Source organism: Bos indicus x Bos taurus, chromosome 1 (assembly GCF_003369695.1).
Source record: "Bos indicus x Bos taurus breed Angus x Brahman F1 hybrid chromosome 1, Bos_hybrid_MaternalHap_v2.0, whole genome shotgun sequence".
Taxonomy (NCBI): Eukaryota; Metazoa; Chordata; class Mammalia; order Artiodactyla; family Bovidae; genus Bos; species Bos indicus x Bos taurus.
The window spans coordinates 95025047-95097135 of NC_040076.1; the positions used below are offsets into that span (position 1 = coordinate 95025047).

At 40.1% G+C, this 72089-nt stretch overlaps 1 protein-coding gene and 2 long non-coding RNA genes across 5 annotated transcripts in view; 1 reads left to right on the plus strand and 2 right to left on the minus strand.

Moving 5' to 3' along the window:
• Positions 1–5267: 5267 nt before the first annotated feature.
• On the minus strand, positions 5268–37410 carry LOC113892313. 2 transcript variants are annotated; one of them, XR_003511023.1, is made up of 4 exons: positions 37354–37410; positions 16459–16550; positions 15899–15996; positions 5268–5302 (listed from the first exon to the last, which is right to left on the minus strand). It is a non-coding gene; the product is annotated as an uncharacterized LOC113892313 (long non-coding RNA). The 2 variants fall into 2 exon arrangements; XR_003511022.1 differs by lacking the exon at positions 37354–37410 and adding an exon at positions 24887–24992.
• LOC113892320 lies at positions 25011–38273 on the plus strand. The gene is made up of 2 exons (XR_003511025.1): positions 25011–25195; positions 37396–38273. It is a non-coding gene; the product is annotated as an uncharacterized LOC113892320 (long non-coding RNA).
• A 31662-nt stretch (positions 38274–69935) lies between these two features.
• The window catches only part of TMEM212 (transmembrane protein 212), a 19464-nt gene continuing 17310 nt past the window's right edge, over positions 69936–72089 (minus strand). The window contains exon 4 of one of the 2 annotated variants that reach the window (XM_027541074.1): positions 69936–70210. In XM_027541074.1, the coding sequence (XP_027396875.1) occupies positions 70190–70210 (21 nt within the window). In that variant the 3' untranslated portion in view covers positions 69936–70189. Of the gene's footprint in view, positions 70211–72065 lie in introns of those variants that run through there. The other variant, XM_027541065.1, reaches the window with a different exon arrangement.

Below are 72089 nucleotides of genomic sequence, written 5' to 3' on the forward strand. Positions count from 1 at the left end.
ACTTGTTCCCTGACAATAATGAATAGTACTCATTTTACTTCTTAAGATTTCTAGTGAAGGGTCATTCATCAAAATCATATAACATTAGATGATAACATCTTGAGAAAGAAAAATAATAGCATTTATCTCTGCTATCAAGCTGATGTCTTGAAATTCTTATTTTCCAAAAGCTCGTGAAATGTCACCTCTATTATTCTAAAAGGGCTTTATATATTTAGACATGTCTTGGAATTTCTTTCTTCTGAATGTCAATTGTCCTACTAGATCAGACCTGAAGCAATTTTCAAGCAGTTTTGTGAACAGGTGATCATTTTGTGCATTTTATACCAAGTAGTGTGAGGGCTGGAGCCAGATCCTTCAGAGTTTCGAAAGACAATTATGGTATCTTTTTCCCAACTCTGAGTTCAATGACTTCATGTAATTAACTTGAAAACGGCTATGGTGGGAGTTTATACCATGAAATTAGCAAATACTATAAATCAGGACTATTCTCTTTTCTTCTCAGAGAGGTGGTTGTTAAACATTTACCAGCACAACATTGGTTCAATCAGATTCTTTAAATACATTGGATGGCCTTAGATTCAATTGCCACCACCTGTGGCTCTTTCCTTACTAAGAAATGTAAATTATAACACCTGGTCCATCTAGTCAAGGCTATGGTTTTCCCAGGAGTCATGTATGGATATGAGAGTTGGACTATAAAGAAAGCGGAGCACTGAATAATTGATGCTTTTGAACTACGGTGTTGGAGAAGACTCTTGAGAGTCCCTTGGACAGCAAGGAGATCAAATTAGTCCATTCTAAAGGAAATCATCCTGAATATTCATTGGAAGGACTGGTGCTGAAGCTGAAACTCCAATACTTTGGCCACCTGATGCAAATAGCTGACTCACTTGCAAAGACCCTGATGCTGGAAAAGATTGAAGGCGGGAGGAGAAGGGGATGACAGAGGATGAGATGGTTGGATGGCATCACCAACTCAATGGACATGAATTTGAGTAAACTCCGGGAGTTGGTGATGGACAGGGAAGCCTAGTGTGCTGCAGTCCATCGGGTTGCAAAGAGTCAGACACGACCGAACTGACTGACTGAACTGAGTCTTCAACACAAACGGCAAACCAAAAGAACCTGTTTTGTTACTAACATTTTATTTGGAGCCTGATAATCCAGTTTAAATATTAAATTATTTGAGCATTGGTGACAAAATAAATGGGAAATATGCTGAGCAAAAAAAAAGGTTGATTGTACTGATATACAGTATGATCCTAATAATACTTGTTTAAGAAACGATATCCTTTCTTGGGTCCTTATAGGTCTTGGAAGAAATAGAAATATGGGGCTGCTGCCTTCATATTTAGGATAGTAGTGAATCACAAGCTTCCACAGAGACAGTTAGTTGTTTTTATAAGGGAAGTTATACCCTTTGATTTTCTACATAGTTGATGTTCTTGAGATTGGTAAGTTCATTTAAGCACTCACTCCACCAGTGAGTATTATTTGTGATTAAAGAGAATTCCTAAATATTATTGCTTATATAAACCCAACCTAATGACATATAACCTGTTTGGGATATGAGCTTTGGCATGTGCTAGTCTATAGGCACCTACATATTGTTGATCAGGTTTTATTTCTTTGTAACAGCCATGAAATATTGACTAGGGCCAGAGATGACATTATTAGGGGAAAAAAGTCCAAATTTTTTTTCTCTTTAAATCTAGGAGAGAACTAGTTATATGCTTTAAAAGAGATTGATTGGCTATTCATCCCAGGCTCATATTTAATCCTGAAAAACAGCAGAGAACTTTGGATGAAAAATATCTGTTTATCTAATAAATTCTTACTTAATGCAGTCAGTTCATCAAACTCTCTGGACAGTTCCATCCAAAAACTGGAATTCACAAATGTTTATTGAATGCCTTTTCTAAGCAAATCACTCAGCTGGTCATTAAGGAAACATAAAAGGATGGCTGAGATATGCTTCCTGCCTTCAAGGAATTTAATACATATTGAAGGATAGACACCATGGTGTAATCAATCACTAAACTTTTTTTTTTTCTTATTATACCACACTTCTGCTCATTCAAACCCTCTCATTTTGGTTTCTTCTTTATATCTTTAGTTGTGGAAAAAATTTTCTGCTAGTTTTCAGGTCATTATCATCAATAGTTTCTCTATAAATAGTAATTTTGATGTGCCCATGAAAGGAAGTGGGCTCATAGTCTTCCTACTCTGAATCTGCTAAAACAATTTTTTTAAAAATACAATAAAATATTTACCCACAAAATACTAAATAAACTATTTCATGGTCAGAAAATGTTTGAGAAAGTATAGAAATGTCAGCTTCTTGAAGGGCAAGACCTTCTGTAGCATGTTTTCAACTGTGCCCAGTGAGCGTTTATAAAGACCATTTGGTGAATGAATCTTGTTCCCTGTCATTTTAATAAACATCTATGACCACTGAGTCTAAAAGTAATGATTAAAGATCCCTGGAGAGTAAGATGTTAAATACATAGATTATCTTCTAAAAGCATACACTATTAAGTTTTCTAAAGTATTGCTTACATTTTCTTCCAATTTAGTTCAACTTTCAACAGGACATGAATACAATCTGGAGGAAAAAAAGAATCACTAAGACTTGTCATAGTGTACAAAATAGCAATTCTACTTAAAATTTAAAGTGCTAATCCCATTACTTGAATGTCCTTCATTAAAATAACTAAGCTTCCAGGTATTAATAAATATTGAAATATATACAGAAAAAAAGGAAATCTGAATTTCATATGTGTTTTAATAATTTGCCAACTCCCTTAAATTGGAATTTTTATCAGAAAAAAAAATAGAGAAAACGGGAAAGAAACGTGAAGTCAAAAAGAAAGCGCACTGAAATCAGGAAAAAACTTGGGTGAATCCCAAAGGCGCAACTTGTGAATTTGCCAAAACATTTAAAAATCTTATGTTTTTAAAATGATTTTGTTCCCTCTTCAGTGTGATTTACTTAACTCTAGCCCAACAAATATCTCTGAGAACACAGGCACTAAATCTTTGAAGCCACAGTCACCCAGAGGCAAAGAAGCACTCCACTCCCAGGACCTCTTTGCTGCCCACTGTCCACCCCCAACACAAACTGCCAGCCTCTCACTCCCACCTCCCTCCCACTCTCACCTCCCATCCTTGGAAAAACAAAACAGATTGCTTGGAGGTAAACCATCTGGGCCAGGGCTTTTTGTTATTTAACTTGCAATATGAGTGTGTCAGTCACTTCACCTCTCTGGGCCTCTATTTCCTCATTTGTGAAATAGAGGTGAAGGTATATGACCTTTCCGACTCTCACAGCTTTTCTGAGGCTTTAAAGAACTTGATAAATGAGTAAAGAAACACTAATTCCCTAAACAAGTACAGTTACTGTTTATTTCAAGATTATCTATTCCTAAGTACATTAAAGAGATTTTGGCTTATAAAATCTCATTATTACAGAGGCTTTTCCCTTAACTATACTGAGTGAGTGAGTGAGTGAAGTAGCTCAGTCTTGTCCGACTCTTTGTGAACCCATGGACTGTAGCCTACCAGGCTCCTCTGTCCATGGAATTTTCCAGGCAAGAGTACTGGAGTGGGTTGCCATTTCCTTCTCCAGGGGATCTTCCCGACCCAGGGATTGAACCCAAGTCTCCCGCATTGCAGGCAGACGCTTTACCATCTGAGCCACCGGGGAAGTACCTTTTACTATATTGGGAAGTTCCAAATTTTCCCATGTCTCACCCATAAATTATGCTACTTCATTAAGGACAAGGTTGAGTGGGTTAATGGTTAGGTTATGGGACTAGGCATAATACTTCCTGTATTCTTATCTGACTTGGTCATTGTTTTGTTATTGCTTCAGGGAAAATCTTAATGTCTTAATTTGCTGTAAAAACAAATACATATCAGGAATATGTACTTTAAAAAAGGGTCATGAGACTTTGGATGGATTCATATGTGAGGGCTTTTCTAAGTGAATTCTGTTCTTTGTAGCCAAATATTTCTAAGGCAATTGTTTATTGTGTATTCAAAATGTATATGTACAAAAAAAGAACTAATTTAAAATGAGCTTTTACTTTGTCTTGAGCAATATGCTTATATTCTCATTCAGTCTGCAAGCTCTACAGTATATAACACTATGGATGTTTTTTACAAACAAGAAAGACTAGTCTCAGTAATATACTCAAAGATAACCAGCTACAGGAGACAGTGTTGGGATGAAGACTCACTTTTCTTGGATGGAAAATACCTATTCATTTTACTAGACCTATGCTCCTCACAGTGTGGTCTGGGAAAAAACAGCATGGAATCACCTGGATCTAGTTAGAAATGGGATCTCAGGCTCCACCCATCTGCCTATTGAATCACAGTATGTATTCTAGAAGGAATCCCACATTAAAGATTGAGAATCGTTCACTAGACCACCTGGCCTCTCAAACAGACTGCTGACATCATGGGTATCTTCACAGCTGACCTGGTTCCTGGATGAGCCCCCAACACCACATACCCTTATAGCAGCACGAGCTCCAGGCAAAACTAATTACTGCTTCTTTTTACATGTGGCACTGGTTTATGCCACCATTATGACCTTTTTCTGTGCCACACTGTGAGAGAAATGGCAGAAAGCGAAGAGGAACTAAAAGCCTCTTGATGAGGGCGAAAGAGGAGAGCAAAAAAATTGACTTAAAATGCAACATTCAAAAAACTAAGTTCATGGCATCTCGTCCCATCTCACTTCATGGCAAACAGATAGGGAAAAAATGGAAACAGTGACAGATATAATTTTCTTGGCCTCCAAAATCACTGCAGACGGTGACTACATCCATGAAATTAAAAGATGCTTGCTCCTTGGAAGAAAAGCTATGATAAACCTAGACAGCCCATTAAAAAGCAGAGACATCACTTTGCCAACAAAGGTCCATATAGTCAAAGCTATGGTTTTTCCAGTATTCCTGTATGGACATGAGAATTGGATCATAAAGAAGGCTGAGTGCCAGGGACTCTTGAGAGTCCCTGGACAGCAAGGAGATCAAACCAGAAATCAACCCTGAATATTCATTGGAAGGACGAATGCTGAAGCTGAAACTCTAACACTTTGGCCACCTGATGTGAAGAGCTGATTTATTGGAATAGACCTTGATGCTGGGAAAGATTGAAGGCAAGAGGAGAAGGAGGCAACAGAGGATAAGATAGTTGGATGGCATCACTCACCCAATGGACTTGAGTTTGAGCAAATTCCAGGAGGTAGTGAAGGACAGGGAAGCCTGGCGTGCTGCAGTCCATGGGGCTGCAAAGAGATGGACATGACTCAGTGACTGAACAACACTGTGAGGGTAGGATGGATCTTGTCAATTTTTGTATCCTATGTGCCTGTGACTTAAATAATGGTTGGTTAAATGAACAGACTAAAGAGCACTTTGTTAGTATCTCAAAATTTTCCCTTTGTAATCTCTTCCCCCATAGTATTCACCAGGCCTGACATTCCTCACACTGAGAGACACAACTGCTATCATTTGGAAGAGTTGCTAGTAAGTCATATAGGCTAGAGGGTAATCCATTCCCAGAGAAATGCTACTACAGTGGGGGAAATCTCAGAGCCAGGAGGCCTCCCCTGTCTTTGTCATTAGTAAGCTGCATGACTTTTGGCAAGTCCCTTCAATTCCCTGAATTTCCATTTCCCATCAAAGACAGATGAATTTGAGTTCTAAAATACAGGAATTTTTCACCCATCATGATCTGCTATTTGCATTTCTATCACCTCTAAATGTTCAAACCCCAAATCTGTTCTTTATCCAAAGCCCTAAGCCTAAAGAGAGCAGGGAACAGGGAAGAAGATGAGTATGTTCCATAACTGATCTTAATTCAAAAAAAGAAGAGATCCTTGAGGAAAATCATTCACACTGACGATGATCTTTCAGGAACTCTTAAAACCATGAGCATTCCCTGTTCTAACAGCTCTTAGGTCTTATTTCTTGGGTACTTGGATGTCACCTGCAAAAGACACTAAATTGGCCAGTTGTGTGAACAACTGTGCAGTTCTGGAAAAGTTAAGAGAAAGAGAGAGAGATCTGAATATACTCAGCTCTCTACAGCAATGCTCTACTACACTGTTTCAATGACACGGTTTAAGGTACGCCTCAAATGGTTGTTATTAATAAGAGCTATTATATATTAAACTTTAAGGTACGCCTCAAATGGTTGTTATTAATAAGAGCTATTATATATTAAACTTTGTAAATGATTTGCTCTTTTTTCTTAGAAAGTACTAGATTTTATTCAAGTTTATCCCCAAAACCATCACTAGTTTCTATCTCCTTGTGCTTTTTTGAATGAGAGAAAGAGAGATGAAGCTATCAATAGCTCTCAAGGAATCTCCTCTAATCAAGGCCTTATCTCTGCCACAGTCCTGAAATCTAGCTATGGTCAAGGAGTTGTATGGTTCAGATACACGTGAATGTCATTTTTCTCTTGTGTCCTAGGGATAAAAGTGTTGAGATATGCTGCATTTGGGGATGTTGACATCATAGTTTTGCAAGCAGAGTTCCTTTGTGAGACATGGCCTGTTGAAGAAAGCAATGTATTGGGAAGACAATTCAAGGCTGAACAAAGGGGATGGTTATTTTATATTTAAAATGCTTTATTTCCATTAATAAGAGAAGATTTAATGGCTCTGGTTTCCCCAACTGCCATTAGAGCCGTGACTTTTAAATTATTTTGACTATAACATACAATAAGAAATACATTGTCCAAAGTAACTATGGTGTATGGGTATATACATACATGTTACTGCTGCTGCTAAGTCGCTTCAGTCATGTCTGACTCTGTGCGACCCCATAGATGGCAGCCCACCAGGCTCTCCCGTCCCTGGGATTCTCCAGGCAAGAACACTGGAGTGGGTTGCCATTTCCTTCTTCAATGCATGAAAATGAAGTCGCTCAGTTGTGTCTGACTCTTAGCAACCCCATAGACTGCAGCCCACCAGGCTCCTCTGTCCATGAGATTTTCCAGGCAAGAGTACTGGAGTGGGGTGCCATTTTGATAAATATATGGGCTTCCCAGGTGATGCTAGTGATAGAGAACCTGCCTGCCAATGCAGGAGATATGAGAGGTTGGTTTGATCCCTGAGTTGGGAAGATTCCCTGGAGGAGGACATGGCAATCCACTCTAGCATGGGGTCGCTAAGAGTCGGACACGACTGAGCGATTTCACTTTTCACTTTCATGCACTGGAGAAGGAAATGGCAACCCGCTCCAGTGTTCTTGCCTGGAGAATTTCAGGGATGGGGGAGCCTGGTGGGCTGCCGTCCATGGGGTCGCACAGAGTCGAACACAACTGAAGTGACTTCGTAGCAGCAGAAGTGACTTAGCATGCAATAGTTTATATATGATTGGGAAAATATATAAATAAAACTTTAAAATATCATAAAAACATGCTTACTTTTAGTTTTTTTAAGGTATTTTTTGGCTTCTCAGGTGGCTGAGTGGTAAAGAATTCATTTGCTAAGCAGGAGACACAGGTTCAGTCCCTGGTTCAGGAAGATCCCTTAGAGAAGGAATGGCAACCCACACCAATATTCTTCCTTGGAAAAACCCATGGACAAAAGAGTCTGGTGGGCTACAATCCATGGGTTTGCAGAGTCAGACATGACTTAGTGACTAATCAACAACGACATAGTATTTTTTATTCTAATGCACTTTTTAAAAAATGTCAGATGCAATCCACTAAATTGATTTCATGACCATTAGTGGATTGCAACTTAGAATTTAAAGATATTGCTTCATAAGTATCTACACTTTCCAGCTTTGACCAGTTGCTTACTGCCAATTAGCTGAAAATGACTGAGCTAGTGTCCTCTTTCACAGATAAAGGCTGCAGTTCTGGCCAACAGATGATAACAGCTGTCTTAGAAACACTAGATGACTGGTTTGGCCATGATAAACAAAATAAAAACACTTCTTTCCATTTAGTGGAACTCAATGAATTCTACAAAACATTCAGCCAAGCAGCTGTTGTTAAGCCATTCATAAATAAATTGTCCTACATTATCACAAATTTATAAACCACTACACCATTGTGTTGATCAAGTCAGCTGAAAAGAAAGCATCGTCAAGGTGGAATTACACCATTATCTTCACATAAATTTTTATTAATAAGGAAGTAGTTGGAATTTTAGTGTTGTTTTCTTCTAGAAACATGCAAAAATCCAATATAAAAGGATCTGATTGATCCTCTTCAAAGTTTGTCTATTTTTGCCTCAATGGGATTCCAAATTATAAGCTAAAAGTTTCAGTTTTCACATTTTAGAAGTTTCAAATTCTATATCATCAGAACAATTTTATATGTGTGAAATATTTTTAATTCTATTCTTAAAATGGTTCTGTGTTAAAGAAAACTGTCTGAGATTTTTGTCATTGCTGTTAATTAACTATTTGGCCTCTTTGTGATTTCTTTAAAAACAAACAAACAGCATTTTACCCAAAATGTGTTTGTAAATATTTTCTCCCATTCTGAGGGTTGTCTTTTTGTCTTGTTTATGGCTTTATTTGCTATGCAAAAGCTTTTAAATTTAATTAGGTCCCATTTGTTTACTTTTGTTTTTATTTTCATTACTTTAGGAGGTGGGTCAAAAAGGATCTTGCTGTGATTTATGTCAAAGAGTGTTCTGCTTATGTTTTCCTCTAAGAGTTTTAATGTGTCCAGCCTTACATTTAGGTCTTTAATCCATTTTGAGTAAAATATATGTGGAATCTAGAAAAATGGTACAGACGAACCTATTTGCAAACCAGTAGAAGGCAATGGCAACCCACTCCAGTACTCTTGCCTGGAAGATCCCATGGACAGAGGAGCCTGGTGGGCTGCAGTCCATGGGGTCTCGAAGAGTCAGACACGACTGAGCGACTTCACTTTCACTTTTCATTTTCATGGAGAAGGAAATGGCAACCCACTCCAGTGTTCTTGCCTGGAGAATCCCGGGGATGGGGGAGCCTGGTGGGCTGCCGTCTATGGGGTCACAGAGTCGGACATGACTGAAGCGACTTAGCAGCAGCAGCGGCGGCAATAGGGACACAGACATAGAGGACAAACATATGGACACCAGGGGCGGGGGTGGTGGGATGAATTGGGAGATTGGGATGGACATAAACACATACTGTGTATAAAATAACTAGTGAGAACTTCGGGGTGGGGGGCGGCAAAAAGGAAAGGTACAATCTGTTCATAGGATGTAAGTTAACCTTAAAAATGCACTCCAATATATATTGGAATACTGTTTCATTAGTTATATGAGGTACCTAGAATAGTCAAAATCATAGAGTCAGAAAGTATATTGGTAGATGCCAGGGGCAGAGAGGTGAGGGGGGTGCAGAGGGGGAATGAGGACTTAAAGTTTGATGGGGAAGAAGTTTCAATTTAGGAAGATGGAAAATTCAAGAGATGGATGATGGTAAAAATTGCACAACAGTGTGAATATACTTAGTGCTACTGAACTGTACAGTTAAATATGGTTAAATAGTATGTTTTATACTATGTGACTTTTACCACAATTTAAAAAAATTAAAATGTGTTTCTTTCCTGAAAGTACCTTTAAAATCCATTCTGAGATACAGAATCTATGGCCATATACCAGTTCTGACTAGTGAAATTTAAGAAGCAACCACTATAGAATGTTATAGAGAACTGGAGTGACTTCATGTAAGTGCAACAAGGCGCTCAGAGAGAACAGTGGACTAACTGAGCTGCTGCTTTGGAGGTGGCATGTGGTTTCTGCATTATTGGGTGGAAACTAGATATTGTGATTGTTTTTACTCAAGCAATTTCTGCTCTTGTGAAAGAACTGAATGCAGGAGATAACCCCTGTACAGTGGTTGAGCGTATATGCGTACTAAGTCGCTTCAGTAGTGTCTGACTCTTTGCAATGCTCTGGACTGTAGCATACCAGTCTCCTCTGTCCATGGGATTCTCCAGGCAAGAATACTAGAGTGGGTTGCCATTTCCTTCTCCAGGGGATCTTCCTGATCCAGGGATCTAACCTGCATCGCTGGCATCTTCTGCATTGGCAGGCAGGTTCTTTACCCTTGGGAAGCCCCAAGCACTTGAGCAGGGTTTATTAAATATTCTGCTCTGGAGTGTAAATTGGATAAAGCTCTACCCTGCATATCTGAGATTTTTTTAAAAACCAATAGCTGAACGTGGACTCTTTTATGTCTGAAAAATAAATGTTTATTCATAAATTATTATTTTCTTATCTGGCAATGACTAGAGATATGCAAGCAAGATTTGACCATGCCAGGAAGGCTAAGCAGACCTAATCTCATGCTGAAGAAAATAAAAATGCGAAAAAGATTTAATATGGACTTGGAGAAATATCCTGGTAACTCTTGTGATTGAGTTACTGGGCCAAGGAGGCAGTCCACACCCAGGAATAGGATGCTGTTATTCTGAAGAGAGTTATCCAACCCACTGCAATGCATCCTGGAGTGAGGTCAGTCCTGAGACAGGATGACAGGCAAGACTTGCAGGGAAGCACCCTCCTCTCATGGGACCGAAGGGCAACTGAGCTCCGATTTCCACTGGTGGAGGTTTAGTTGTTCCAAACCACATGAGAATCTCTGGGAGCTATGGATGCTAAAGTAGGATATGGGTCCCTGAGTTTGAACACTAGCAGAGCTAGCAGTTGTTGTCAAAAACGTACTTATTATTTGTGTTGCATTTCTATGAGCCCCAAACCTTTCCTAGCTCCTCTCTGAGAGCCACGGCTAGTCTCATTTGTGCTGTCACACACTGAAGAGCCAGGATGAGAGCACCTCAGCAATATGAGAGGTACCAGGAAACAGAGAGAGTGTGTGTTTGTGCTGTGCATGATACTGAGCAAGGGGTGGTGGTAAGAGGATCACTCTGTGTGGGGTTTCTTCCTCAGGTTGTTAGCCACAGAGGCAGCGGTGTGATGGCAAGATAGGAAGCCTAGACTGGAAGTACCAGTTAGACTTGATCAGGAAAATACATGGGGTAATTCTCTGGGAAACCCTTAGAAATAATGTAGAGACCTTCTCAGAAGGGCTAATTTATGGCTATTTTGAAATAAAAAGATGAAGGTACATAAAGATGAAACAAGCATGAATAAATTCCTTTTGTAATATTGCAAAAAATATTTTCGGAATCTATTAATCACATTGGAATAAGACTGATTCTCTGTCTTTCCTAGCAATAGATGAAAAAATTCATTAGTGAAACGTGAACTCACAAAGTGAGTTTGGTTTAGCAAAATTAGTTATTCTCTGCTTCCATGTTAGAGTGCTTATTTCTGGCGGTCTTCAGCACAATTATTCCATATCTTCTTAAAGATGGTGGAGAGTGCGATAAATGGACAGAATTTAAGAGTGACCTGCTGAAGATTTTTTAAGGTGAAACAAAGGTTTCTACTGTCTGCTTCCTCCTCTGTAAAACTGATCCTAGGAAGTTTGGGAAACTCCGCGCCATTTTTGCCTCTTGGACCCACTGAGCTCTGGTTTAACGTTATCTTGTAGCTGGGCCAGTCGTGGAGACAAACAATAGCAACATGAAAAAGAACAACTGAGAGCTGCAACTTATTGTCAAACAGTTTGACCACAAACATTAAAATAAGCTCAGTGTATATTTAATTGTATATAGATGTGTATGCACAGACAGAAAGAGAGTATAGCAGCATGTTAAAGATTGGTAAATCTAGGTTTAAATTTGTTAGTTATTTTACACTTTCAGTGTTTCTATAGATTTGAAAATTTTCAAAATAAAAAGTGCTGCAAGGGTGGGAAGGAGCAATAGAGAATTCTTTAGTCTTGAAAGAGGTGATAATCAGAGTACAGATGTCAAATTTAATAAGGTCTTTATATTTTATATTATGCAGTATTATGCAACTTTATGTTAGATAGTGACTAGCCTAGGGCTTAGAATTTAGAAGGGATTCGCTTATTTTTTGAACAGCATAGATTAAATCACTTTTCAATCCACTGTAAAAAACATACCAAGGGAACCTCTGGAGGGAGCAGTCCATTCCCCTGTATTCTTGAGGCTGTATGATACCCGTGTCCACATATGTATTTCACCCATGAGTGGCAGCTTAGGGATAGGAAGATGTACTGTACTCTACATCCTCTCAGCTCCATGGACCTGCAGTGTCTGCATCTCCTGAGAATTTGTTATTAGAGATGTGGAATATTTCTCTAGCCCCAGACCTCCTGAAGCAGAATCTGATTCCTAGGCACTTTAATTTCATTCCTGTTAGAATAAAAACTGGCTAAAGCCATTTGTTGTTGTGGTTCAGTTGCTAAATCATGTCTGACTCTTCGTGACCCCATGGACTGCAGCATGACAGGCTTCCATGTCCTTCACTATCTCCTGGAGTTTGCTCAAACTCATGTCCATTGAGTTGGTGATGCCATCCAAGCATTTCGTCCTATGTCGTCCCCTTCTCTTGCTGCCCTCAATCTTCCCCAGCATCAGGGTCTTTTCCAATGAGTCAGCTCTTCACATCAGGTGGCCAAAGTACTGGAGCTTCAGCTTCAGCATTGATCCTTCTAATGAATATTCAGGGTTGATTTCCTTTAGGATTGACTGGTTTGATCTCCTTGCTGTCCAAGGGACTCTCAAGCGTCTTCTCCAGCACCAGAGTTTGAAAGCATCAATTTTTTGGTGCTCAGCCTTCTTTAAAGCCATTTAGCTGCATTAAATGTCTCCATGATTGCTTATAAGTAAATGTTAAGACATAGAACCAAAATGATTTCTTAGGACTTAGTGCATTCTTTGCCAACGCTTAAAAGGAGAGCTGTTTTTCTAATCAAATATAAGTACCTTATTTCTTCAAAAACCTTTTAAAAAACGTGTGGGTGATAATGATTTTCCACATGTGAGTTAAGTATCTCCCACAATTATTCTGATCATGGTAAGAGAAAAATTTTAAGATTATAAACTAAAAATAGAAAATGATACCAATTAGAATGCTTTAATTAGTTTAAAAAATATAGAAATATGCTACAGATTGTAAAAGTTTGTTGAAAGGTCTTCTTGACATTTATAATTTTCTTTTCGGTAACCCTCTAAGTAGAGATAATTTAAAATTAGTTTACTGATGGTTCAAGAGTTTAGAAGTGTCCCTCCCACCTTGATTATTCTGTGTTACCAGAGCTCAGGAGACTAAGAGGAAAAAGGGGCCTTCTCCTATCTTCCTCAGTCCCTAGACAGGGTTGAAACTCAAGACATCTGTGGTGACTGCCTTAAGAAAGAGATAAATGGCCTGGAGCCCAAGCAAGGGAGAGGTGGATGTATTTGTAACTTGGAAATTTCAGTGAAGTTGGGAAAACTGTGGGCCTTCTTCTGGATAAATATGTCCAGTGCAATTATTAAGCTTAAAAAATGCCAAAGGAAAAAGTGGGGGGGGGGAACCCTCACATTTATTTGGAGTCCTGCATCTGGAAGCTTTTTTCTCCCCTTAGGAAATATTTGTGGCTCTTTGTTCCTGTCAAAGAGGAAAATGTGCTTGTAAATTTCACCCAAGAGAAAGCATATCTTTGCATCCACTGCACCAGGAAGGAATAGACCTAACCCCACAAACATAGGCCAAAATTCCAGAAATTTGACCAAAGGCAAATAGGGGGATGGGGTGAGAGTAAGGGGTGGACTTATGCAAGAAAAGCAACCCAACCTGGCAGAAAATTTCAGTGAGGAAGTTCTCTGGGCCAAACTTGGCCTCAAAGAAAAATACTCCACCCTCTTAAAGCTGCTAAGATGGCAAGGGAGGCAGTGGCTTCATTGGCCGTGCAGACCTCCCTAGACAAATGGATCCCTCTGAGACCAGCCAAAGCAAACTTCCTGTTACACACTAGACATACATCTATATGCACAGAGGTCAGTTTTGAGTGTCAGGGAGTTGCTTGTGGTGTGAGAGGAGCCAGGGAAACCATCCCTAAGTTTCTCAGACTGCCCGTCTGAGTGCCTAAGATTAAACCATTGTCGGTTCTTTCCTTTTGTCAGAATTGTAGCTCAGACTGTAAAGAATCTGCCTGCAACACAGGAGACCTGGGTTCGATCCCTGGGTCAGGGGAAGATCCTCTGGAGAAGGAAACGGCAACCCACTCCAGTATTCTTGCCTGGAGAATCCCATGGATAGAGGACTTTGGCAGGCTACAGTCTGTGGGGTCCCAAAGAATTGGACACGACTGAGTGACTCCAGTACTTTTGCCTAGAAAATCCCATGGATGGAGGAGCCTGGTAGGCTGCAGTCCATGGGGTTGCGAACAGTCGGACACGAATGAGCAACTTCACTTTCACTTTTCACTTTCATGCATTGGAGAAAGAAATGGCAACCCACTCCAGTGTTATTGCCTGGAGAATCCCAGGGACGGGGGAGCCTGGTGGGCTGCCGTCCATGGGGTCGCTCAGAGTCAGACACGACTGAAGCGACTTAGCAGCAGCAGCAGCAGAGTGAGTAACACTACTACTACTATACAAAACAGGATGTTACAAAACACCCTGACATTTCCTTAGAATGTAAACTAACCTGGGAGCAGGGGTGGGAAGTTAGGTACTGTAGGGTTTCATTCAAGACTTTTTTTTTTTGGTATTAAAACCTGAGGTTTTGCTCCACACACAGGGACCAAATGACAAAGGGTGATGTTGAAGCAGGAGCACTCTTCACTGCCGCTAACCACTCTTCCTTATTCCCACTTCTTAAGGCGGATGTGAAATGTTTTTCCACAACAGAAAGTAAATTGTCCTCCAGGTGAGGCAGGATGGAGATTATATAGTTCTTTCTCTGCCTTGCCTGTTTTCCAACTGTGAGAAGCAGCTCACCTGGAATTCCTTAGTTACACCATCCACAAAGGAATTCAAGACTGTCAAGACGGTGTCCCTCATTCTGGGGGCAAAACCAATTCTCATATGGGGGTTTCCAGATGTCAACTGCTGCCTTGCAGTCAGATGTACCTGGAGTCTGAGAGTGTGGCAATCCCTCTGCCCTCTTTGAAACCAATACAATTAACATACTTTATACTCTTAAAAGGGCTTTCCAGGTGGCGCACTCTCTTTCTAGTTGCTTTAGTCCTGTTCAACTCTTTGCAACCCCATCAACTGTAGCCCACCAGGCTCTTCTGTCCATGTAATTCTCCAGGCAAGAACACTGGAGCGGGTTGCCATTCCCTTCTCCAGAGGATATTCCTGACCCAGGGATTAAACCTGGGTTCCTGCCTTGCAGACTCTTTACCATCTGAGCCACCAAGGAATTCCAGGTGGCGCTAGTGGTGAAGAACCCGCCTGCCAATGCAGGAGACACAAGAGACATGGGTTCAATCCCTGGGTCAGGAAGATCTCCTGGAGGAGGGCACGGCAACCCACTTCAGTATTCTTCCCATGGATACAGGAGCCAGGCAGGCTTCAGTCCATGGGGTCTCAAAGAGTCAGACAGGACTGAGTGACTAACACACACACACACACATACTCTTAAATCCTTTCCTGGGTGAGGCCTGGCGCTTCAACCAGAAACCTCAGCAGAAGCGTTTATTGTTTCATCTTAAAGAAACATTCCTATAATGAATGAAACCTGCTACCTTGAATATTTAGTTTCTACCTTACATAATTTTAAAAATTTGTTTTCATTACCAGACTTCATGACCATCTCCTCAGTCATGGGTATCCTGCCAGGTTCACACTGGCCCTTGCAAAAGGAAATTTTTGGTATTTCCCTGGCAGTACAAATAAGAGCTCAGCAATGAAAGGTGACTGCAGAGCCTCGTGTTGTCAGTTTTGTGCAGCTTGGACTTGTGGTTGAAGCCTGCACCTGTGAGACAAGTACACACATACCTACACACACACCCCATGCAATCTCAGGCCCAAAGTCTGAGTGGCACTGACTTACGCTTCTGGTTCATATTTCGGCTTAAGGCTCCTGGCCTCAGCTCTGCCCGGTGTATCAACAAGAACTGCTGCTCAGATCAAGCTGGAGATGCCCATGGACTGTTAATAAGAACATTAGGACTCTTCAGAAAACGTGTCTAGACAGACAGTCTCTTTGACCCCGTTCAACTCTTTCAGACTTCTCTGCCCAGACTTTTTCCTCTTTCCTGAGGTACCTTTCTAAGGCTTGCAACCCCCATAATCTTTAGAGACAACTCTCCTCATCACGTACAAGAGACACCCTTGCCTCCATCTAAACTTTTGTTCTAGTTCTTCCTTGCAAGCAATATTGTAACAACTAATATTTTTGACACTTGCAGTTTACAAAACATAGATAACTATGTTGAACCCAAACAACCCTGTCAGGACTGTAAAATTATCCCCATTTTAGCATAAAAACAAATGTAAGGCTCAGAGGTTCAGTGACTTACTCAAGTTACAGGGTAATTGATGAACTTGTGGCCCTCCTGTTCTGCCTATTGGGGGGGGTCCCACCATCAACCCTGCAGGTTCTGTGACTACCTGGACCATGTTATCCTCTCTGCATCAGTCTACTTATGCTTCCCAAAGGCTCCAACAAGGCAAGAGAAAGCTTCTTTCTTGGAGTTCATTTCCTGAATGAGAAAGAGCAATTCTTCAGCAAGTTTGCAAGTGAGATTTTATGTATATGTATATTTATACATGCTTAGCGTAAACTGGGCTGCCCAGGTAGTGCAGAGGTAAGGAATCTGCCTGTCAATGCAGGAGATGTGGGTTCGATTCCTGGGTTGGGAAGATTCCCCTCAAGAACGGAAAGGCTACCCACTCCAGTATTCTTACCTGGAAAAGTCCATGGACAGAGGAGCAGAGCAGGTTACAGGGTTGAATATGACTGAGAGACTGAGCATGCATATTTATACACACACACTGCTACTGCTGCTAAGTCACTTCAGTCGTGTCTAACTCTGTGTGACCCCATAGACAGCAGCCCACCAGGCTCCCCTGTCCCTGGGATTCTCCAGGCAAGAACACTGGAGTGGGTTGCCATTTCCTTCTCTAATGCATGAAAGTGAAAAGTGAAAGTGAAGTCGCTCAGTAATGTCCGGCTCTTAGCGACCCCATGGACTGCAGCCCACCAGGCTCCTCCATCCATGGGATTTTCCAGGCAAGAGCACCGGAGTGGGGTGCCATTGCCTTCTCCGTACACACTACATACATGTATTTTATTTTCTCATCTCACGATGGCCTTACTCCTACTAGAGATAATTCAGTATCTTCTCAACAATTTCTATATGACCATGTTCATTACAGAAGGTAGCATTTAGCTTGAATAGTGTGAACCAGCCCAAGTGGGAACTTGGGCTAGGTTCCCAATTTGAGTAATGCCCCACTTTGGACTAGTCGGTGAGCATGAGAGCAAAAGTCTCCTCAGTGCAGGTTCCTTGGAGGGAGAGGGGGACAGGGAGAATAGGGGAGGAATCCTAGGATCTCTTTGCAGTCTAAGGTTCATGGAGAAAAGTATTGGGGACAGACGCTGAAAGCATTCTTTTCACAAATGACTTCCTGAAACTCATGACGCAGCAATGCTCCTTCAGGGCCCAGCTGGAAAGGTGTAAGGGAGAGGTGTGGGAAATATCACTCCTAATTTTGATGGAAAAGAACAGACTTTTTGCAGAAGGAGGCTTAGAGGAAGTCCAGCTCACTTGTGCCTTGGAGGGAAACAGCAATAAGGGGCACGAAAGCAGCTTTCACCCAGGAGAGCAGAAGTAACGGCTCTGAATTCTAGAGGTCTGAGTGGGAAAGGACTTCAGCAAACTATGCAAGACACCCCATATAACTTGGGGCCCACCAGAATAACTTGGGGCCCCCTTTAGGTGAGGAAGAGACCAGATCTCACAGTTATACAGGAGGGAACTGGAGATGTGACTATCAATGGTAATAGGACCTCTATCACCACGATTAACCAGCCTTTGGGATGCTGGGGTACAAATACTGAAGAATCTCAACATAAATTTTGGCCAACCTTCCAGTTTGTCATAAACAATGTAATAATTGCACATGTCTAGTTTCTGAAGAAAAAAAAGGTTTTTAATTTGTCCACACAATAATAGCAGTTACAGGCAAACGTTCATTGAGAATGACTGCCGGTCAAGGGCTGACAGCTTTCTCAGTACTCTGGGCAATGAGGTAGGTGATAGGTGGGGATAAGTTAGCCCCACCAGCCCTCTTTTAACTGCCTCAGACTTTATAACCTCTGACAGAGTCCCCTGTGGAACAAGGGCATTTAGGCAGGAGGCAAGGCTTGGCTCATCCCTTAGAGAACTGATATGAGAACAAAATGAAGACAGCTTTCTGTTTCTTTTTACCAGTGTATTTTCTCATTCTTTTCTCAGTAAAGAGTATACATTCAGCCTGAAGATAGGGCTGTGTAAAAGAGAAGAAACACTGGAGCTCGGCCAACTGGGTTGAATTCCCAACCTGTGACGTGGAACAGTGGACAAACCTCTTAAACACCATTCTCATCAGTCGAGAAATGGCCCTAACTTCGGAGGGCAGGGCTACATCCCAATTAGAAACTCTGCACTCAGACCGCCAAGGTGTGACTCCTAGCTCTACTGCTCCCGTGTGACCTGGGGCCAACTATCGATATTGAACCTTTTTGAACCTCAGCTTTTTCATCTGTAAAATAAGGGAAGTATTACTACCTCATAAGTTTGGTATGAGGATGAACTGAGGGGAAAAAATACAAGATCCATAGCTCCTGGCACATTTCATGCACTCAAAGTATCACTTATTAACTATGCATGTTTTTGATGCATTTTTATTTATACCTGAGCTATTATTTTTTAATGGGAATTTATTTTTTGTTAGAGGTTGTTTTTCTTTTTGAGAAACCATTCTTACCTCTAACTGATTTAAGACACCCACTCCTAATTCATCTTTCACTTAAGGGTCTCTGCTTTGTGATTTTTGTGTGAGTACTTCTTTCACAGTACTTACCACAGTGTACTTCGATTTGTGTGTGTGTGTGTGGGGGGGGGGGTTGGTTTGTTTGTATCTTTCACTAAATTAGATTAATTGAGGGCAGAGAATTTGTTCCCAGAGCATAGCACACTGTTCAGTTCAGTTCAGTCTCTCAGTCGTGTCCGACTCTTTACAAGCCCATGGACTGCAGCATGCCAGGCCCCCCCTGTCCATCACCAACTCCTGGAACTTACTTAAACTGATATCCATTGAGTCGGTGATGCTATCCAACCATCTCATCCTCTGTCCTCCCCTTCCCCTCCTGCCTTCAATCTTTCCCAGCATCAGGGTCTTTTCCAATGAGTCAGTTCTTCGCATCAGGTGGCCAAAGTATTGGATCTTCAGCTTCAGCATCAGTCCCTCCAATGAATATTCAGGACTGATTTCCTTTAGGATTGACTGGTTTCATCTCCTTGCCATCCAGGGGACTCTCAAGAGTCTTCTCCAACACTACAGTTCAAAAGCATCAATTCTTCAGTGCTCAACTTTCTTTATGGTCCAATTCTTACATCCATACATGACTACTGGAAAAACCATAGCTTTGACTAGACATACCTTTGTTGGTAAAGTAATATCTCTGGTTTTTAATATGCTGTAGGCCTTCACCAAATATTTCTAGAAGTGCAGAAGTGAATAGATATCTAAAAGGAATTTTGATTAACAAGGAGATAGATGCTTTGGATTGGAAGGAAATAGAAATCCTTACCTGCAATGTATATCAGAATATAAGTGGCCTGGGCTAAAGTTAACTGCAGGCCAAAACAAAGAGACCTGGTCCATGTTTTTTAGCTCCTGCAGTAATGGTAGACCCCTAAGGCTCTCCCAGACCACATGGCTGTAAGTTTGATCTGGAAGATGTGTCCCTAGCCTTAGCATAGCCTCCAAAGAATGTGGCTGCAGTCCTTGGGACTGTTTTCTAGAAAATGGAGAACTCAGCTGAGGAAGTATAGCTACCTGAGGAATTGAACTTGACTCCTCCCTCTGCTGTTGTTTTACCTCCTAATGGTCTCCCTGGACCAGATCTTTCCCTCTGCTCTGTTTCCATAACCCTGGTTTTAGTTCAGCTCCTCATGATTTCTTGCCTGAATTACTGCATCACCTGGCTTCCTGGTTCGTTCCATCCCATTCTCCACAGTGCTTCAGGTTGAACATTCTACAAGGAAGACCTTTCCCTACCACCTGCCATTGTTCAGGGTCTATCTGCTTCCTACCTCCCTCAGGACAAAGGCTGAATGGGACTCACTAGTTCTTTAAGGGTAGATATCTGCATTCTGCCCATTTCTCCTTCTTCATCTTTTCCTCCCACTCTTCACTTCCTTTTATATTTAGACATCTAATCTACATGATGTTGCAGATCAGACCCCTCTCTCAAATCCATGTTTCCATGTGCTCTAGGAAGTAATCCCTGTCTCTTCCAAAGATGGTTTATCCCCTCATTTGTTAGATGCAAGCAGATACCCAGATCTTTCCTTCACCATAGTAATCATCATATTGAATTGTTGTTGTTGTTCAGTCTCTCAGTTGTGTCCGACTCTTTGAGACCCCATAAAAGGCAGCACAACAGGCTTCCCTGTCCTTAACTATCTGCCTGAATTTGCTTAGACTCATGTCCATTAAGTCGATAATGCGATCTAAACGTCTCATCCTCTGTCACCCCTCTTCTCCTGCCCTCAATCTTTCCCAGGAGCAAGGTATTTTCCAATGAGTTGGCTCTGTATCAGGTGGCTGAAGTATTAGAGCTCCAGATTCAGCAGCAGTCCTTCCAACGAATATTCAGAGTTGATTTCCTTTAGGATTGTCTGATTGATCTCCTTGCTGTCTAAGGGACTCTCAAGGAGTCTTCTCCAGCACCACAGTTCAAAAGTATTAATTCTTTGGAACTCAGCCTTCTTTATGGTACAACTCTCACATCCATACATGACTACTGGAAAAACCATAGCTTTGACTATACACACCTTTGTTGGCAAAGTGATCTCTGCTTTTTAATATGCTGTCTAAGTTGGTCATAGCTTTTCTTCCAAGGAGCAAGCGTCTTTCAATTTCATGGTTGCAGTCACTGTCCACAGTGATTTTGCAGCCCAAGAAAATAAAGTCTGTCACTGTTTCCATTGTTTAGCCATCTATTTACCATGAAGTTATGGACCTGGATGTCATGATCTTAGTTTTCTGAATGTTGAACTTTAAACCAGTTTTTTTCACTCTCCTCTTTCACCTTCATCAAGATGCTCTTTAGTTCTTCCCTTTCTGCCATAAGGGTGGTGTCATCTGCATGTCTGAGGTTATTTGATATTTCTCCTGGCACTCTTGATTCCAGCTTTTGCTTTATCCAGCCTGACATTTCGCATGATATACTCTGCATATAAGTTAAATAAGCAGGGTGACGGTACACACCCTGGACATACTTATTTCACAATTTGGAACCAGTCCATTGTTCCATGTCTGGTTCTAACTGTTGCTTCTTGACCTGCATACAGATTTCTCAGGAGGCAAGTAAGATGGTCTGGTATTCCCAACTCTTAAAGAATTTTCCACAGTTTGTTGTGATCCACACAGTCAAAGGTTTTAGCATAGTCAATGAAGCAAAAGTAGATGTTTTCCTGTAATTCACTTGCTTTTTCTATGATCCAACAGATGTTGGCAATTTGATCTCTGGTTCCTCTGCCTTTTCTAAATCCAGCTTGTACATCTGGAAGTTCTTGGTTTACATACTATTGAAGCCTAGCTTGAAGTACTTGGAGCATTACCTTGCTAGAATGTAAAATGAGTACAACTGTGCAGTAGTTTGAGCATTCTTTGGCACTGCCCTTCTTTGGAATTGGAATGAAAACTGACCTCTTCCAGTCCTGTGGCCACTGCTGAGTTTTCCAAATTTGTTGGTATGTTTTGTGTGCAGCACTTTAATAGCATCATCTTTTAGGATTTGAAATAGCTCAGCTAGAATTCCATCACCTTCACTAGCTTTTCTGGTAGTATTGCTTCCTAAGGCCCACTTGACTTCACACTCCAGGACTGACATAAGCTAACTACTGAATTCATTCATCTAGCTTCCATTCATTCATTCTCTTATCCAGTGCTGTGCCCTTACCAGACAGTCTTCTTGATGCTAGACAGACATGTACATATAACAAAGCCAAGAAATAATCCTACTCTCATAGAGCTTACATTCTAGTATAAGAAGAAAAATAATAAATACGTGAACAATTTTTGAAGGGAATAAATAGGGTGAAATATTGATTATATAATGTTCTGGTATGTGAGCAGGTGAGTATCAGGGAAGACCCCTCTGAGGGAGGTAATATTTGAATGAAGTCCAGAAGCATGATGAGAGGAAAACTATGCACAGTACTGGGGATGCATGAAGTCCAAGGAAGTCCAAGGAAACACTGAGCCTGGAGTGCTGGAGGAAGGAAAGAAACCACTATTCCTGGATTACATCCTAAGTCCCCAGTTGACTGTAACCTCTCTGAGACCCTGGGCAGTATCTCATACCTTACTATATTCACCAGGTCTAGACTTGTGCCCAGAAACTAACAGGTGTTAGTAAGTATTTGAATGAGTAAATATGATTTTAAAATTAGATGTTCTTTGGTATTTCACTTGAAAAACTGAAAAGGTCTTATCTTTTTATTATAAGAACTTTTATCCTAGGAACTGTAATAAAATATTCTTCACCTACCCCCATCAACTTTATTGAGATATAACTGACATACAACACGGTATAAATTTAAAGTGGACAAAGTGATGATTTGATATATTTATGCACTGTGAAATGATTACCACAATAAAATTAGTTCACTTATCCATCACTTTATGTAGTTACCTTGTGTGTGTGTGGTGAGAACATTTAAGATCCATCCTCTTAGCAACTTTCAAGCAAATAACACATTAGTGTTAACTGTAATCCCCATGCTGTACGTTAGAACCTCGAACTTTTTCATCTTCTAATTGCATGTTTGTACACTTTGGCCAGTATCTCCCCATTTCCCCCAGCTGCCAGCCCCTAACAAACCATTCTACGCTCTGTTTGCATTTGGCTTTTTTAGATTCCACACATATGAGATCATAGAGTATTTGTCTTTCTCTGTCTGACATTTTACTTAGCCTCAAATGCCCTCAAATTTCATTCAGTTGTTACAAATGGCAGGATTTCCTTCTTTTTTTAATGACTGAATAATATTTATTGTATATTTTCTTTAACACAATACTATTCGAAGCAAATAAATAGGGTGAAATATATACAATATTATTCTATACAGATACAATAATATTTATTGTATATATTCTTTTTCGCACCACATTTTCTTTATCCATTCATCCATTGATGAACAAGGCTATTTCCATGCCTTAGCTATTTAAATAACGTGGCAATGAACACAGTGGGGAGGAGGTGCAGATACCTTTTTGAGATAATGATTTTGTATCTTTTGGATATGTACCCAGGAGTGGGATTGCTGCATCATTTGGAAGTTCTATTTTTAATTTTTTGAGAAATGTCCATACTGTTCTCCACTGTGGCTGGACTAACTTACATTCCCAGCAACCATGTGTCATATTTCCTTTTTCTCCATATCCTCACCAACATTTGTTATCTCTAATCTTTTTGATAATAGCCATTCTAATAGGTCTGAGGTGATATCTCATTGCAGCTACATAAAATATTCTTGTCACCATTCTTGGGAGTTGTTTGAGGTTTCCTTCCTGGAATCTATTCCCTTGTTGGTTGCCATTTTGGAGAAAATTGCTCCCTGGTGCCGTATTGCAAGACTAGCACAGCAGGGGATGAAGTCATACTAGGGTTAACATGCATTTAGTAACCTGGCTAGTTAGGTAGTTCTTCTTATCAATATAAATAAATGCAGTACCAACGCAGAGAAACAAACAAAAACTCCCTGGAAAGGATGAGGGAAGCCCTTGGCTTCCAAACAGCTTAAACAAAGAAGGCATTGTGAAATATGTGTATTTTTAAAAATTACTAGGGATTTCCCTGGCAGACCAATGGTTAAGACTCTCTGTTCCAAAAGCGAGGGGAAACAGGTCTGGTCTCTGGTCGGGGAACTAAGATCCCATATGAAGCATGGCATGGTCAAAAAAAGTGTCTCTTCTCTCTTAACCACATCTTTTTCCAACTGTCTTCTAATTAGCCAAAATCCTGTGATCTTTCCATATTAACGTGTTAATATTGCTTCATCACTCACTACTATATACAGATGCACAGGATCTCCCTATTCCCATCCTTCAGCCTCACAAAATCTTGAATATTTGTGGCTTGCTTATTCCTTAAGTTCCTTGATAGTAAATGCTTTTATTTCCTGGTGGAATCCTCCTTCTGATGCAAAACTTTTCTAGAAGAAATCTACTTATCCTTTATTCTGTTATTTTTATTTAAAAAAATTTTCTCCCACTGAGCACATTTCTGGAACAGTTTTCAAACTTGTTCTTCAATAATAACTTTTTCTCCTTGTTTCTTAACAGGAATTTCTCCTGAATTACTCTAGTGTAAAACAGATCTATGATATCAACCACCTTAGCCTATTCCACTTAATCTCTTATGACTGATAATGACTGAATCAGTGTTTTAATAATGTGCTCTTTTAAAAAGACCAGTTCATAGCAAATTGATTAGAACAAACTTCAAGCAACACCATTTTTTTGTATAGAGTATTTGGCCTCTTCAGAGTATGAGTGCAGTGCAAGTCCCATCTTGAGTCTTCATGGACACGTCTGACCAACTTATGGAAAGAACCCACCAGAAACCTACTTGAATGTGGATTAAGAAACATCCTGTGGAGAGACCTAACCATAAGAGAAGAAGAAACTAGGCAAAGGAGGGGAGGGATGATTTTGAGTAGCAAAGCAGTTGTCACTTAGATTTAAGCCCTGCTGGGCTGAGTCCCATAGAGAAAAAGTAGGGCTATCAGAAATAAAAACCAAGAACAGCTTTACTTACAAACACAGTGCTGAGGCAAGAGCCAAGCTAGCTGGCTGCACAGTGGTAAGAGCGATGAAACTTTCTTGTCTGCTTCTCGACACAACGCTCTGAAGCTTTAAACCTTTGACTCAAAGATCTTTATTGCCTTCACTATTGCAAAATACAGTAGGACTTCAGATATGGTGGCTTGCAATGGTTGTCTAGCAGGCGGTGGCACAGTAGGAAATGCAACTAGCAGAGGCAGACCACACAGAACACACCCAGGGACGTTTGTAAGTGCTTGAGAAGTGCAGGAAGCTGACGTCCTACAGAAATATCCCCTGGAAGGTAAGGTAGGAGCCCATGGAATTTAGATTTGATCTTTAATGTGACTCTATTACTGTCCTCAAGCTGTGGAAGCCTGGGGAAACATGAATTAAATAAAATCCTGAGATCTCTGCTGGGGCAGAAGTAAGGAATGCCTGAATTGGAATTAAAGAACAACATGACTATATAGTTTTCTTTCTATCAAAACTGGACATTTGGTTGGAAAATATATTTAGACTACAATCTGGCCACAAGTAATATATTCTTTTACATGTTCTGACTGAATAAAAAGCAAATCCAAGATGTCAACTGGTGACCTAGCATCTCCAAAAAACTTGTAAAGCAAATTAATTACAGAATTTATAGTTACAAGCACATTTTCCCAGGTTCTTCTGGTTTCATGTTTTTTGCTTTTAAATCTTGTTAACTTCTAATATACTTATGACGTGGATTTGTTCCTAATGCAGAACACATTTTAATATTCTTGTTTTTGGCAAGATTTTACACAAACATGTTACTTCCAGAAAGTGACTTAATAAGAAATGTTAATAGAAGCACCTTTATAGTGTTCATAGGCATTTAGTCTTTAATAATATGTGGAAATCAGATTTTTTAAATCCTATAATTGTTAAACTTAACACATTAAGAAACTTAACTTTAATTCTTTATAGTAAATAAGCATTATAGAAGGGCATAGGCAATAAAAAAGTGGATATTTAAAATTTTTTTAATTACATAAAAATAGTGTTCTAATTATAAAATATTTAGAAGAGTTGAGACACTTTACTAAGAAAACAAACCACGAGCCCCATCACCTCAATCTGCTGAAGATGACCACTGTTACAATTTTTTGTATTTTCCTATACATGTTATATATAATATAGTAAAAAGGGGTTAATATGGCACGGTAGTTTTTATATCCTTTTATATTTTTCACCAACTATGTTTTCTTAGCTCATTTCTCTATCGTTTGGAAAGTTCAATTATATTTTTTTCCATTAGTGATTACCTTTTTGTTATTAAAATTTTAAATATTTTTATCTCTGTTTATCAAGGTTAAGAATATAGCTATTAATTACCATCTGTGTTAAATGAAAAACCTGTTAGGCTTTTACTTTCCTTATTCTCTCCCCACTTCACAATTTTGATTGATGTAATCTGGAATTTAGATCTAAATTATTGTTGCTATTTCACATTATCAACTTTGAAGACTTTTGAAATTTGTCTTGTACAATAAATATATTGATGACAGTTTTTAAGATGTTAATCTAGGTTTAAAGAGTTTCCTTTGCTTTCTATCATCTTTTTTATTGTGGCGCTTTCATTCTGTTTATCTTTCTCTATTCTTAGGTTGATTGGTTTGTATCTCTAAACTGTGAGTATAGTACCTTCAGAAAACTGGCTTGTAGGAGAGTATTAGTCTTTCCTACAAATGACCTCTTGACCAAGTACAACATTCTTTTCCTTCCAACCTTGGGAGCCAGTCTTCATTTACTGATGGTCTTTGGTTCTCCAGGGGAAAAGTCAATGATTTCCCTTCCCTTGGGGCAGTGGTTCTCAACCCTAGCTGCACATTCAAATCACTGGGTGAGATTTTTAAAATATCAATGCCAAAGCTCCTTCCAGAATAATTAAATCAGACTGCTTAAAGATGAAGCCCAAACACTGGTATTTTTTAAAGGCTCACCCATGACTTTAATACATAGCTGTTGTTGAGAACCACTGCTTAAGAAATAAGCTATTTTTTTCTTGCCTGGATGCTTGTACAGGTTCTCTCCTTCTCCTTAAATCTTGTAACATTCAACATGATATATCAAGGTGACTATGCCTCTTCTTTACTGCCTCATAAACTTCAGTTCTACAAACTCAGCAATTTCCCCCTATTATTCCTTTGATTATTGCTTCCAACACATTCATTCTATTTTCTCCTTTTTGTATTCTTAGGACATGTTGACTAGATTTCCTGCATCTCTCCCTTATATTTTCCTTATTTTCTCTCATTTTATCGCTGGGTCCTTATGATGTCAGTACATATTTCATATTTCTCTTTGGTATTTGACTTGCCATCTATTGCCTTTAACAATATTTGTAATTCTGTGGTTTTATTTTTCTTTTTTTTTTTTGATTTTTTTTAAATTTTATTTTATTTTTAAACTTTACATAATTGTATTAGTTTTGCCAAATATCAAAATGAATCCGCCACAGGTATACATGTGTTCCCCATCCTGAACCCTCCTCCCTCCTCCCTCCCCATACCATCCCTCTGGGTCGTCCCAGTGCACTAGCCCCAAGCATCCAGTATCGTGTATCGAACCTGGACTGGCAACTCGTTTCTTACATGATATTTTACATGTTTCAATGTCATTCTCCCAAATCTTCCCACCCTCTCCCTCTCCCACAGAGTCCATAAGACTGTTCTATACATCAGTGTCTCTTTTGCTGTCTCGTACACCGGGTTATTGTTACCATCTTTCTAAATTCCATACATATGCGTTAGTATACTGTATTTATGTTTTTCCTTCTGGCTTACTTCACTCTGTATAATAGGCTCCAGTTTCATCCACCTCATCAAACACATGAAAAGATGCTCAACATCACTCATTATCAGAGAAATGCAAATCAAAACCACTATGAGGCACCATTTCACACCAATCAGAATGGCTGCGATCCAAAAGTCTACAAATAATAAATGCTGGAGAGGGTGTGGAGAAAAGGGAACCCTCTTACACTGTTGGTGGGAATGCAAACTAGTACAGCCACTATGGAGAACAGTGTGGAGAGTCCTTAAAAAACTGGAAACATAACTGCCTTATGATCCAGCTATCCCACTGCTGGGCATACACACTGAGGAAACCAGAAGGGAAAGAGACACGTGTACCCCAATGTTCATTGCAGCACTGTTTATAATAGCCAGGACATGGAAGCAACCTAGATGTCCATCAGCAGATGAATGGATAAGAAAGCTATGGTACATATACACAATGGAGTATTTTTCATTTCTATACAATCTGCCTGAACCACTGTTAGCAAAAACCTGGCTAAGTCAGTTTGGCAAGAACTCTCCCCGCCCCTTCCACATCTAATCCTGCTCCATATCCGACAGGGCTCCTCGTTCTCCATCACCTCCCTGGTGGTAACTGATGATCCTGACCGGTGCTCAGCGACTCCTGTTAGGTCCATGCAGCCAGAATACCCCTTTACCCCTGATGTTCCTTCTTAGTTGTTTTAGTCCATCCACTGACCTCCATCCTGCTCTTTTGACCATAAATCCCCACTTTTACTTATTGTATTCAGACTTCAACCCTATCTCTTTCCTCCACCTCAAAACCCCATTGAAGTAGTCTCCCTGAATAAAGTCTACAGTTGGTACTGGTTCTGGGTCTTTTGGGGAGTCACAGACTCTTTTAAGAACTTGTGCAAGTTGACTCCTAGTCCCAGAAAAATGGCCACATCATAAAATTTGCATGCTACTTCACAGACCAACTCTTCCAGTCTCTGTGATCCCTGCATGAAGGCTCATGAACACTATGATAGACTCCTGGTCTAAATGAAGTTCTATCTTGTTCAGTACTTTATAATTAAACAAAAGGTGAGAGAGATTGGCTCAGAAATTAGTGTGTATTCCTGTACACCTGTGGCATCCATATGAAAAGATGGTGCTTTCACTGTTCTGACTTGGTTTGATGAAACCTCTTTAAGTTAAACGGTTTTAGTGGTGTCAGTCCACTCTAAAGGAGATCAGTCCTGGGTGTTCTTTGGAAGGATTGATGCTAAAGCTGAAACTCCAATACTTTGGCCACCTCATGCGAAGAATTGACTCATTGGAAAAGACTCTGATGCTGGGAGGGATTGGGGGGCAGGAGGAGAAGGGGACAACAGAGGATGAGATGGCTGGATGGCATCACCAGCCCGATGGACGTGAGTCTGGGTGAATTCCGGGAGTTGGCGATGGACAAGGGAGGCCTGGCGTGCTGCGATTCATGTAAAGAGTCAGACACGACTAAGCGACTGAACTGAACTGAAGAGGGTCACTTATTATCCAGTCTTTCATTCTTGCCTTTTAGGTGTAATCAGCTGTATAATAGGTAGCAGAAAGCATGTGGATTTTCTAGCAAGTGCTCACATATCCCCATCTTCTAAGTTTTACTTAGAAATTTAAAATACAATGATTCTATCAAGAAAGGGAGTGTCATTCTTTTTAATACAAGTATAGAACCTCCACATCTCAATCCTGATAAATTACCAAGGTTATTTGTTCTTTCTGCCCTCTTACCCTTTTCACTCCAAAGATAATATTTAGCTTTCGAATATATATCAGAGAAATAATTATTTTCCTTCCTTTGTGGGAAAATATTTTTTCTGCCTGGATTTCACCTCTATTTTACTTTGAAATTCAGACTTTGATCAGGTTATGTCTAGATGTAGATTTCTATTCATTTTATTTATTTTCCTGGTACTTAAGAAATTATGCTGATCTGCAGGTTAAAATTTACCTTCAGCTTATAAACGTTTCCTTTGTTGTGGTCTTAAATGTTGTTCCTCTTCTATTTGTTCAGAAAAGCTCCGTGATCCACACAATGACTCTTCACTGTTCATGTATCACATCTCTTATCTCTCCAAATGCCCACCTTCCTTATCTGTTTTCCCTATCTTATTCACTAGGGGAAAATTCATCAAGTTTATCAACTGTATTAATGATTCATTTTCTACATTATCAGTTCTGCTCCCCACTGTTTCTAATCAAGTACAAAATCTCACAGTAGAGTAATTACCTTTAAAATGCTCTATCTCTCAACTAACTCCCTCCTCAACTCTGTTCAGTTTATATTTTATTTCCAAATATATGTATATTTTTTAAATTAGCATCATTGTACAGATGCATCTAAAAATTTCTATTCCTAAACTATAAATTTATATATATATGTATATATATAAAACTATGTCTGCCTTTTCTCTACCTTTTGCATGCAGTGTTTTCTTTCCTTTATACTACAAATTCTTTGTGGGGTTACAGTACAATAGGCTAGTTGTTCCCCAATATCTATTTTCCCTTTGTCCCTAGTATGATAGTAGAACTCTTGTTTTTTGGCTGGTTTCCTGGCACCTGAAATAAAACCTACACATCCCAGACTCCTTTGTAGCTGGGTGTGCTCATAAAACTAAGTTCTGTGTGGGGGTTAGGTGGAAGTGCTCTGTGTAACTTCTGGGAAGTGTCTCTAAATGCAAGGGAGAGTGTCCTTCGTCATCTTTTCCTGTGGCTGGAATACAGATAAAATGACTATAGCTCTTGGACAGGAGGTAAAAACCATCAGCCAAGAACGGCAGAACAGCAAGATAAAAGGCACCCATTGAGTAGCACCAAATCAGGCCTGGACTGTCTACCTCTGGACTTTTTTTTAGGTAATAGTGAAACAAATTTTATCTTATTTAAGTTACTATTATTTTGTAACCGTCACAGCCAAACTTAGTCCTACCTGATATGGGAGTTTTCTGATATTTAAACAATGAGTTTTCTTTAGTTATCTCCTCCAGAAATCAGGTGAGGAGGTTTTTTGTTTTTTTCTTAAGTCTTAACTCTTTCTTAAAAACACTTTTAGGAACCTCTTAAATCTTAAAAGAAGGCATGTGACTAGTTCTTTAATCAAACAACTTCAGCGATTAGGGCCATGTGTAATCTTGGAAGGATTCCCTTCCTTGTTTAACAGAAATATAACTTACATATCATACACTTATGTAAATATATATGTAAAAATGTACTTACTTACAGAACACTGTGCAGATCTAAAACTAGAGTACTTTCTACTAGCCATCAGGCTTCTTCCTGCCCTCTCTGAGTCACAACCCCCTGCTCTTCTGACTATACCTGCAGTCTAGATTTGATGACTTTGGACTCCACACAAGAGCAGCTGTCCCTCTGACAGCCATGGAGGTATGTTACTCAGATCTCCCGTCAAGAGAGCACCTGTCACAAGGAGTACAATTAGTTGACAGTCTCCAGATGTGAGTGCCTCAGCTTCTGAGTCAAGATCATGCTCTTTCTGGATAGTGAGAGTTGATGACTGAACATGGTGGTACAAGAGTATAACATTTCTGGCTGTGAGGCAACCTTCTATGGGTAATCTTTGTGTTGAAGCTCCTCTTTGAGCTGGCCAAGATTTCCCCAGAACTACACTACTGCCTCAGGCTCTTTCTGCCCTTTCTTCCCTTCCTTCATTATATGTCAGGGGTGAAGGCTTTCTCCATCCACTCCTATTCCCAGCAAATCTGCACTTCTAATTCAATCTTGGCATCTGCTCCTCAATGAACCCAGCCATCATTCTACTCTTTTAAGTCTGTTTTCTTTTGCTTAACATTATGTTCAGACCAATCCATTTTTTTTTGCATATTGCAGTAGTTTTTCTTTTCATTTTTTGCATGGATGTGAATATTCTAAAATATATACACTTTTGACTTCATAAATAAAGCTGCTTGCTGTGACCACCCTTGCACATGTATTTTGATAGATACAAGTACTTATTTATGTAAGGTATACATCTAAAATTGGAATTCTGGGCCATAGGGTATATATATGTTTTTAGTAGACATTGTTAAACATTTTTCTAAATTAATTTTTTTAAATCAGTTTATATTCCTACTAACAATTTATATTCCTACTAACAATTTATGAGAGTTCCATAAAGCTCTACATCTTTGCCAACACTTTGTATTGTTAGCTACTTGCTTTTTCCTCTAATTAATAATGTTTACACTTATTGTTTATTGATCTATCAACTTATCTAAAGTGATTGTTAAAGTATTTTATCCATTTTTAGTTTGTTTTTCAGTTTTACTCTTTTATTTGATCTTATTCTTTGCATAGTCTGAATATGAGTTTTTTATCAGTTAACATCTATTGCACATACCTTCTACCAGTCTGAAGTTTGCCTTGTTTCTCTCTTAATGTCATCTTTTAATAAATATAAATTATTTGTTTTAATAAAGTTCAAATTTTCAATCTTTTATTTTCAGGTTAGAGTTTTGGTATCCTATTTAAGAAACTTCCTCAAACAAAAGTCATGAAGATGTCGTGTTTTCCTCGAGAAGCTTTATGGGTTCACTTTTCATGTTTAAGTCAATGCTCTGTCTCACATTAATCCTTATGTGTTGCGTGAAAAGAAAGTGAAAGTTGCTCAGTCATGTCTGACTCTTTTCGACCCCATGGATTATACAGTTCATGGAATTCTCCAGGCCAGAATACTGAAGTGGGTAGCCTTTCCTTTCTCCAGGGGATCTTTCCAACCCAGGGATCAAACCCAGGACTCCCACACTGCAGGCGGATTCTTTACCAACTGAGCCACAAGGGAATCCCAAGAATACTGGAGTGGGTAGCCTATCCCTTCTCCAGGGGATCTTCCCAACCCAGGAATCGAATTGGGGTCTCCTGAGTTGCAGGTGGATTCTTTACCAACTGAGCTATCAGGGAAGCCCTGATATGTGTTGTGTGAAGGCGAGGTCAAAATTTGGGGGGAAAAGCCATCTAAACTTCAATTTATAAAGCCTTTTTTTTTTAATTTTGTGAAAGAGCTGTGCTATTTGACAGACTTGGTGGTGTAATTCATATCTAGGGTTTCTGTGGACACCACCCCCTTCTCCAAGCTCACTGCTTGTGTGTGATACAGTTGTCCAGGCCAAGACCTCTAGCCAGGTACATCAGCAAAGAACGCTACAGCTAGTGACAGACTGCTGCTTGAGGGAGCCACTTAGGCCTCTCCTTCACACCCAGTTCCACAGAGGCAGTGAAGATCTCCAGAGCTTGGGGAAACTATCCAACAATATAATTATTGCCACTGTGCATGGGCTCTCTGCTTGAAACATTTACCATTATTTGCTACCCTGCTACCTTCAAACTCATTCAATTTTTAAGAGCCAAAAGAATCACTGATGGGTCCTGCAGTCAGCCTCCAGGGCCTCATCTCCCCAGGTCAAGCTGCTCATTGGTGACTGGCAGATAGGCCCTGGATGGCCTTTAATCTAGTCCCAACTGCACAGGATTTAGAAGAAATTCTTTGAAGTTTCTGGCATTTGTCTGGTTTCCTTCCCTAGCTTCCAGTACTGATTTAGGGTTTTACATATTTTAAAATTTTCTAGGTCATTTTGGATGGGACTGGGAGGCAGGTGGTTCAAATATGTGCTCTCAGCCTCCCCTATTTCCTCTGAAATATAGTAATATGTCTTTCACTTTTAGCCTTGTGGGGATTGTGGAAAAAATTCTGTATGTCATGCCGCAGTCCATGGGGTCTCAAAGAATCAGAAACAACTGAGTGACTGAACTGAACTGAGGAGAAAATAGCATGTATTATTAATAGTAAAGTATTTAATAGGGGCTTCCCAGGTGGCACTAGTGGTAAAGAACCTGTCTGCCAACGAGGAGATTAAGAGACATGGGTTCGATCCCTGGGTTGAGAATGTCCCCTAGAGGAGGGGATGGCAACTCACTCCAGTATTCTTGCCTGGAGAATCCCATGGACAGAGGAGCCTGGCCAACTATACTTCCATAGGGTCTCACAGAGTCGGACACAACTGAAGTGACTTACCCCACATTTATTAATATTGGCAATATGTATTCATTTATTCACATCTGTTTATTATATATTTCACTCCAGTCTTTTCTTTTTGCTGGGCATTTTCTGAAATATAATTGGGATCTTGTTGTATATCAAATTTTATATTATCTATAAGACTTTTTATTGTACTATGGGTATTTCTCCATGTTATTGATAATTTTTATTTTATATATGTGTTATAATCCAATATTTATTTGTTATATGTGTGTGCATATCTGTATTTGTTTACATAGACAAAGGAAAGAAGGCAATGGCACCCCACTCCAGTACTCTTGCCTGGAAAATCCCATGGATGGAGGAGCCTGGTAGGCTGCAGTCCATGGGGTCGCTAAGAGTCGGACACAACTAAGCGACTTCACTTTCACTTTTCACTTTCATGCATTGGAGAAGGAAATGGCAACCCACTCCAGTGTTCTTGCCTGGAGAATTCCAGGGATGGGGGAGCCTGGTGGGCTGCCATCTATGGGGTCGCAGAGTCGGACACGACTGAAGCGACTTAGCAGCAGCAGCAGCAGACAAAGGAAAAACTGGAAAGACAAACACTAGACTAAATGGTTAAGGGTGTGGATCTTATGTAGAAGAGGAAGAATATAACTCTACTTCATAAACTTCAATATTGTTTAAATCGTTACCACAAAATACTTTTTAAAATAAAAGTTATTTTTTTCTCAAATTTCTTAATTCAATGAATATATCATATTTTATTACCCATTTTATTATGTTGCTATTTAGGTGGTTTCTATTCTTCTTATAATGTAAATGGCTTTGTTCCTAAAGCTTCATACATACATAACCCTTAGGATTTATTCCTAGAAGTAGAATTACTCCATAAGAACACTTTACAAGCCTAATACTTAATAATTTACCAAAATATTGTTTCACTTTCTACTTAACAAGTAGAACATAAAATTACTCTGTTTAAGTTATAATTAGGTTTGGCAGTTTAAAAAACTAACAATGGCGTTAAAAAAAAAAGTCACTGTAATAGTCACTTCAAAAATATTAAAACTTAAAATATGCCCCCAAATTAAATTTGCCCTAATAGCAGCTGAAATACCTAAGGTTAACAAAATATTTCATATGTAAGACCCAGAAAACCCTTTATTTTGTTAAGCCCAGAGGTAGGAATATAGGATGATATGGTGAATCATGAAATCATTAGGCATTCAGTTGCTCTGTATGTTTCACTGGGGCTTCACATGGGGGTCATAATAATTGCTGGAGCTCTAGCCGCATGCATCCCCATTCCAGACAGCATGAAAGACAAAGGGAGACACTGAAAGAGGGATAATTACTATTTTCCAAAGGGACCCTATTTAGAAGTCCAGCAATGATTTCAATGGCTTTATCTTAGCCATACGATAGATAGACATTAAACAAATAATAGAGCTGTGCTCAGTTGTGTCTGACTCTTGCAACTCCATGGACTGTAGCCTACCAGGCTCTTCTGTCCATGGAATTTTCCAGGCAAGAATACTGGAGTGGGTTGCCATTTCCTACTCCAGGGGAATCTTTCTGACCCAGAGATCCACCCGTGTCTCTTATGGCTCCTGCATTGTCAGGCGGATACTTTACCGGGGCACCACCTGGGAAGCCCGTCTTAGCCATAAGGCCACAGTTAACTACAACCGAAAAATATATCCTTCTGTTAGAGCACATTACTGCCTCGAAATCAGGATTATGCTACTGAGTAAAAAGTGGAGATGGACAATGTATAGAAAATTGGCAGGCTCTACTGTACCACTATATCTTGTCCCTTCAGTCAAAAAGAGACATTTGCTCTGATCAACCTGAAACCTTGAATAGAGCATGTTATACCCCATAGCCCTGTTCAGTGTTACTATGAGGAACTGAGTGTTGAGGCAGTAAAGGAAAACATGGCCTTCCAGTCCACCCCCTCCTCTAAAGCCAGCAAGGCAGTGGCAGCATGCATGATTTAGTGTGGGCTGGGGGAGATAGTTGTCCAGGAGCTTGAGACAGTGCCAAGCACCAGAGAGCAGCGAGAGCACCACAGCATGGTTTGGAGGAGTACTGAAGAGCATGGTGAAGAGGCAGGCTGCAGTGTGCACTGACACTAATCTGATTTGAGGTTCAAACTCTGTGTCACCAAACGTACAACTGAAACTGTCCCTGAAGGAAAAGAAGACCTCATCCTGTTCTTACAAGAATGGAGGAGAGCCAATAGGCATATGTGTGGATCAAATCAGGAACTCCTCCCCCATCCCACTCCCCACCCCAAACACATACACAAACAAGCATTTTTAAGCCATCAGGGTACCAAATTATTGTTTTCCCTACAATCTGTGACTTTTGTTGGGTCTCTCTGTGCTCTTCCACTCTCCTTTCACCTTGTTCTCCCTGCTATTTTGCCCCTTACCCCCTTATTAGGCCAACTTGTGTACTCTCTTTATTACAGTATCATTTATTTTTACCCTAAGAAGAATGTAATTTTGATAGGAAAGAGAGTTCTCATTTGACAGTCAAATGATATAATTTTGTGACTATTTAAAGCAAGTCATTTAACCTCTCTGAACCTTAATTCCCACATCTGTGAAACTGATGACTACTTACATATTTCCCAGGCTTGCTGAGTAAAGCAATTATAAAACACTCAGCAATGTAAAAAAAAAAAAAAAAAACATATATATATACACACACACACACACACACACACACACAAAGCTTCATTCGTTAGTCTGTTTTCCACACTTCAGAACTTTGCTGTAAAGAAAACTACCGATTCTTGCTTTGAGCACTATGGGAACTGCAGACTGGGGGATCCTAGGAAAGATCCCAACACAGAACTAGCCCTGGAGAGGACACAGTTTTGGAGACTTTGCTGGTCTCACAAGAAGGGTGGAAGTCTACAAAAACTTGTTTCTTCTAAGAAAGGAAGACAAGAAAATGAGGGAATAAGAGCCGTGGCTTGGAGGATCGGACCACTGGGAGGACAGGGTGGCAGATGATCTATCTGGAAACATATTTGAGCTGGCCTCAGCGTAGGGAAGGAGAGCCTGTGATGTTGTGCTGAGACAAGAGCCTAAACAGGATCAAATGACTTGCAATAACCTTAGAACCCATTTCCTGTATGAGGAATAACCATGTAAGGCCAAACCCTTATAACCGGTTAAGCCACCTAAACTTACAAGGCTAAATGAAAAAAGTTGAAATCAAATCTGTACATCTATGATCACAGTTTCATGTACTGGGGATTTTTATCATTTTTATTATTTTTTTCTATATTCCTAGTTTTCTATAATTAGTATATTTTTATATAATCAGAAAAAATGAATTAAAAACCATTTTATATTGGAAGCAATAATAACCTCAATATAGAATTGGTAATATAATTATGGTAATTTAAGAATTATTTAAAAAGATAAAGTACATAAAAAACAATATAAAATTTGACAATGCTATACTAAACATAACAAAAAAAGCAAATGCAGTATAATTAAAACTAAAGCAAAATAGAAGGGATTATACAAAAACATGAAAATTTTTTGTCACCAGCAAAGACCATTAATAATTCCGAGGGAATCATAACAGAATCCGCGTAATAAAATAAAGCCTAACCTTCTTGTCCTTTGTGATTAATCTAGTTTCGCTTGCTCAAAGGGTGTTCCATGCAGTGGCCTCAAACAGGCACTTCAGACCAGAGCTCCTCCTGAAAAATGGCTGCGCCTGACGCAGCTCGCGCAGTGTGCAGAGACGCTGCGAACGACAGCTTAATCCAAGATGGCGGCAGCTGGCCATGCGCAGAGAGGCTGCAACCCGCACTGCGATCTGAGCGAAATCCAGGAGCAGCAGAGCTGCGCCCCTCCCCAAGAACTCTCCCGAGAACATCCCTGCAAGAAGATCTCTGTAAAGCAGCCACACCCACTAGGGTGAGCGCTCCTATCTCTCTACGCTGTAATCAAAGTGAGAAACTTCTCTTTGCATCTGAGCCAAACTCAGTCCCATTCTATTGGCTCAAACAACACTGGAGAGAAGAATCCTTGTTGGGGACCCATGTGGAAAGGTTTGGTAATATTTTCTGAAGGTCTTTTAAAAGTAAGAGCAATTTTAATTTTTTTTTCTAAATTTAAGCATTCGTCAGGATTGTTTTATTACTTTAAAACTTAAGTATGGTACAAATGATACAACCTTTTTTTTTTTTTGGTCAGGATTCCTGGGGACTGAGGGCAGCTAGCTATGAACAAAACTATAATAAACTATAACAAAACTATAAATCCAGAATAATATCACTCACCCAGCATGCTGTGACACTGGAGACGTGGGAGTTAGAAATAGCGTCTACCAAGAGGAAGGAGTTTGAGATCAAGGATGGAGGTGCAGGGGGTTCCCACTTTTTTTTTTTTTAATTCATAAGGATGAGATGGGCTTGTGTGATCTAGGAATGTGGGCTGTGTCTTATGAGGTTGGGAGTTTCATGTTCTCCCATGTATTTTCTTTTTGTAATCCCCAAGACTTTAATAAAATCGAGTTCAAACAAACTAGCCTCTTTTCTACTTAAGTAAAAAAGATCTCTGTGGCCATTCTTGGGGACAGCCATGATCCATGACTAGAGTATAACAGAAAGAGAAACTGCAAGATGACTCTCCTGGAAGTGGAGGCAGGCACTCTTGATTCAGCTTTTCCTGGGAGTATCCCCCTAAGTGAGGATCTGGAAGCTTCAGTGCTTTATTTTTGCTCTGGTTGCAGGCATTTGCCATCAGCTGTCAGGCAGCTTGGAGGCAGCTTTGGAGAACACAAAGCCAAGAGCCTCTGAACAGCATACCTGTGACTGTGGTCTGAAGTTGCTAACTGCAGCCACTAATTGACTAGCATTTCTTAGTGGTCTCCAGTTCTGTTCACTCTCAAAATGACACCCAAGCTGTTCAACCTCCTTTTCAAACCCCACTCCTGCATGATAAGGTGGAAGATTCTGTATCTCAATGTCATTCTCAGAGATGATTTTTTTCAACCCCAGAACCAATTGTTCTCTAAATTGCCACCTCCTAATTAGCTCTTTCATTCACCCCAAACTCCATTCCTCATCCCATTGCCTGACTTGCTTCATGATCTTTTCCAGATTGGGCTTCCCAGGTGGCGCTAGTGGTAAAGAATCCACCTGCCAATGCAGGAGACACAGGAGACTCAGGTTTGATCCCTGGGTCAGGAAGATCCCTTGGAGGAGGAAATGGCAACACACTCCAGTATTCTTGCCTGGAGAATCCCATGGACAGAGGAGCCTGATGGGCTACAGCTCATGGGGTCTCAAAGAGTTGGACACGACTGAGCACAATGCTCTTTTGATGCTTTACCTAGATTGTTGCAATAGCCTGGGAATTGGTTCCTCTGCTTCTGTTCCTAACAACCCCACCCCAAAACTACCAAGGTATTGTTTTTAAACAGATTTAGACATTTTATTACTCCCGTTACTCCCACTATTTCTCCATTAAAAACTCCCGTTATTTAAAAGAGACTTCTGTGTTTCTTCATTGATTACCAGATACAATCTAAATGTCTTGGTCTGAGATTTAAGATCTACATTTCCCATCTCATCGTTTACCACTAGCCCTGTGTTCTAGCTACACAGTATTTCTTAAAGGTCCTTCTTTCCTTAGCTTTTTTTTTTTTTTTCCTTTCCTTACTTTTCTCTCTCTCTCCTTTTTCTCTTATTTTTCTTAATTGAATTACAATTGATTCACAATGTTATTAGTTTCAGGTGTACAGCATAGTGATTCAGTATTTTATAGATTATATTCCACTAAAAGTTATTGCAAGATAATGGCTATAATTCTCTGTAGTATACAATATGTCCTTGTTGCTTATTTATTTTATGTGTGTGTTAGTTAGTCGTGTCTGACTCTTTGTGAACCCATGGACTGTAGCCCGCCAGGCTCCTCTGTCCATGGGGTTTTCCAGGCAAGAATACTGGAGTGGGTTGCCATTCCCTTCTCCAGGGGATCTTCCTGACCTAGGGATCTCCTACATTTCAGGCAGATTCTTTACCTTCTGAGCTACCAGGGAAGCCCTTTATTTTATACATACCCCTGATTTGCCCCTCTCCCCTTCAGTAACCACTGGTTTGTTTTCTATATTTGTGAGTTTGTTTCTGTTTTGGAAAAGCCACGCTGCCTGCCTTCCAGACGATTCGCTGCGGAGCATAAGCTCCCCAGCCAGGCCCCCTCACCCTTCCCCAAAATGCCGGTCTTCTGGCCACCTTGGGCCTGGGAAGGAAGACTGTGTTCCTGAATAGTCACAGCCCACACACACTTCAGGAAGTAAGAGCCCTGGGACTTCAGAAACTCAAGGGCAGGGCCCCCAGCCCAGCCTGCCCTGTTGTCACAGGGGTGTGCGAACCCAGAGCCTCCTGTCTCACTCATCTATACCTGTTTAGCATTCGCTCCAGAGAGGGTCCTCCTGCCCCCAACCTAGGTAAATGCAAGATCCACCTTTCCCACCAGGGCTGCCAAAACTGGTCTGCTTTCCCCACCAGAATGATGTTGTTATTGCGAACCAGGGAAACAGGGGAAAAGGTACAGTCTCTATCCTCACGGAGAAGGCGATGGCACCCCACTCCAGTACTCTTTCCTGGAAATCCCATGGACGGAGGAGCCTGGTAGGCTGCAGTCCATGGAGTCGCGAAGAGTCGGACACAACTGAGCGACTTCACTTTCTGTTTTGTATATGCATTCATTTATACTATTTCTCTTTTTTTATATTTATTTCTTAAAACAGCAAAAACAACAAACCTCAAAAACATAGGATATAAAAATGAAAGAAAAATTTGCAATTTCACAACACCAATACATAATTAGTTGTGTCATTTGATAGTATCTTATTATTTCTGTATGTGCATAATTTCAAGTTATAAATGTTTTTATTACCCCCCATTTGAAGATGAAAAAGCAAAGATTCAGAAAAATCATGACAAGCTTTCTCATTGTTTCTTCACAGATCTAATTTACAATTTTAATCACAAGTTAGAAGCTATGAAATTTAGTCCTGAAATGCAGAAGATAACTTTCTTCACTTTTCTCTGACTTAATATATCAATTTTGGTTTCTAATCCCATTCTTTGAGTGCAATGGAAACATAACTTCAGTCAATTTACCACACCTCTTTCCTTTTCCCTGGGGGGGGGGGGGTTGCTGCAAATCCTTAATGTCACCTAGCTACCTAGCATCTGCTTAGGTGTACATCACCTCGACTATTCCTTGAGCACCCATTGAATGCCAGCCGCTGAAGAGCCCTCCGTTGTAACAACACAGTGGGACTCATCTGATTCCAGGGCTCCCTCCTTACCATTTCTGAGCGTGGGGGGTTCATTGTTCAACCCTCACACCATGGCAGGGCTAGGGAACTCTGCAGGGCTCTCAACCATTTACCATGGCACCATTTCTTCCCTGGGGTCTTGCCTCCCCTCTGGAGCTCAGCCTGTAGAGCAAAGTCACTCCACAGCAGTGAATGCTTCTCCCCCAATTTCCTTTCCTAATTTTCTTCTTTTCTGCGCTCAAAAGGAACTAGACTCAGAAATCGGAAAAGATTCCTTTTCTCTGCCTGATGTTATCTCGACCTTTTCCTGAGATGAAGAAGGTCTAATCTGGTGTTAAATAGAGGGAAGGCAGAAAAGGAAATACTGGAGAAAACTGTTAATATTTTAAAAATACTTTTCTGACAAAATAGCATAGATAAAATTTTGTTTTCTCTTCTTTAAACTGACCACAAGCATACTGAATATTATCACATAGTTTTTAAAATTATAATTTTAATACTTGGATACTAATATATTGCTTAAATTCCATGAGGATGTGGCATCTGCTATGTTCTTTTGGTGATGAGGGACAGTTAAATTAGCTATAATGGGGCTGGCTTCACAGAAAGTGTGACAGGAGAGCGACTTTATATCAGAGATGATTTTAGGGTCCTTAGCAGATTCTTACTGTTGCTAGTACTAAGATATTAAAGATATGAACTTAAATTTCACACATTATATTTCGATTTCTATCCCTTTTTATATTGAACAAAGAGATTCTATAGTTGCAGGCTTCCCAAGAGCCTGATGCTTTGTAAAAGATTAACTTTGTACCCCATGTCCTAATGCAGTTTACAATTGTCTGACTCTTTGTGACCCCATGGACTATATCCTGACAGAATCCTCTGTCCATGGAATTCTCCAGGCAAGAATACTGGAGTGGGTAGCCATTCCCGTCTTCAGGGGATCTTTCCAACCCAGGGATGGAACCCCAGTCTCCAGAGTTGCAGACAGATTCTTTACTGTCTGAGCCACCAGGGAAGTCCCCCTTATGACTGCATACATAGCATCGAATAAAAGCCTTTTGGATACACAGAGAGCTAGAATAAATAAGTAAAAATCTCTGCTGTTTAAAACAATATAGTTTTCTGGCTGCGATGCAATATCTAGTACACTAGATTTCAAATCCAGTGGTTCACATTCAAATTTCCATGGCACTTTTATTTTGTTTGCTTTTTATAGGATACAGTGCAAAGCAACGTCATTTCTAGAATTCCTGTGTAGAATGACTTCAGATATAGCAACCTGGTTAAAAAGAGGGTGATGGGATTAAGCAAATTATCCTAAAGCAGGGCCTACATAGCAAACACAAGATTTTTCTTTTTTTTTTTAATCTGTGTATTTGGGCTGATGAAGATTGGATCTATGGGCCAGGACTAAAAATCCTACCCCCAGCCACTCAAGGGCACTGCCACTGATATTAGGTACAGCATGGGATATCTGACAGACCTTACTTGCTATATGATCTTGAGCAATATACTTAACTTCTCTAAGTGTTAATTTTCTCATTTAAAATATTGATAACCATTCCTAACTACTAAGGTTGTTGTAAGGGCTTCCTTGGTGGCTCAGACAGTAAAGAATCTGCCTGCAATGCAGGATACCCAGGTTCAATCCCTGGGTTGAGAAGATCCCCTGGAGAAGGGCATGGCTACCCACTCCAGTATTCTTGCCTGGAGGACTCCATGGACAGAGGAACTTGGCAGGATATAGTCCATGGGGTCACAAGACTCAGATGACTGAGTGACTAACGCTTTTATTTTCAAGAGTTACAGATAAAGTACCTGACACATAGTAGGCACCTCAGTAAAGGGTAGCTACTATTAGTATTATTATTGCCCATGAAAGGGTCTGTGAGCATAAACAGGATGACTATGGAGGAAAGATGAGGTTCAAGAAAATGAACACTAGTAACAAATCACTTAGCCTGTGATGTCTGACCTTTGGGGAAATTTAAAAGCTGATCATTGCTTGATTTCATGGTATTACCCTTCCCCAGGACCCCAAAGTATTATGTGACATGTTTATTTGTCTAAGTGATTTAGCTTCTTGAGACCTTAGATTTTGTAACACCCTCTGTGCTACTGAAGGTTGTATGGAGAGTTTCAAAATCAGGGTTTGAGATTTCCTTTAAAATATTAACAGAAAAGTAAACAAAGTGTCTTCTTCTTCCTAATATAACAGGATCTTCCCTTCCTAATATAAGATGTCATCTAATCGATGGCTGGCTTCATACCTAGGCTGACATTAGGATGTTATTTAACCGCCCTACCCCTGCCTTCCACCATGCTTCCTCCCCTCTCCACCACAAATAAGCACTGGAAGTTAAAAGCTGCAATTCCACTTCAAAGCAATGGTCCGGGTCCATAGATAGGACATTCCAAAGGGCTAAGCAGAGCCTGTGCTTGAAATAAGAAAAGAAGGAAAACTGAACGTGGGGGCTGGTAACCATAGCATTTGAGGAGTGGCTCTGGGAGAAGAGATCTTAGGGAAACTCTGAAGTGGGTATAGGAAGTGGTTGGACACAACCAAGGAGAAAAGGTACCTGAATATATTATTACCCAGCTCACCCTCTGGACACCCTTGGGGCAGCTGGCTTCACTTAGTATCCTCCTTCTCTCGGATGATCTCTCCAGAAACATTAACATCAACCCCTGTATAAATGTCAGTGATAAGTCGAGAATATTCTGGCTACCCTAGGAAATCAGGATTTCTCAGGAAATCTGAGTGCTTGGGCCAGGTCGGCTGTTAGTGTTTTGGGAGAGCTCCAGGAAATGATCTGTCTTGACTTCACTACCTTCATTTGCATTCTTTTGTTTAACAAATTTTTGTGTAGCATCAACCAGCCAGGTATAGTGAAAAATCCCAATGATAAAACAGAAATATGGTCTTTGATTTTATGATGTTTATTACATAGTGCATGTAGAGCAAAACCAAACAACTAAATGAAATAATATAAACGATGGTGGTCCACCAAAGTGGTTAGGAAGAAACATTCAGGTCAAAGCAGCATGATGAACAGAGCCCCTGAGGCTGGTGAGATAGGTGCCCATGAGTACTGGTGGCAGAGGGAGGTATGGGGAGAGCCAGAGAGATGAGGTTGAGGACACTGCCCCGGGGGCGATGTTGCAGGGACACCTAGGAGTGGGAAGGCCAGAATAGGAGTTTCACTTGAAGAACAGTGAGAAGCCCCTGGAGGATTTCAAGTAGAGATGAGATGATCCATGTATAATTTATGAATATTTCTGCATTCCTTACTGCCTATCCCCTCCAAGTAGTTATGGCCCAAGGTGGCTCAGCAGTAAAGTATCCACCTGCAGCACAGGAGGCACAGGACATAGGGGTTCAAACCCTGGATTAGGAAGATCCTCTGAAGGAGAAAATTGCAACCCATTCCAGTATTCATGCCTGGAAAATTCCACAGGCAGCAGAGCCCGATGGGCTACAGTCCATAGGGTTGCAAAAAACTTGGACACGACTGAGTGAACACACACACACAATCTCTTTCATATGAGAAAATACTCCAACCTAAAGAATAGCCCTTAGATTAGAAAATCACTTTCTAGGAAACTGCTGTCCCACTTCTCTCCCGTCTGCCTGGAATTTTACCCTCCCCATTGTAACAGATCCCCTCATCTGAAATTTCTTGGCATCTTCTGCAAGTCCCATATCAAGGAATATCACCTGTATCTTATTAACGTTGGATGAGCCACGTTCTAACTTGCTTTCAATTCCCTGTAAACCTAGAGTCACCTGACCGAAGCCTCTTGCCTTAGAATTCTAAACCATAATACTGCTTCTCTGTGAAATCATTTACTTTCCCATACAATTTGCTTGAGAACTATTTGATAAGTTTGTTGTCAAGAAAGAGAGAAGGAACCCAACAAACATTTGTGTTGTGTCCTGCATCTCCCACAAAGATAAAGCTATTCTTTCCAAATTATGGTCTCCAAAGACATCCTAAATCCTCCAGGCTTAAGTGTTTTAGGATATCCAGTGAGAACTCAGCAAACACCACATGGCAAAGAACCATAACCACAACGTCTGCTTCTAAGCAATATAACTCATGGGATCTGAGCAGAGAACTGGTCTTTCAAGACTCCATTTCTCACAGAAGTACATGTAATTTCTTCCTCATGCCTTAATTTAGCTTGGCAATATTTTGCAGTTCTTGTGCAGCTTTTGTGTTTTCCAGCTTGACATGGGTAAAGGAGAAGAGACGGCTCTAATACCTTTGGATTTTGTACGGATTGTTGGTGCCCAAAGCCAAACTTTTCCAGCAGCTGGTAAACAGCTTTAAAATTCAGGATCTCTTCTTTTGGCTCTCATTTGCCTGAAGAGCCATAAATGTCAGTCTTGTAACTTCCTCACAAACAAAGCCCATTGGTAAGTCAGTAAAAACAGGCGGGATGTATGCTCATGACGAGCATGTTAAGACATTTCATTACCTTCTTTTCCTGATGGCTGTGCAAGATCAGAGCCGAGAAAAGAGCCTGCACAGCTTACTGATGAACTGTGTTTTTAAAGCTTAGTTGAAAGATATACTTAGCATTCAACTGAAACATGCAAGTCAAATGAAAGGGCTATTTTCATCAGGTTTCCCTATAGTTTGAACAATTTGGAATAATTAGATTGGACCATTAGGCCAGAAATGAGTGCAATTACAATACATAGGCTGTCTTCTAAGGATGGTTATATTTATTGAGTAGGGACTGAAAAGCAGAATGTCTTTTCTTGCCTTTTACATTTATTCTCATCTTTTCTAAAAACTCCCACTCTGCCTTTTCCTGTCAATTATGTCTAAGTTGAGGTTATTTTAAAATTTTAGTCTCTTCAGAATTATCTGTTTGTTTTTTTTTTCCTCCTAGAATGTTAAGTCTTCCTGGCAAAGTCTTACAATCTCTTTTCCTTGAACCTATAAGAACCTTGTTAACTACATGATACGGAGTAAACCAAACATTTGTGCAGTGTCTGTCTGCCTAGGAGATAAAGCTGTTCATGCAATGAAGTTCTGGAAGACATCAATAACCCCCTTTAGCTCTAGGCATTTTAGGAGTGTTGTCTTAAGAAAAAAAAGACTGTTTTACAAACTCTGGGTGTGCAGTGAGCCTTAATCTCTTGCAGTAAGATAATGAGTGTACTCTTGGGTAAATAAGTGAAGAAAAGATTGACAAAGAAATGAACATGTTGACTACATTTATTCTTCAGCAGTAATGTAACAGTAAAAACTTTTCAAAATAAGTTATTTTTGACCAGATTTTTAAAATAAAATGTATTACTTGATCCTATTTGATCTAATGCAGCAAACTCCTGGTTTTTCTATTTTAGTTTCATGTGTTGAGTTTTTTTTAAAGAATAAAAACTAACTCATTCCAGTAAAATAATAGAAAGAAATGTTAATTTATAATAGTGTCCTTAGTTTTTGCCCAAAATTGTGTAAATGACCATACTTACTTGTAGATTTTAATAGGCCATTCTTCCAAATGTCACAGATCCAAATGACTAAAATTCTATTATAAAGGCTTCTATACATCGTTGAGTTTTGTTCAGAACTTTTCTCAAGGGTTATGCCCATTAGTAAATTGTTCTCAAAACCAATGACTTACTCTGAGGATTGCAATGCTTTGCTTAAGGAGCAAAGGATATATTTTGTGAAAAAAACTCTTCAAGAATACAATTTGATACCAGAATGATTATAAAAAGTGATATCTATTGTTTGGTGAATTCTAGTTTTCTGTTATTCTACAAATGAGTCACAATTTCTTCGTTTTCTAAATTACAAACTCCCATACATATGATGTGTGGCGGTGGTGGTGTGTTTGTGTGTGTGTATGTATGTGTTCATGCAGGGAGATCGTTAGAATGTGATATGATCACTCAAGTTTAAGTAATTTGTTTTATGTGAAATGAAAAGAGCACATTACAGCTCATGAGAAAGTCAAGACTGGAAAAGCCAAACTAAGTCCTCCTCTTTTTTAAATGTCTAGAAAGTTGCTTTGGCTGTTAACAGGCATACCTCAGAGATATTGGGGATTCAGTTCCAGACCACGTCAATAAATCAGATGCTATAATAAAGTGAGTCACAGAATATTTTAGTTTCCCAGTGCATATAAAAGTTATGCTTATACTATACTGTAGTCTATTAACTGTGCAATAGAATTATGTCTAAAAAAGTACACAACTTAATTTAAAAATTCTTTATTGTTAAAAATGCTAACCATCATCTGAACCTTCAGCTTTGCTGGTAGCGTGTCTTGCCTCTATGCTGATTGAACAGGGTAAAAGTATTAATTGGCCTAATTTAGATATTGTTGCATCTCCAGGGTGTAGGGAAGGCTTTCCTGGTGGCTCAGATGGTAAAGAATCCGCCTGCAACGTGGAAGACCGAGGTTCAATCCCTGGGTCAGGAAGATTCCCTGGAGAGGGAAGTGGCAACCCACTCCAGTATTCCTACCTGGAAAATTTCTTGGACAGAGGGAGCCTGGTAGGCTATAGTCCATGGGGTCACAAAGACTCAGATATGACTGAGTGACTAACACTTTTTCAGGGTATAGGGAGGCCCAGGGAGAGGGAAAGAGACTGAACTTTGGTTGGTGGAGTACTCAGAACACACTCCCGCCTGCCCCAATACACTAAGATCCAGTGCTTATCCTGCTTGTCCTCAGAAACCTCCCCTGACTACGCCGGCCCAGGGAAGTTTGCCCTCTTGGTCTCTCACTTACTATTTGAACTAACCATTTGACCCGTATCAATGACAGGCTGGTGGTGCCATTTATCTCATCCATGTTTATATCTTATCTGTCCAATTAAATTCAGGGTTCTTAAGAGTTACTACCTTACTATCTTTTTTTTTTTTAATTGTATCATGTAAGAGCTCAGCATGGTGCTTTACACAGTGGAGTAGGTGGTCAACAAATTTGGTTGAATGATTAGACAGTAGAGAAAATAATGAATGTATTTTTCAAGACCACCTTGTTGACCTAAAGAAAAGAAAAAGTTTAACAATCCTCAGAAGTAAGAAAGTTTTATTTATGGAGAATCGAGCTTCAGGGTCCAAATTTGAATGACTTCAGGTTGAAGATAATTCCATTTCTGCTGTTGTAGCAAGCCCTCTCATTTAACAGACAAAACATCCACCCAGCTATAATATTCATTTCAATTTACAAATTTTAACAAAAGAGAAATTTTGAGGAGATCTGTGTTGAATTGGTTAGGAGAAAAGAAAGGAGTCAGTTGCTGAAGGAGCATTATTTGCACTTTCACATCCCCCTCTTAATATATTAAATTTTCTTTCTTCATATTTCTCTCCAGAAGCACCATTTTTCACAGTGGCCAAAGAGCTACTTAGGACTAGTTTTCCTTCCTGCTGTATTTTTGTCCGCATCAAACTGCTCAGCTTAGATTAGAAGTCAGGGGGTTATTTTGTTTTTTGTATCCTGGACAGGTCTGAAAATAGACTTTGTCACAACAAGCAGCAATTACAGAGCACTTAATATTTGTAAAGTGCTTTCCAATCTTTTACCAGTTTGCCTTTGAAATGCTATTGTTGATGTGAGCTACTTATCTTCTGAATTTCCAGATGGAGAAAGGGCAGAGAGGTTAAGTGGTTTGCCTGAAATTTAATAGTATGTTACTACTAGTGCTCCAGTATTAATGCTCCACAATTTCTGAGTGAAAAATGTTATCCACATTTCCTTTCTAATTTTGAAGGAAAATAGAATCCTAGAGCTATCTATTAGACACTTATTGGTAGAATGGTAGAAGTATTTGATTCCTGGTTTTTATTTGTGAAGAGATTAGAAGGAGCTTTAACAAAATAAGACCAATTAGAGAACTTTTAGAGGAGGAAATGGCAACCCACTTCAGTATTCTTGCCTGGAGAATACAATGGACAAAGGAGCCTGGAATCACAAAGAGTCGGACATGACTGAAGCAACTTAGCAGCAGCAGCAGCAGACAAATTTTAAGTAACTTAGTAAACGAAGAAAACAATTTTGTGGAATAGAGATACACAGGACTTTTACATAGGACAATAAAGCTACATAGGACTTCTTTTTTTTTTTTACTTCGGTATCCAAGTAGTCAAGAGCTCATGCTAAATGCTAACAGTAAAATTCTCCTTTGCTAAACACTTTTAAACATTCCATTATGTTCGAGATAATTTTATGCTTTGAGAAAAGGGGAGATGGGATCACACTGCTGATATGGGGGTAGAGATTACTGGTGAGGGTGACCAGTTCTTCCATGAACTCAGTTTCCAGTGGGGAACACCAAGACCCCATCCTATGGACTTACCACTCCTGAATTCAGTGAGTGATCTGGAATGACCTGGCACTTTAGATTTTTTTCTTCTCTAGATCCATCTAGGTGACTTGTAGACGCTTCTTTCCACACAACCAAAGAAAGCCATTTGGGAATGCTATTTTTCTCTGAATAGGCCTCTTGTGTTGTGATTGGCTTTGCTCTTGGGAGATGGACTGTAAATGGAGAGTTGCAATTGTTAAAAATAAAGATTTTTACCCAAGTTCATTGCTACCTCTGTTCATATATGCTTGGTTTTCAATTTGTTACTCACTTGCAGGTGGAGCAGGGTTATATGCCTCTAACTTAAACATCATTGATTAAGCAATATAGCAATCTTCTGTCAGTATTTAAGTACAGAGCTAAGGAATCCACTCCTTTTTAGGCCCACTTGCCAGGAATCACCTTGACCAGGCTTCAGAGGAATGCCCTCTTTGGTGAGGCTCTGGAAAAGCTGGATGGAGAGTAACTCATATCCTCCTTCTACTTCTCTGTGAGTGAGAAATGCTTTAAAAGAAAGAGAGATTTACATACCTAGGAAGGTCACCATGGCTCAGATATTCTTGGCCTCATCTTTGAAATTGCTCATCAAATAGAGGTTAGGAACTCTGACATATTTGGAGAAAAAAAGAGATCAAATCAAGCAAACAAAGTTTTCAAAAGTTACTTCTAGAGAAAAGAAAAGTGTTCTTACCTGAAGTAGCCAATCTCCTTCATTCTCTGAGAAAAGATGCTTTGGCTACCTTAGTTCACAGTAATTCTTAGATTTATTTGGAATAAAAGAGTAAAATGAATTTTCGGCCACTCTGATAGCTACAATCATCTTATGAGTTCATAAAGCCAAGTCTTTAGAAGAAATATGGCCTTCAGTCCCTGTTAATATATCAAAGTCTAAAAGTCTGTATAGTGTTCTATTGACTTATTTTTGATGACTACATTCTTTTTTCCCCCCAACATATCATTAAGGGCAGGGCTTTCCTGCCCCAGAATATTCAGAGTTAAACGAAAAAGTTATTTTGGAGCTAACACTCCAAAGTAATGTCACTATGATAATCCAAGGAAAATGGAACCATAGAATATATTTCTTTTTCATTTCACAGCTGGCATGTTTATTACCTATTTATTTCATTCTATCTTTCTCTGGAAAAAGGCTTAACATTAAAGATGATTTACCTTTTTTCAAAGTATGTCTTTGGATGATGAGGAGGAAACCTGGGAACCTATGGTAGACTATTTGGGTATAGGTATACTAATAAAAGTCAGCATTCTCACCTCCTTCTGTCAGTTTTCTAAAACTCCCTTTTATGGAGAGCCCCTAGGATAAGCCCTAGTTGAGCTTCTGAGTTAATGGCAGAAAATAATAACAGATGACATTTATTAGGTGCTGTGTGAGAGGCACTGAGATGATCAGTTTGCATATAGCACTCTACACAACAATCCTATGATAACACTGATATAAAGCCCATGTTAATACTAGGGTATTATTATCCTGAGTGAGCAGACAGTTGATACTGATCTTAAGATAGTTAAGGGACTTGCATGTGGTCACACTGTTCATGGGAAATAAAAATGGAAAGAATCTAGGCAGTCTTATTCAGAGCCGGGTTCTTGGCCCTTCCATGAGCTGCATCTAGTTGCTTTTTGTGGGTGAACACCTGGGGAGGTAGGGGAACATCATCCCATAGCTAATAGATCGTGATCCACTGTTTGCTCTATGTTGAATCAAAACACATAAACTCAAGGAAAAAAAAATGTCCACAAAATACTGTGGAAGAAAATGAAACTTAATCTTTGCTAAAGAATATATATATATATATATATATATAGACACATACACGCTGATGGGCTGAAAGAACCAAAAGAGAAGGACAGAGGTACTTATTCTGGTGGATAAAAATGACTGCTATTTGTTTGAAGCCTAAAGTGCTGGTTAGGACGAAAGTATCAGCCTGCCAATCTCTAGAATTAGTGATAAGGAAGCACAGTGGTCTCTCCCCATCCCCTACTAGAGGACTTTTTAACAGAAACTTCCACTTTACAGTCAGTGGTTTAGAAACCTCAAGAATCATATAATAATTTTAGGGAAATTGAGACTGAAGAAATAATGAATGTGTTTAATGGATCAAATTACAGTGAGAATCAACATACATGTATTGAATATGTATGTGTGAAAAATGAATCTTGACCCCCTTTCCTCACACAATGCTAAAAAAGCAATCCCAGATAGCTTATAGAACTAAATGTGAAAGGGTAAATGGTAGAGATTCTAGGAAATGACATAGAAAATATCTTTGTGACTTTAGAGTAGAAAAATATTCCTTAAACAAGACACAAAAAGTTAAAAGATTGGTATATTGGACTTTGATAAAATTAAGAGCTTCTGTTATCAAAAGACATCTTAATTAAGAGAATAAAAAGGAAAGCCACAAAATAGAAGAATATATTTGTGATGCATAGAACTCACTAATGACTCATAGTCAAAATATTTAAAGAACTTCGATAAATCAGTAAGAGATAAAACAGACAATCTAGTAGAAAAATGTGCAAAAAACTGAAATAGAGATGTCACCAAAAAAGATACGCACATGGCCAATAAATATTATTAGCCTTCAGAGAAATCCAAATGTAATTCCACTATACCTTTACCAGAATGGCTAAAATTAGGACTGAAAATAATAACAGTTGGCAAAGACATAGTAACACACACTGCTGGTTGGAATGTAAGTTGGTACAATCACTCTAGACAACAGTGTGGCAGTATCTCCTAAAGCAGAAAGTATGTATATCTTATACCAAATTATTTCACTCCTAGGTATATACATGGGCTTCCCAGGTGGATCTAGTGGTAGAGAACCTGTCTGCCAATGCAGGAGACGTAAAAGAGGCAGCTTCGATTCCTGGGTCAAGAAGATCCCCTGGAGGAAAGCATGGGAACTCACTCCAGTATTCTTGCCTGGAGAATCCCATGGACAAAGGAGCCTGGTGGGCTACAGTCCATAGGGTTGCAAAGAGTCGGACACAACAGAAGTGACTTAGAGCAGCACAGCACAGGTATGTAGTTAATAGAAATGTATTCATATGTTTATGCAAGACATATTCATAGAAACATTAGTCATAATAGCCCCAAACTGAGAGCAATAACAACACAATGTACTGCCAACACAGGCAGCAAAATAGATAAAGCTTGTGAATATAATGCTGAGTAAGAAAAGTTAGATGCAGAAAAATACTTATCATAAGATTTTATTTATAAGAAGCTCAAAGACAGGCAAGGCTTACTGATGGCAATGGTGCCAGAACTCAAGATAGTGGTTATGCTCCATAATCTTCTCTGCCCTGACTGATACACTATCAAAAACTGATATACGACCTTCACTCTGAAGCTTCATGTGATAGGTACTCTCCTGCAATTCAAGAGAACATTGCTTGTGTTTCTATTTAAATTTTATATCATCTGCCTTGCTTAGTAATTAGCAATGTTCTTCTATTTTCTTTTAATGTCTGTTTTCTTCTTCTACCACTAACCCCCATCTCATTGTATACGAATATACTCACATACTACCTCATAAGGAAAATAAGGTTGCATTTCTTAAAGATACTCCTAATAAGTTATTTAAAATAGTGTTTTTACTGAAGTATAACATACATGTAAAAAAGTGAACAAATCATAATTGTATCAATTAATTTTCACAAAGTGAACAATGCCATGTAATAAACGCACAGATCAAGAAATAGCACTTTTTAGCACCCCAGTTATTACCTTCCAAAAGGTAACCAAACCCCCAAATCACAAAACAGTACTCTCTTTCTCTGAAGGAGGGTGTATTCCTGCTCCCAAATTTTGTTCAGATGTCAAAATTAATAATGCCACGCATATACCAAGATGATATGAGAAAGTTTATTACACTCTGAGGCTTTCTGAGGAGAGTAGGGAAGGCCTCCCAAGTTGCTCTAAAATTGGCTTGAGTGATCAAGAAAAGGAGACTGGCCTCAGATGTTTATGGTAGTCAAAGGATGGGGCCAGAGTGAGTGTTCCTTCATGTGAGAAGGCGCCTGAATGTTTTGGACCTCCCACCGATGTTAAAGAAAGGAGCACCCAAGATTTTTTTTTTTTTAATCAGCTTATGCAGATGTGCAACAGAAGAGAAAGAGGAGTGGTAAGGTTTAAAAGATATCAGCAGTCCTGCATCAAAAAATGGAGTCAGGCTTTTTATTACATGCAGACAACCTATATTTATTTCTTGCTTGTGCTGCATGTCCATCATGGTCTGAGTGGAGCCTCTGGTCCATGACATGTTTACACTTATGCTGTCAGGGCAACCATTATCTGGAACATCGCTAATCACTTTAATGGGGGGAAAAAGCCAATCTCACACTAAATTGTAAAGCTTCTGCTGGAAAGTGACATGTGTCACTGTACTTAAATTTCATTGGCCAAATCAATTCATCTGGATGCAAAACGGTAAGAAGAGTACAGTCTACCATGTGTTTAACAGGAGGAGAACCAGAAACGATGATGAGATACACTGTTGTTACCACAGGTGGATCTTAAAGGATGACAAGGGTATTGACAGGTAAAGGAAGAACTGTGTTGACACTGAAGGAATAACATGAGCAGGGATGTGGAAGGGTAGATGGTGTGGCCCAACCAGAGATTGCTTAAAATGAACATGTGGGAGATGAGATTAGAAAGAAAGGTTCAGTTTAGTAATAAAAAGCTTTGAAAATTAAGTATCTTGGGCTTTTAGCACTGGATAGAATGAAATATTTTGAGGCTACTGAACATGTATTTTCAGTAAGAATTTACACAAATAAAAAGTCAGGAAGTTATTGTAATAGAGAAGAGTAGATCAAGGTCTGAACTAGAATGGTGGCTGTGGGAATAGGAAAGTGGAGGCTGGGGTCTTTGGTGGTCCAATTGGACATGAGGTGAGAAAGAGTAGTGAAAATTGTGCCGTTTTCTTCTATCCTGGATGAATGGAAGAATCGTGGAGACATTTCTAGGGCACAGAGGACAACATGGGGTGAATTAATAAATTTGCTTCTGAAAATGCCGAGTTTAACATAATGCAAGGACATTGCTATAGAGTGCATGTTTGTGTCCTCCCCTCAAATTTATATGTTGAAATTCTAATGCCCACTATGATGGTCTCAAGAGATGGGACTTTTGAGAGATGATTAGGTCAGGAGGGTGGGGCCATTATGAATGGATTAGTACTTTCATAAAAGAAATTCCAGAGAGTTCCTTTACCCCTTATGCCACGTGAGGAAGCAGAGAGAAGATGACTGTTTATGAACCAGCACGTGGGTCTTCAGCAGACACAGAATCTGCCAGTGCCTCCATCTTGGACATTCCATCATCCAGAGCTGTTTTTCTAAGTCACTAAATCTATGGTATTCTCTTACAGTAGCCTGAATGGTCTAAAACTGACATCCAAGTGTAGAGAAACACTCAAAAATTTTTATCTAGCACCTAAAAAAAGAAAGAGGACTAGACTTACAGATTCTAAAGTCAACATCAGATAAGATACATTGATGAGGTTGCCCAAAAAGACACTGTAAAGTTAGAAGAGAAGAAGACTGAACTTTAGAGAATGTCTACATTCAGGGAGCAGGAAGAATATAAAGAATGCTAGAAAAGAAAGCCAAGCAAAATCTATCGAATAAAGAAGGAGCACATGCTTCAGGAATAGAGACAGCTGAAGAAAAGGGGGGTGGCTTACAGTGTGTGATGCTGTTGAAAGGACACGCAGGAGGAACATCAGCACAGATATGTTGAAATGTGATGAGTGACTTGGGAAAGTAATTTTATTAATTTTTAAAGTCTTTATTGAATTTGTTACAATACTGCTTCTGTTTTATGTTTTGGTTTTTTGGCTGCGAAGCATGCAGGATTCCAGCTCCAGGAGTTAAACCCGCACCCCCGGCACTGAAGGCAAAGTCTCAACCACTCTAGTGCCAAGGAAGTCCTGGAAGGCCATTTTGGTAGAGAGGTGGGTTTAGATGGCAGGAGGGTTAGGGCGAGAAGGGGGAATAAGCGAATATAGACTACCTTTTGGTAAGTTCAAAACTGAAAAGAAGGTGAGTTATGTGTGGGAAAGCTTAGGAGAAAGGCAGAATTTCTGGAAAGCTTAGCTGTATATCTTGGCATGCTGTTCTATATACTTTCTTTAGGGCAAAGGTTTTAGTTAAAAAAAAGATTATGCTATAAATCGAACCCTTAATTCTTGGTAAATTCTAAAGTACATCATCAGTACTTTATAGGTGTGGCCAAGGAGAATTCCACAAGGGTGGGCACATGACTCAGGAGCAACCAGACAGAGTCGGCCCCGGGACTGTGTCTGGAGTGATCCAGAAATTCTTCTGCTGGGTTTTGGAAGCTGGCCGAACGTAAGCTGAGTGTGGCCAGTGGCCGTCTTTTCCATTACATGGGTTGAGCCTGCCTGAGAAAGTGCCAATGCTGAGGAAACCAGAGTGAGACAGACAGAGAGACAGAGTTGGAGATAGAAACCTGGCCCCAGTGGGATCCCCTTTCAGCTGTGCCTGTTCTACATCTGTACTTTTCTGATATGTACGTTACTCAGCCCCATTTTTTGTTAAAACCAGTTTATGTTGGGTGCTCTGCCATTGCAACTGAGACAGTCCTAACATAGTACACCACCTAAAGCTAGGTACACACACTCTCCACAGGTACCTTCTATATGAAACTGGTATTTTTAAGAAATTAACATCTGTTAAAATCTGCATCTGTAATTACAAGAATGTCTGAAGAGAACTGGTATTTAACATTTATCTTTCCTTGGGTTGTTGATGAGTTTCACTACAGGAATAGGAAAAATGTAACGAGATAAACGTTAACTTCTGAGTCATCAGAGTACATAGTTTTCTTTGAGATATAGTTATGGAATGCATACACATCAGATTATTACACTGTTTTCCTCAAATGGAATCTTTTGAAAGAAAGCCACCACCACCAACAAAAAGGTGACATCTTTTATCTTTCTAAAGGAAAACCTTTCCATCTCTGTGATCTAATTGCAAGGTTCAAAACTCTAAGACTCTTCTACCACACTCATAGCATGACCTTTCTTATTTGTTTTTGGATTAGTTTCCAATTGACATCAGACATGGTAGCAAGAAACCCTTTCTCTTTTTTATGGTATCCAGCAGCATCAACTTGTGAATCGCAAATACTCAAACTCTCTCCTGAAGATTAGCCTTAACTAAATTGCTTGGGGACAAGAAATGAGGAATTCCTCCTCCATTTGCAGAATTAAAAAAAAAAAAAAAAGAAACTAACTTTCAGAAGGAGCAGGAAGCAGCTTGTCCACAATAAATCACCAGCAAGCAAGTGTTCTGAGGATGAAAAGGTTGATATTAACAGAGGTGGCATTTTTCTTTCAGCAGAAAAGATCTTTCAGTGAATTTGGAACTGACAGCATTGAAAACCTAGTCAGCTGAGTTTGAATGCTATAAACTTAGGGAGAAATGTTATTGTGTTTTATATACTTGAACATGCTTCTTCCTCTAATTGGGAGGTAGTTGCATTCAAACGTCCAAATCATCTACAGCCCTTGTAAGCTCCACACACTTAAGACCACAGTTCACTTTTTGTTTATATGCCAAGGGGTTTTACTAATCCACTTAATTATCAGTGGGAATAAAGCATCAATGAGGATAATATTGTGGCACCATAAAGAGAAGTTCTTTGGACCCTGCTTATAATTATATAGAAATGTTCTTATTGCATTATTATATACGAGAAAGAAAAAGGCAATGGCCTGGGGGTCAGAAAACTGGTTCTTAGGGCCTGCATTACTGTTACCAATTTAGAACCATGGATAAATCCGGTAATCTCTCTGGGTCTCAGTTTTCCCAGCTGTTAACAAAGGGAGGATTCTATTGAGACATGGGTTGATGTCTTAGTTACTATTGCTATGTAACAAATTATCCCAAACTGACTGACCTAAAACAGCAACCATTTTATTGTACAAACAGGCTGTTTGGGTCAGATATTCAGGCCGTGCTCAGCTGGGCAATTCTTTAGTTTTTTGAAGCAGTTACTGAGGTCACTCAAAGGTGCTCAGCTGGAAGATGAGATATTCTTGAAGGTTGAAGACAGCCTCACTCACATTGCTTGGCAGAGATGGGTTCAGTTTGTAGGCTGGAACAGCTGCACATTGCTTGTCCAGCATGATAGCTTCTCCAGCCAGGTGGTCTCATAGTGGTCAAGCTACTTACATGGTGGCTAGCTTCTTCCAGAGCGAGCTTAGTAAGAGAACCACATAGTCCCAGTCTAGCCTTAGAAATGATACAGCATCATCTTCACTGCATACTATTTGTCACAAGCCTACCTAGATTTAAAGGCAAAGGGTATAGATCCCACGTGAAGTAGGAAATGGCAACCTACTCCAGTATTCTTGCCTAGAAAATTCTAGGGACAGAGGAGCCTGGCGGGCTGCAATCCATGGGGTTACAAAGAGTCAGATACGACTGAGCAACTGATTTCACAGATCCCATCTTTTGATGGGAGCGACGTCAAAGAATTTGGCAGCAATATATACACATTGCTGCTGTGCTGGGTCTTTGTTGCTGCATGTGGTCTTTTCTCTAGGTGTGGTGACCAGGGGCTATTCTCTGGTTGGGGTGCATGGGATTCCCATGGTGATGGCTTCTCCTGTTGCAGAGCATGGGCTCTAGGACACATAGACTTCAGTAGTTGTGGCTCATGGGTCTAGAGTGCTAGCTCAGAAGTTGTGACCCATGAGCTTAGTTGCCTCATAACATGTGGAATCTTCCCAGACCAGGGAGTGAACCCATGTCTCCTGCATTGGCAGGTAGATTCTTAATGACTAGACCACCAGACAAATCCAATGGCAGCTGTATTTTAAAACCACCACAACTACTTAGATGGTTCCAAATATTACTTTTCATTATTATTTTCCAGGATTGTCTACATTCCCATATTTCTTTAATTCATTCATCACATATTTTAGTCCCTACTCTGGATCAGACATATTGGGTAAAATTGAAAAGCAAAACAGAAAGATGATTTCTGCTCTTACGCTCCTTATAGTCCAATGAGGGGAACACACATTAATAGAGTTTGAGAAAGTATACAATTACAAACTCTGCTAAGTGCTACCAGAATCTCTGTGGTTTCACAACAGAGAGACTGGTTCAATCAAGATGCTGAGTCTCCCCAAGGAAAGAATTTGAAATCTAAAGAATGTGTTGGGGTTGGCTCCGTGAAAAGTATAAATACATCATCACACAAGGCTTCCTCTTGTTGCCATGTTGCCCCTAAATCTTAGTTTCCTAACTCAGAAGACTCTTTTTCTCTACTCTACTTGATTACTCCTTATTGTTGTTCAGTTGCTAAGCCACGTCCAACTCTTTACAACTCCATGGACTGTAGCACACCAGGCTTCTTTGTCCTTCACTATCTCCTAGAATTTGCTCAAAGTTATGTCCACTGAGTTGGTTATGCCATCCAACCATCTCATCTGCTGCCTCACCCTTCTCCTCCTGCCCTCAATCTTTCTCAGCATCAGGGTGTTTTCCAATGAGTCTATCTCTTTAGCAGTAGTTTATTTTTGAATTTACATGTTTAAATGTACCCAACCTCTTAATGTTCTTGTCCCCAGAACTTCTACTGGCTCCCTACTATTTGCTGCTGCTGCTGCTGCTGCTGCTAAGTCGCTTCAGTCGTGTCCGACTCTGTGCAACCCCATAGACGCAGCCCACCAGGCTCCCCCCGTCCCTGGAATTCTCCAGGCAAGAACCCTGGAGTGGGCCGCCATTTCCATCTCCAATGCATGCTAGATAGAATTAATTGGATTAGTACGGCACGGGAGGCCCTACATTTGCTGGCTCCATCCTAACTTCCTGGCCTCGTCTCCTCCTGCCCTATTTGTATCTATGCTCCAGCCGTACCAACCTCCTTGCTATTTATTCCCAGGGCATGCATTAATTTTCACGCCTCTGTGTTTTTGTTCTCACTGATCTCTCTCTGAGGTGAGCTTCCCCCTGCCCCATGTCTCACTAGTATACTATTCACCCACTAGTATTCTAGTATTCATCTTTCCATGTGTTGCTTTAGGGCCATCTACATTAAAATCTATCCTAATCTCTGGGTATGGTTACTCTATCCTCTAAGTGTTCTCTATAGCTCTTTCCTGATACTTCTTTTCCATTCTGCTTTGTTAGCTCTTTTCTGACCCCACTAAATTTTAGGATCCTTAAAGATAGGAACCATTAAAAAAATCATGCCCTCCAAAGAGTCTGTTGTGGTACTTTCCCCATAGCAAGCATTCAATAATTGTTTGCAGAATGAAAAAATGAATGAATATGTATCATTTTGATCAGGTTAGAGGCATACAAAGTGCAAGGACCTTTCCTACCTTTATGTATATTCAGCATTTAGCATAGTGGGTGGTACCCAATATTGATATGTTGTTGTTGTTGTTAAGTCACTCAGTCTGACTCTTTGCGACTCCATGGACTGTAGCTCGCCAGGCTCCTCTGTCCATGGGATTCCCCAGGCAAGCACACTGGAGTGGATTGCGCATGCATGCTAAGTCACTTCAGTCGTGTCTGACTCTCTGCAACCCTGTGGAGTGTAGCCCGAAGGCTCCTCTTTTCATGGGATTCTCCAGGCGAGAATACTGCAGTGGGTTGTCACCCTCTCCTCCAGAGGATCTTCTTGACCCAGGGATTGAACTCACATCTCTAATGTCTCCTGCATTGGCAGGCAGGTGCTTTACCACTAGCACCGCCTGGAAATCCCACCCAATATTTCACTGTAAATAAGTGTAGAGCTTTCACTCGTAAACCACTGAATCTATTAAAATGCCTTGCACACAAAGCTGGGTACATTTTTAAGCACTTAACACTAAATGATAAATTCTTTGAGATAGGAATTGTGTCTTCTATGTGTTTTATACTCTCAGATATTGTTTTATATATACAAATCACTGACAAATAAAAGTGCTTGTAAGTCATTTCTTGAGTTCAAAAGTTATTCAGATAGTGTTCGTGTTTATTATATACACATCTCTCTGCTAAACAATATGTGAATATATATTGTATATATACACAGACATTAGAACTCTGGTCAAACATATTTGCCATGGATTGGGATATGCTATGAAGGAAGTAATCTCTCCTAAAAAGTAATAACCACTTCTAGCAAGCCTTTGCTATAATAACTCAATACGCCTTAAGTAGGTCTCAATCTTGTCCTTTAGTTTTGCTATTACAAAAATGTTGCCACTGTACTTGTTCCCACATTGGTCTTTATTGTATTTGAAGAGGGTGAAAATGATGACTATCTGTGTAGAGTGGTGGAGCCAAAAAGCTGGAAGCAGAACTGATGATCATAAAGTGACAAATAATTAGAGTTAGAAGGGGCTAGAAGACTAGTGGGTCCAGGTCATTTATTCTAGTGGTGAAGCAACTGAGGTTCAAGTTCATACTCTTGCTTTTGTATCCCATGATACTCAATTTGAGGGATTCAGAAGTTAAAAGGGTGGACTTCACAGATTAAAGGAAGCACAAAGCTTATTGATGGTTTTTCCTCAAGGGTCTCTTCCAAACAGCACGGTTTCGGAACACACCTGTTGGATCCCAGTCAGAATTTAGTAAGCACACACTTATTTAGACCACAAATGACATTATCCATCTATCTTGGAAAGCATAGTGCTCACCCCACGACCTCTCAACGGTTGCTAAGATGTCCCCTGATTTCATCGACCTCTGTATGTCTTGGTGCCTTGACCTTTAAGGCTCTCTGGTGCCAGAATGTCTGCAGCTGTAGGATCAAAGACCCACAGGGGGAAAAATCCACTTTTAACTGAGATGGAGATTGGATGAGTTATTAGGAAAAACAGCTATATACCCGGGAAACCTTGTTCCTCTGGAAAATGCTTGAACTGTAACCCATATATAAACATCAAGCCCTAAGATCTAAATACAACACAAGCCAGAGACAGTCTCCTGCCTACCAGGCAGGAGTCACATTTCATCTGCCTTCCAAAATGACTTGAAGTGCCCAGCACATAGTAAGTGCTTAATAAATATCTGTGAAATAAATTGAATGAATGAGGTGGCATGAAATGAAAGAAATGAACAAAGCAAAATTATGAGCAAAAGATCAAGTGAGAAGTTAACATTTTTAAAAATAGTGAGTTAGATATTTAAGTGTAAGCCCCCAAATGAAATCTAAGTTCTTTTTGTAGTTTACTAGCAATCAAGGCAAAATGGCAATGCAGTGGGCTTTGCCTAGTTCTTAGTGTGGAAAAGAATATGTCATTCCAGGGCGTCACGTTTTCTCTTTTCTATCTCTTAGGGAAAGTTGAGTTGTGTGAGAAATCTTCTTACGACCCCAAAGTGACATTTACATCTTAAGGAAATGTGAAGATTCTTCTTTGGTTTGCAGCCAAAGTGACTTTCATCGACAGTTTGGTAATCCCCCTCCCAAGTGTCGTCCAGAGTCTTGCTTAAAGAGAGGAACTCCATTCTGGTTACCATTCCTTCCCTGGCTGCCTGTAACTGCCGATTCTCCAAAATCCTCAGCTAGGACCTACTGTTTGAAACTGAACCTCAGAGCATTCTTAAAATATTTTCTAAGCCCTCTCTCCTTACAGATGCCCTTCTTCCACTAGTCTTATGGACTGAGACGCTAGGATATTTTTGCAGTACTATACTTAGCGTGGCTTATAATCCTTGACCATGTTATCTCAGGCGCTCCCTAAGAATCCCTTAACAAATAAAGTAACCCGAGTAGAATAAAATCCTTGTTGACTGATTGATCTGAGGCTTGCAGTGCACTCAGCCCAGTCTTGCTTTACAGCTCTGTCCTCTGGCTCCCTCTCATTCTCTTTCCACTTAGATATATTCCCCTATTTACAACTAAGCTCTATATTTTTCTTCCTGTTTTTCTCTATCTCTGTAATAGTGTCCATCTCCTTATCTGAAGTAATAATTCAACTTTGAGCTTATCTTCTTCACGATATTTGCCAAACAAAGCAAATTGTGAGTATTTGCAACTTTAAACTCATTTATAACACTGGCATATATTTCTTTTAGCCCCAGAATTTGGGGACTAAAAGGACCTTACAATTAATTTTAACTCCTTTGTCTTTTGGATGAGAAAACTTAAGACCACAAAGGTAAAACAGTTTTCTTTTCAATGCCTAGCCTGGTAAATACTGAACCCATTAAAATTTCTTTGCGGTGTTTATTTTCTTAATCATCTCTGTTTTGTGGACTAGGAGATTTCATTTCCTAATTCTTTACACCTTGTCCTGTGGCTAGTACCCTACGTATTCTCAATCGACAATAAACTCATGAACTAAATCAAATGATATCATTAATTTATATTTTATTTCACCTGAAAAGAAGTAATGAATTAATAAATAAATTAGGGTTCCTTTAAAATAAAAGTAAAATACATAAAACCTCTCTGTCATTTGATTATTTCAAGGCAAAGTTGATAACAGGTGAGTTTTTCCACAGTTCTACGTCAGTCTCATCATTATGGCATATTAATTACCAACACTTTTTTTCACCTATCAATCCTGACAACGCTTTATACTAAAAATATCTATTTTGATACTATGAATTTAAAAAGCCATCATGATTAGGTAAACAATCTATCCAGTGGATAAATTCCCTTTTTTAGGATGCCAAATGGGCAATGAGAGTCTTGTTTATGAGAAGTAGACTTATAGAAAAGAAAAACAAATCAGCCTGTGCAGAAGCTTCTACAAACAGGAGATGTGAGATGTGTTCAGAACAAAGAAGGGGTCATCCTTAAAAAACACAAGAAGCTTTGATCTGTTTCCCTGCCTAGAGCAAGGTGAAAGGGTAGAGTCTTAAACAACCCTCATCTGTGTATTTAAGTTAAATGACACTTTCAACATGTACGGGCAAGCAGAAGGGTTACTGAAATGGCAAAAATACCAGCTCTAGGCCTGGTGACTATACAAATAGGTCAAAAGTAAAATAAATTCCTTTTTATTCCTCATAGGTTTAACTATAGGAAATAATGTGTCCTCAAAAGGGAGTGATCAGATAGTATAAGAATGCAAATTTGGCAGAGTACTAAAACCCCAGTAATTTCGGACATTTTACATTCTTGCCCATAATTTAAAGTTCCATACTTCTTTCTAGGCTTGTTACGCTTCCTAGGCTTGTAACCACCCATACTTTTGACAGACCTTGGAAACAGTGACTCATTTACAAAGACCCGAGTATTTGAGAGAACACCCACAGGATAATGAAAGAAAGGTGTGACAACTATGCTTGTTTTGGCTCATCCTGGGGAAATGTACGAGCCCTTCGTGCATTTGTGCATGTTCAGTCGTGTCCGACTCTTTGAGACCCCCATGGACTGTAGCTGGCCAGGTTCCTCTGTCCATGGGATTTCCCAGGCAAGAATATTGGAGTGGGTTGCCATTTCTTCCTTCAGGGGATCTTACTGACCCAGGGATTGAACTCTTATCTCCTGTACTGGCAGGTGGATTCTTAACCACCCTTCCTATTGGGAAACCCCTTATAAGCCCTTCAGATATTTGCACATTTTTCCAGAGATAGCACATTTGTCACTACAAGGTCCATCCAGTTACTATGTAATGATTTATAGATGTGAATACTGTGTAAACTGTGTCTCAGAGCATCTCTGACGTCTATCCACTCAGCTGCAGTAGAGAGCTTAAATCTGTTTGGCAAACCTACATAATATCTAGAAACGTTGCTTCTATGTGTAACTTCATCCTAGTTCTAGGACTTTTCATTTCTGAAATCAGAGATGTTTGCTATTTTGGTAGTAGAAACTTGCCTGCTCACTCTCCTCCACTGACATGCAAGTGAATTGGTGTTATTAATAATTCTGTGCTAAAATGGACAAAAGAAGCATCATGAATCTGGGGTTTTTTTTCTGTCACATCTGTGGTCTTTGCTTGGCAGATTCCACCACCTCCCCAGAAGGATCCAAGAAGAGAGACAAAGAAAAGAAAAATGACAGAAGATGATAAGGCATGGTTATCATCAGTCAGGAGAATAGGCACTTGTTCACTTGTTTCCAGGCAGTACTCACCAGGTATTCAGCCCCTAGAACCCATGTCCGAGGCGGAAACTCAGTTATTGAACTAAATCACAAGGCCACATGTAGAGAAGCAAAGGTGAGTCGATGTGGAGTCTCAGGGGACTGGTCAGAGGTCTTCTTGCCTTGATCGTGTCTCTAAGCAGGTCTGTCTGCATGTGGAGCCCAGAGCAGGGTCTACCATGTGGGGAACAGTCAGGCCACTACAGTTGTGCAACTTGCACACGAGTGCACCTGGCCAGGCTGAACTCTAGCTTAGAGCTCCTATTCGCCAAGCACGGTGCCTCACACTGCGTGTGTTGACTTACTGGAAGCACCTGTTAAAAATCCCTAAAGGACTCCCTATGTACTTGGGTGACCCAGTTAGGAGGTGGATGTGGCCCAGAGCTCATTATTAGGCAGGTCTTCCAATGCACACTTCTAGAGATATCTTTGAAGATGTTATGGGTGTCTCTGTAACTGCAGGTATAACATCTTCAAGGCTATCTCTAGAAGTGTGAATTTGAAGATTGAAAGCAAATGGCTCATCACTCTCCTTCACACTGTGTCCCGTTCACTACCAGAACATCTATCTCTGGTTGTGAGATGTTTGTGTGAATCCGAAAAAGGGAGATCCAACCCCTCACCAGCCACCATGGTTTAATAGTCAGAGAGTGAGCCAGATTTGAGTCCCGCTCTGCCTCTGGCCAACCTGCACAGTCACCCTTGGTGGCTCTGCCTATATGCCAGTTTTAAAATAACTCTGTAAATCATTTTGCAAATGGCAAAATTATATTCTCTTTGCCTAAAGTATTAAATGCTGTCACAACTAAAAAATTCCACAAGTTTTGTAACTATGTTTTAGCACATCTGTATCTTAAATGTATCAGGACTGTCACTAAATAGAAGTGGCCAGGATCTCTCTCTCTCTCTCACTAACCTCTGGGAAGCCCTGGCCAAGGAACAGGAGGGAGGGTGGCAGGAGCTAGAGTGAGGCAAGGCTGACACCTTCCACTGCAAGCACTGTAGCTAAAAGGCTGCTTGTCAGCTCTAATTATTTTTCCTGCAGGAAATGTCATTGCTTCATTGCATTGCAAGAAAATGATGTCATGGTGTGGGGCCCTGATCCATTTCCTGACTTTTAACCTGAATCTTGTAACCTTTTTCAGCTGTACTGTACCCAGAAAAAAATGAAATGCATTGAATGTAAAGGCCAGTGTGTCTCATTAAGGCCTCTGAGGTTCCACGATGGGGGTGACTTCTGCATATACATTAATGATCGAAATACAGTTTTGTTTGGGTGTTACATTCTCGGTATGGCATGGGCCCAGGACACATCTTTAAGATGTATCTGTGATTTCTTGGCAGAAACCTTTGCTATACTGAGTGAAATTAGTGGGGACAATGTTAAATTTAATTAGGAAGCCTTGCTTAGTTTTGGCTTTGTGGTGGTGGTCTTCGCTGTTAAATTCTGTGTGAACATGCATAATGGTCCCTGAACTGATATTTAAAATTTTACATACTGCATTTGTGTCTCCGTGTCTTAGGATTGGTTACAACCCCAGCCTAAATGACATTATTAAGCTATTTCCTGGAATGTCAAGGGTTGAAATTGCCCTGTCAAGAACGACTCTGTTCTTTCAGGGTTTCAGAGAGCAAGGGCTCAGATTGCATTCTTGCTCTGTTATTGTAAGTTTTTCCCTGGCAGGAAACCACTAGATCTCAGAAAATTTGCATATATCCAATGAGAGTGATCTCCTGTATGGAGGTTTTCAAGATTGCATGACAACACTGTGGAAGAATCTCATATGGGGAAAGGGGATTTTTTTTTGCTTTCCCCAAGCCCCATTTTAAATAGTTTCCTTCCCACAAGCTGATGTGTCCACATTCAGAGTTATAAGTAACCCAGCCTATTTTCCCGCCTTGGCGCCTGCCACTAGTCCAGTTATATCAACAGCCCCACAAAACTGAGAACAGGCTGTTTAAAGTAAAAGTGCCTTATTCTTTGCACTCTGTAAAGCAAATTTTGGGGAGTGGGCATGTGTAAGCTAGAGTGTGAGCTTCTCTGACATAATCTGTAAAATGATGCTAATCTGGATTAGAATGATGCCTGGGAAGATTAAAAGAAAGTAAATTTAGTAAGATGTACTTTAGATGTACTTTAAAGAAATTAGAGATATCTACACATATACTTTGGAGAAGGCAATGGCACCCCACTCCAGTACTCTTGGCTGGAAAATCCCACGAACGGAGGAGCCTGGTACGCTGCAGTCCATGGGGTTGCTAAGAGTCAGACACGACTGAGCGACTTCACTTTCACTTTTCACTTTCGTGCATTGGAGAGGGAAATGGCAACCCACTCCAGTGTTCTTGCCTGGAGAAACCCAGGGACAGGGGAGCCTGGTGGGCTGCCATCTCTGGGGTCGCACAGAGTCGGACATGACTGAAGCGACTTAGCAGCAGCAGCATGTGATGATGAGCATTAATCGTTTAGTTTCCCCAGACAAAGGCATAGCAAAAAACCCAGTACTCTGTACTTGCAAGAGCTATAAATAACCGGACATATTTCTTTATTTCTGATTAACAGTTTATACGTGGGATTCCAGTTAACCTAAAGCACTTGCTGTTGGCCTACTTCTCTTATGTATCCATTTGGGATCCTCAGAATTGTGCACATTTTGCTGAGAGTCACTTGCAAAAGTTCCAAGAAGTGACTATTGGATTTACCGACCCAACAGTTAGTGCTATAGGGGCTGGAACGCCAACTATTGATAAAATGCTCAGATTGTTGTTATTTAGTCGCTAAGTCTTGTCTGACTCTTTGTGACTCCATAGACTGTAGCCGTCAGGCTCCTCCATCCATAGGATTTCCCAGGCAAGAATACTTAAGTGGGTTGCCATTTCCTCCTCCAGGGGATCTTCTTGACCCAGGGATCGAAACTGTGTCTCCTGCTTGGCAGGCAGATTCTTTACCACTGAGCCACCTGGGAAGTCCAATCATACTCATACCAGTCTTAAAAATGCCTGAGTCACCTTAAATCCTTTTAGAACAGAATAGGATATAAATAGGAAAACAAAATGTAAGAAGACAAATAAGTAGCCATGGTGCCCAATACTAGCTGGGAATGCTCAATTAATATTAAAATCAATTCAGATAATATACTGATAAAATTGAAGTCCCTACCTGTATAATCACCAGGCCTGGGGCTAGATACCTTATTACTGCATTAAGTGACAGATAAACATGTGTTGATTTGTGAGCTACCACTGGGAAGCACCTTAAAGGCTTCCATACACCAGCAATTGAGCTGTGTGTCTTTGAACATGTCACTTAGCCTCTCTGAATGTTAAGTTTTCATTTGTAGAATGAAGGTATTTAGCATTGTTATGTCTATGGTGTTAGGTCAAAAATTTTCTGTACTTCTCCATTCTCAAAAGAATGGACTTTTTAGAGACTTATATTCAAAGGTATGTAATAACTGTGTTGAATAAACCAATATCACTTGACACTAATTTTGAGTGCTTACCGTGTGTAAAATAGATAGCTAGTAGGAAATTGCTGTGCAGCACAGGGAACTCAGCTTGGTGCTCTGTGACAGCCTTAGAGGGGTGTGAGGTTGGATCAAAAGGGAGGAGATATATATATATACATATAGCTGATTCACTTTGTTGTACAGCAGAAACCAACACAATTTTCTAAAGCAATTATCCTCCAATTAAAAAAAATAAATACATAATAACTTAAAAAAAAAGTTGAGTGCTTAGGCTTTCTGCTTGACTCATATGCTTGACTCATATATGCTTGACTCATATAGTATCACTGAATTCTCTCTGCAGGTCTGGGGATTAGCCTTGAGCATTAGCTCCATTTGATTAGGGAGGAAACAGAGTCTATTGCCTAAAATGACAGAGGGCCAGGAGCTGAATCCAGGTATTTTTCATTCCGAGGTTGCATCCATCCTCGGCTACACTACACCAGTGCATCTCAAACTTTAGTGTGCATCAGGATGACCTGGAGGTGGGCTTCCTAAAATAGAGTGTGGGACCCAACACTAGAGTCTCCAGTTATTACACATTCCCAGCTGATGTTGCAGATCTTAGAACCACATTTGAGAACCACTGAACTGTGCTCTCAAGGGCTACAGATGCAAGACCAAGACATAGAGACTGTGAAAAGCAGGTCTCCAGCCAAGACAAGAAAGACTTCTACATTTAGAGCCATTCAATAGCTGTCTAGTCAAGGCTATGGTTTTTCCAGTGGTCATGTATGGATGTGAGAGTTGGACTGTGAAGAAGACTGAGCACCGAAAAATTGATGCTTTTGAACTGTGGTGTTGGAGAAGACTCTTGAGAGTCCCTTGGACTGCAAGGAGATCAAACCAGTCCATTCTGAAGGAGATCAGCCCTGGGATTTCTTTGGAAGGATTGATGCTAAAGCTGAAACTCCAGTATTTGGCCACCTCATGCAAAAAGTTGACTCATTGGAAAAGACTCTGATGCTGGGAGGGATTGGGGGCAGGAGGAGAAGGGGACGACAGAGGATGAGATGGCTGGATGGCATCACTGACTCGATGGACGTGAGTCTGAGTGAACTCGGAAAGTTGGTGATGGACAGGGAGGCCTGGCATGCTGCAATTCATGGGGTCGCAAAGAGTCGGACACGACTGGGTGACTGAACTGAACTGAACTGAATAGCTGATGGAGGATGCCTTTTGGAAATGGCTGAGCTGTCAGGAGCATATGGATCTTGGATAGTTGATGAAAATTTGGTCTAAAGTCCTCTACCAAAGTGTTAGTTGCTAAGTCGTTTCCAACTCTTTGTGACCCCATAGACCGAAGAGCCTGGTAGCCTGCAGTCCATGGGGTCTCGAAGAGTTGGACACTACTGAGCGACTTCACTTTCACTTTTCACTTTCATGCATTGGAGAAGGAAACGGCAATCCACTCCAGTATTCTTGCCTGGAGAATCCCAGGGACGGAGAAGCCTGTTGGGCTGCCATCTATGGGGTCGCACAGAGTCAGACACAACTGCCGTGACTTAGCAGCAGCAGCAGCAGACTGTAGCCCATCAGGCTCTTCTGTCCATAGAATTCTCCAGCCAAGAATAGTGGAGTGAGTAGTCATTCCCTTCTCCAAGAAATCTTCCTGACCCAGCGATCAAACCCTGGTCTCCCATATTACAGGCAGATTCTTTACTGTCTGAGCCACCAGGGAAGCCCAACTAAAGTCCTTTCTAATTAATTAAACTGTTTGTCCTAAGTGCCAAAGACCAGCTATAGAGAGGTCAGGAGGGAGGGCCATAGGCCTCCTGCAGGAGACCTTTCTCATTATGCCCACAATTCAATTGTGCTTTGAAGATTTAGAATCACTTCCATAATGGCAATGAAGAAAGGCTGAAAAGCATTTCCTTAATTTGGATAATATGAAATTACAGTTTAACGGAACATCACACAAAGAACAAGAGGAACTTAAAACATTTATTCACTTCTATTTCTATTTCAAATTTTAAAATTCTATGACAACAATGACATAATTTCACTTTTTGTATCATAGCATATAAATCAGAAAAAGGTTAAGCATCAAAGGGCTAAAGTGTACAATTATTTCAATTTTTACTTTATAAGAACATAGAGGAAAAAAGTTTAAAGACCAAAATAATTTTAGAAATATCTCAAAATAATGGTCACAAATATGACAAATTTAAGAGGAACATTGCTTCAAATTTATTGTCCATTCTTTTGACCCTAGGAAGAAAAAAATACAATACTGTTTATTTCTACAATTTATCAAAGAAAATAGAGTGTCATTTCTGACATTTAATTTAGCCTTTTTTATGTCACAGGAACCCAGTGAAGAATGACTCAAGTAACAGCATCATGGTACCGCTTAAGGATTTAAGAGGAATCACTAGAGAGAACAAAATTGGTGATACTGGTGGAGGGGCATGGCAGAGAAATATAAAAAAAGAACTACGTGTGTCATAAAATATCTGGCATACGCATGAAACGGTCTGGAAGAACCACTACTTTTGTGGGCAGGGTTGTCTATGGAGTGGGGACTCTCTCTGTTCATTGTCTCTTTTGGTCATTTGTTGTTTATTTTGTCTGCTTTGGGTTTTTTTGATAATTACAGAAGGCTAAAGGGCACGTTCTGAAATCTTGACTGAGCCAAGAATTTAAATTTGATTAGAATCGAGGGGAAGAAAGCAAACGCGTGAGGACTTGTCAAATACTATGCTCAGTGTGAGGCTCTTAATAGTAATTATATCATTTCATTTTTCAACATGTGAGGTAGGTGTTGTCTCCATTTTACCAACAGGGAAACAGGCTCAAAGAGGTTTCAATATTGATTTGTTCAAGGCTACTCAAATAGTGGATGATAGAAGAAGCCATCACCCTTCAAGCTGTTTGACTTAAACAGTATATATCAGGTTCTTCGTGTAGCCTACTACTGAAAGCAACTCTTCAGTAAACCACCACTCCCTGGTTGTTATTGTTTTTCAGTGGCTCAGTCATGTCCGACTCTCTGTGACCCTATGGAGTGCAGCAGAGAATCCAAATCTACTTTTCTATGTATTCATTTCTGGAGATTCTACTTGGATTCCATGACCATAGTAAATTTCCCCATGACATGTAAATTGTCTTTACATTTAAAATTCTCCTGCTGTAGGTTTAAGTAAGATTTTAGCTATGGCTAGAGGAAAAGGAGTACGTCAAGGCTATATATTGTCACTCTGCTTATTTAACTCATATGCAGAGTACACCATGAGAAACGCTGGGCTGGAAGAAGCACAAGCTGGAATCAAGATTGCCAGGAGAAATATCAATAACTTCAGATATGCAGATGACACCACCCTTAGGGCAGAAAGTGAAGAGGAACTAAAAAGCCTCTTGATGAAAGTGAAAGAGGAGAGTGAAAAAGTTGGCTTAAACCTCAACATTCAGAAAACTAAGATCATGGCATCCAGTTCCATCACTTCATGGGAAATAGATGGGGAAACAGTGGAAACAGTGTCAGACTTTATTTTTCTGGGCTCCAAAATCACTACAGATGGTGACTGCAGCCATGAAATTAAAAGACGCTTACTCCTTGGAAGAAAAGTTATGACAAACCTAGATAGCATATTGAAAAGCAGAGACATTACTTTGCCAACAAAGGTGTGTCTAGTCAAGGCTATGGTTTTTCCAGTGGTCATGTATGGATGTGAGAGTTGGACTATGAAGAAAGCTGAGTGCCAAAGAATTGATGCTTTTGAACTGTGGTTTTGGAGAAGACTCTTGAGAGTCCCTTGGACTGCAAGGAGATCCAACCAGTCCATCCTAAAGGAGATCAGTCCTGGGTGTTCATTGGAAGGACTGATGCTGAGGCTGAAACTCCAATACATTGGCCTCATGCGAAAAGTTGCCTTATTGGAAAAGACTCTGATGCTGGGAGGGATTGGGGGCAGGAGGAGAAGGGGACAACAGGATTAGATGGCTGGATGGCATCACCGACTCGACGGACATGAGTCTGGGTAAACTCTGGGAGTTGGTGATGGACAGGGAGGCCTGGAGTGCTGCGATTCATGGGGTCGCAGAGAGTCGGACACGACTGAGCAATTGAACTAAACTGAACAGAGAGGAT